At 44.2% G+C, this 60025-nt stretch overlaps 1 protein-coding gene across 1 annotated transcript; it reads left to right on the forward strand.

The window, feature by feature from the left end:
- The first annotated feature begins 15264 nt into the window (after window positions 1-15264).
- Window positions 15265-45209, forward strand: LOC121548563 (potassium channel subfamily K member 10). Its single transcript, XM_041860036.2, has 7 exons — window positions 15265-16016; window positions 25534-25919; window positions 33792-33909; window positions 39950-40110; window positions 41079-41271; window positions 42348-42490; window positions 42847-45209. The coding sequence occupies exons 1-7, from the start codon at window positions 15962-15964 to the stop codon at window positions 43522-43524; spliced, it is 1734 nt and encodes a 577-aa protein (XP_041715970.1). The 5' UTR covers window positions 15265-15961; the 3' UTR covers window positions 43525-45209.
- Window positions 45210-60025: the final 14816 nt, after the last annotated feature.

Here is a 60025-nt window from a genome sequence, read left to right on the forward strand (position 1 = left end):
GTTCGGGTAAGTATAGCCTACCTAGCCTACCAAAAGAATAGGTTCGGGTCAACAAGAACACTACCTCACTTCACTGACATATGATATCAGACCCTCCACTTAAAAAATGTAAGCCTGAGTGCCTATAGCTGTCTGAAGATCTGTAGGTTAGTCCTATGGCTACCAACTCAAGGCCTAGTTTAACAGACGATTTGACTCTTCTGTAGGCTACTCCAATTTCAATGTAACGTTAGAGAATAATGGGAGTGACATCACTGATAAACCTGCCCTAACTTCTGAAGATGACACCTTATGAAACCAATTGGATCTGAAATGGTTACGAAGTTACTGAATTCCATTGCCATTTAGCGGCTCGAGGAAATGAGCCTCCCGACCTTTGTGATTGAACAATATTTTGTTTTAAAATTGTATATTTTTTTGGTTTATATAGACCTATAACAACATATTATGTGTAATTAATATTATCCATAACCTTATTGAAAAACTTAAAAAATATAGTCTACCAAGCAAAATATTTTTGTTTATTTAATTAATATTGCATAATTTTACCTTAACTTTGATTGAAATTGACAAGCTACTTTGAGATAAACTTACAGAAATTGAAATAAAATGAAAAAAACTACTCACTTTTATCTTCATCATTACAAACACAATGAGGAAGAAAAATATAGCCTTAATCATGTGGTCATTTCTTTTTGCCAAAAAATAAACTTAATTTATAATTTTTTATGTGTAAAAAAAATCTTACACACTGACCTTTGATATTCTATGCTGGTGAATTATCAAAGGCATATATTTGAATTATAAATACCCTAACTATACAGAAATAAGCAAAACATGCACCATGCCTGGGGCTAAATTCTCCCATTGCACATTATTTCCTACTACTGTCCTCCATTTCCTCTGCTCCCAATTTCTCCTCCTTTGTGTTTACCTTCCCCCTCCCACCCTCTCGCCCAGCCAGTGATCTGAATGCAGGCTGATATGCCTGTCTTAAATGTAATAAATTACCATCTTCCCAGTGTCTGAGCATCCTCCAACCTTCCACCATGCAGAAAGCAGGACCACGGCCCACGGCCCACCACCATCGCCCCACGCCTCCCCCTATTCACCCCACATTCACCCCCCGCCCTGGTCTGCCTCTGTCACCCACCATCCTGTGCCCCAGTGAGAATCATTAGCAATGTCAGGACTGGACAGGGAAAGGGGGATACCTAGTCAGTTGTACAACTGAATGCGTTCAACTGAAATGTGTCTTCCGCATTTAACCCAACTACTCTGAATCAGAGAGGTGCAGAGTGCTGCCTTAATTGACGTCCACGTCTTCGGCGCCTGGGGAACAGTGGGTTAACTGCCTTGCTCAGGGGCAGAACGGCATATTTTTATGTACCTTGTCAACTCAGGGATTCGATCCAGCAACCTTTCGGTTACTGGCCCAACGCTCCTACCCACCAGGCTACCTGCCGCCGGAAAGGAGACCAGCAGGGGGTGGGGTGTGTGTGTGTGTGTGTTTTTACTGACATGCATGTGTATGTGTGTGTATGCTTGCATGCAAGTCTGTGTGAGGCAGGGTAGTGGAATGGAAAGCAGTGGTGTGTGTAGAGAGAGAGCGAGAGATGGAGAGAGGATGGGTGATGAATGGTAAACAGTATGCATGTGACAGGTCTCAATGTCTGGCTGAGAGGAGCTGTTAGTGGAGCTGTGGAGCTGTGTGTGGAGCTGTGGAGCTGTGTGTGGAGCAGGGTGTGAATCAGTGTGTGGAGCAGTGTGTGGAGCTGTGTGTGGGGCTGTGTGTGGAGCTGTGGAACTGTGTGTGGAGCTTTGTGTGGAGCTGTGGGGCTATGTGTGGAGCTATGTGTGGAGCTGTGTGTGGGGCTGTGGGGCTGTGTGTGGAGCTGTGGGGCTGTGTGTGGAGCTATGTGTGGAGCTGTGTGTGGGGCTGTGGGGCTGTGTGTGGAGCTGTGGGGCTGTGTGTGGGGCTGTGGGGCTGTGTGTGGGGCTGTGGGGCTGTGTGTGGGGCTGTGGGGCTGTGTGTGGGGCAGTGGAGCTGTGTGTGGGGCTGTGGGGCTGTGTGTGGGGCTGTGGGGCTGTGTGTGGGGCTGTGGGGCTGTGTGTGGGGCTGTGGGGCTGTGTGTGGGGCTGTGGGGCTGTGTGTGGGGCTGTGGGGCTGTGTGTGGAGCAGTGGAGGTGTGTGTGGAGCAGTGGAGCTGTGTGTGGGGCTGTTGGGCTGTGTGTGGGGCTGTGGGGCTGTGTGTGGGGCTTTGGGGCTGTGTGTGGAGCAGTGGGAGCTGTGTGTGGAGGTATGGAGGTGTGTGTGGGGGTATGGAGGTGTGTGTGGAGCAGTGGAGCTGTGTGTGGGGCAGTGGGGCTGTGTGTGGGGCTGTGGGGCTGTGTGTGGGGCTTTGGGGCTGTGTGTGGAGCAGTGGAGCTGTGTGTGGAGGTATGGAGGTGTGTGTGGAGGTGTGTGTGGCGAGGAGAGATGCTGATGTGTGGATATTTGGATACGTTAACGACCTCCTTGTTAAAGCATGCTGAACATATAAAGAGGTCAAGCATGAAGACTGGACGAATAAAACCACATTGTTTGTTTAGGGTATCTTTAATATGAATTTATATGCATCGATACACAAATATTAGTAGCCTAACTATACAGTAGATTTTTTTTAAATAATATGCTATCAAAGGCGAAGAGTTGCTTATAAATCACCGAACCGATTGTGAAAAGTCAGCATGGCTTCTCCCATGATACAACCCACCAATAAGGCCAGCCCTCTAAGGGGTTAACACATTCTTTGCATGCCACGACATCTGATTATCAAAGAGCACTCAGTGGGACTGAAAATATGACCTATTGTGTTGCTTCAATCTGTTACAACACACCATTCCACACAGCACATATATTTTGCAGTGTCTGCATGTGAATAGGTCAGGGTGAAGGTAGAGTTCCCACTAACCAGAAATCCAGACCATACCTATTATAAATCCCAGGCCTAATGCAGCCCATTCATTTCATTAATCATTCTTCTAATCAATCCCATGGATGCCATTAGTCATTAAAGCAAAGCCTCGACACACTCTGTCCTCACATCTTACTTCAACTACATCGCTAGAGGAGATGGGAGAACCCTAAGGACTGTGTGTGTGTGTGTGTGTGTGTGTGTGTGAGAGAGAGAGAGAGCTTGAGTGTGTATGTGTATGTTTGTGTGAGTTTCTTTGTGAGTGTGTGTATTCGCGAGAGTGTCTGTGTGTATTCATGAGTGTGTGTGGTGTGTATGCGTATGTGAGTGTGTGCATGCTCACATGTGTATGAGCCAGAAACAGCCTAGGGGAGTCGGACATTACAGGATGAATGAAGGGATGTGGGGTTGTGGTGCCTCAGAGACATTACTTGACGAATGATGGGATGTTGGCTCGTGGTGCCTGAGAGACATTACTGGCTGAATGAAGGAATTTGGGGTTGTGGTGACTGAGAAACAGTTCTGGCAGAATGAAGGGATTTGGGGTTGTGGTGTCAGAGTAATATATCTGGCTGAATGAAGGGATGTGAGGTTGTGGTGCCTCAGATAAATTACTGGCTGAATGAAGGGATGTGGGGATGTTTTGCCTCAGAGACATTACTGACTGAATGAAGGGATGTGGGGTTGTGGTGCCTCAGAGACGTTACTGGCTGAATGAAGGGGTTTGGGGTTGTGGTGCCTCAGAGACATTACTGGCTAAATTAGGGGTGTGGGGTTGTGGTGCCTCACAGACATTACTGGCTGAATGAAGGAATGTGGGGTTGTGGTGCCTCACAGACATTACTGGCTGAATGCAGGGATGTGGGGTTGTGGTGCTTGAGAGACATCACTGGCTGAATGAAGGGATGTGGGGTTGTGGTGCCTCAGAGACATTACTGGTTGAATGCAGGGATGTGGGGTTGTGGTGCCTCAGAGACGTTACTGGCTAAATTAAGGGATGTGGGGTTGTGGTGTCTGATATACATTACTGGCTGAATGAAGGGATGTGGGGTTGTGGTGCCTCAGAGACGTTACTGGCTGAATGAAGGAATATGGGGTTGTGGTGCCTCAGAAACATTACTGGCTGAATGAAGGAATGTAGGGTTGTGGTGCCTCAGAGACATTACTGGCTGAATGAAGGGATGTGGGGTTGTGGTGCCTCAGAGACATTACTGGCTGAATTAAGGGATGTGGGGTTGTGGTGTCTGATATACATTACTGGCTGAATGAAATGATGTGGGGTTGTGGGCCGCAGAGATATTACTGGCTGAATAAAGGGATGTGAGGTTGTGGTGACTGACAGACAGTACTGGCTTCATGAAGGGATTTGGGGATGTGGTGCCTCAGTGACATTACTGGCAGGATGAAGGGATGTTGTGTCGTGGTGCCTGAGATACATTACTGGCTGAAAGCAGGGTTGTGGGGTTGTGGTGCTTCAGAGTAAATACTGGCTGAATGCAGGGATGTGGGGTTGTGGTGCCTCAGAGACATTACTGGCTGAATGAAGGAATATGGGGTTGTGGTGCCTCACAGACATTACTGGCTGAATGAAGGAATGTGGGGTTGTGGTGCCTCACAGACATTACTGGCTGAATGCAGGGATGTGGGGTTGTGGTGCCTCAGAGACATTACTGGCTGAATGCAGGGATGTGGGGTTGTGGTGCCTCACAGACATTACTGGCTGAATGAAGGAATGTGGGGTTGTGGTGCCTCAGAGACATTACTGGCTGAATGAAGGAATGTGGGGTTGTGGTGCCTCACAGACATTACTGGCTGAATGCAGGGATGTGGGGTTGTGGTGCCTCAGAGACATTACTGGCTGAATGCAGGGATGTGGGGTTGTGGTGCCTCACAGACATTACTGGCTGAATGAAGGGATGTGGGGTTGTGGTGCTTGAGAGACATCACTGGCTGAATGAAGGGATGTGGGGTTGTGGTGCCTCAGAGACATTACTGGCTGAATGCAGGGATGTGGGGTTGTGGTGCCTCACAGACATTACTGGCTGAATGAAGGAATGTGGGGTTGTGGTGCCTCAGAGACATTACTGGCTGAATGAAGGGATGTGGGGTTGTGGTGTCTGATATACATTACTGGCTGAATGAAGGGATGTGGGGTTGTGGTGCCTCAGAGACATTACTGGCTAAATTAAGGGATATGGGGTTGTGGTGCCTCACAGACATTACTGGCTGAATGAAGGAATGTGGGGTTGTGGTGCCTCAGAGACATTACTGGCTGAATGAAGGGATGTGGGGTTGTGGTGTCTGATATACATTACTGGCTGAATGAAGGGATGTGGGGTTGTGGTGTCTGATATACATTACTGGCTGAATGAAGGGATGTGGGGTTGTGGTGCCTCAGAGACGTTACTGGCTGAATGAAGGAATATGGGGTTGTGGTGCCTCAGAAACATTACTGGCTGAATGAAGGAATGTAGGGTTGTGGTGCCTCAGAGACATTACTGGCTGAATTAAGGGATGTGGGGTTGTGGTGTCTGATATACATTACTGTCTGAATGAAATGATGTCATTATATTATTACACAGAGGTCATTATATTATTATATAGAGGTCATTATATTATTATATAGAGGTCATTATATTATTATATAGAGGTCATTATATTATTACATAGAGGTCATTATATTATTACATAGAGGTCATTATATTATTACATAGAGGTCATTATATTATTATATAGAGGTGATTATATTATTATATAGAGGTCATTATCTGATTACATTGAGGTCATTATATTATTACAGATAGGTGAGTAACTGCATCATTTAGATATTGGGATTTCTTTGTCTTAACAATGTGGTTCACTGTGTGATGACCACATCGATTTATTAAGCGAGAGGAGAGAGACACACTAAAACCCTCAGTGTTAGCTTGTTATCATTAGCCTGTCATTGTTCTGAGTGGTGGAGTCCCCTCTAAGGTGTGTGTGTGTGTGTGTTTGTATGTGATATAATTGCAATGTGTCTGTGCACACACACACACGCAAGTACGTACGTACGCACACACACACACACACACACGACACACACACGACACACACACGACACGCCAGACGCGTGTTTGTACTCTCCCTTTGACTGGGTGTCAGTATTAATGAGCCCAGATTTCATTTACGATGTGCGATTATTTGACTGTTCATTTGGCATAGATTTATGACGGGCCCTATATCTGTAGTCTGCAGTGCTGGTCTTTAATAATAGGAAATGAACACATGAATCACCCGGTAGCAGTCACACACCACAGAAAGAGCCAAGCAAAGGATCCAATCTGCAGTCCAAGAAAATCACCTTATATTCATTCAGAAACCTCTCGCACACCGAGCCAGGAAATATTAACTTTCTAATCGTATATTATTTAATATCCCAAAAATGTGAACAAGTGCTGTCTACAACAGTGCCTATCAGGACCACATTAAATATATTGTAGTAGCAGTGAGATCGAAGCAAGCTCTTATCCACACTCACAGTTGTGTTGTGCTTGGTCAATTATCACCCCCACAGCCACGACAGTAAAAACAGTGGTAAGTAACCACAACAAATCCACAAGATTTACCCAGGGAGGTAGGGTGAAAGAAACTAAGAAGGTAGAGTCCATTCAAAAGCAAAAAAACACGAGTCACACCTATCTGTAGACCACGCCCTGCAGAGGGCGCGAGGCATGAGATCAGAAGCCCGGCCACCACCTTTAACAGAAGATCACAGTAAGTACACAGGATAGGTGAACGTTCAAAAACAGGTGCTTCCTTTTAGTGCAGGCAAGCTACAAGACGCCTATCACCTAATGCTGAGTTCAGTCAGAGGGAGATTACATTAAGCGAGCACAGGTAAAGTGTGTCTACGAAGGCCAGGTGTAGCAAGGAAACCTCGATCAATAGATTTTCAGAGATGAGGTAAGCCTCTTGCTAGGAGTAAACAGAGTTAGAAATAAAGCTAAAGCCGAATCACTTCTGAAATGTTCCCTGCATGATGCAAATGGCAGTGCTACTTATCCCACCACATTACAATACATTTATAGAAGTCTTTCTTATTTCGTGAAAATACCACTGAAATCCAAAAAGCTGCAAATGGGCAAGTATTAGTTTAACTTTATGGATTATTATGCACTCCTTTACATTGTGCTATGTACAGTACGAGTTATGAATGTACACTTTAAACACCAAAACAGGAGCACCAGATATTCCCATATTGTCCCAATAACAAATCCTACCTCCAAATAGCAATTTCTACATTTACATTTACATCATTTAGCAGACACTCTTATCCAGAGCGACTTACAAATTGGTGCATTCAATTTATGATAGCCAGTGGGATAACCACTTTTAATTTTTTATGGGGGTGTGGGGGGTAGAAGGATTACTTTATACTATTCCAGGTATTCCTTAAAGAGGTAGGGTTTCAAGTTACTCCGGAAGGTGTTCAGTGACTCCGCTCTCCTGGCATCGTGGGGGAGCTTGTTCCACCATGGGTGTAGGGTCTGATCAGAGCCTGAAGGTAAGGAGGTGCCGTTCCCCTCACAGCTCCGTAGGCAAGCACCATGGTCTTGTAATAGATGCGAGCCTCAACTGGAAGCCAGTGGAGTGTGCGGAGGAGCGGGGTGACATGAGAGAACTTGGGAAGGTCGAACACCAGACGGGCTGCAGCGTTCTGGATAAGTTGTAGGGGTTTAATGGCACAGGCAGGGAGCCCAGCCAACAGCGAGTTGCAGTAATCCAGACGGGAGATGACAAGTGCCTGGATTAGGACCTGTGCCGCTCTCTGTGTAAGGTAGGGTCGTACTCTGCGAACGTTGTAGAGCATGAACCTGCAGGATCGGGTCACCGCTTTGATGTTAGCGGAGAACGACAGGGTGTTGTCCAGGCTCTTTGCACTCTGGGAGGAGGACACAATGGAGTTGTCAACCATGATGGCGAGATCATGGAGCGGGCAGTCCTTCCCCAGGAGGAAGAGCAGCTCCATCTTGCCGAGGTTCAGCTTGAGGTGGTGATCCGACATCCACACTGATATGTCTGCCAGACATGCAGAGATGCGATTCGCCACCTGGTTATCAGAAGGGGGAAGGAGAAAAGTTCTAGTTTTTCCTTACACCTTTTTATGATTTGCTAAATATTTACCAACAAAGTTTATCCCAAAAGTTACTAAACATTAGCACAGAAAGTCCATAGCTATGATTATGTGTATGCCTATGCTTTCTACTGTCAGTAAAGATCTGGTTGGTCATTAACAATTCAATGTGCTGGGGTGTGTTTTCTCCTCCCCTGGGGGATTGTGGGCTAGAAGCCAGCCAGCTCATTAAGGGTCCTTTGGAGCATTTTAATTGTTAATCCTAAACAAAGACTGTTGGTTTCTGTGGCTGCTTCTGTTGTGTGCCACGTCTCAACTGTTCATGTGCCTGTGTGTGTGTGAGAGTGTGTCACTCTGCACCACCTCACCCCTCTTCAATAAGGATCTGACGTGGATGTGGAGGGACTGATAGCATTATCCAAAGTCCAGTCGTTTAGAGGAGGTCTGGGTGATGTATAGAGTATAGACCTACTGTTAAAGGACTGTGCAAAACAATGTACCTAGATGTACTCTCATTAATCACTATGTGGATATGTATACAGTGCCTTGCAAAAGTATTCATCCCCCTTGGCGTTATTCCTATTTTGTTGCATTACAACCTGTAATTTAAATGGATTTTTATTTGGATTTCATGTAATGGACATACACAAAATAGTCCAAATTGGTGATGTGAAATGAAAAAAATAACTTGTTTCAAAATATTGTAAAAAATAAATAACAGAAAAATGGTGCGTGCATATGTATTCACCCCCTTTGCTATGAAGCCCCTAAATAAGATCTGGTGCAACCAATTACCTTCAGAAGTCACATAATTAGTTAAATAAAGGCCACCTGTGTGCAATCTAAGTGTCACATGATCTCAGTATATATACACCTGTTCTGAAAGGCCCCAGAGTCTGCAACACCACTAAGCAAGGGGCACCATGAAGACCAAGGAGCTCTCCAAACAGGTCAGGGACAAAGTTGTGGAGAACTACAGATCAGGGTTGGGTTATAAACAAATATCTGAAACTTTGAACATCCCACGGAGCACCATTAAATCCATTATAAAAAAATTGAAAGAATATGGCACCACAACAAACCTTCCAAGAGAGGGCCGCCCACCAAAACTCACAGACCAGGCAAGGAGGGCATTAATCAGAGAGACAACAAAGACACCAAAGATAACCCTGAAGGAGCTGCAAAGCTCCACAGCGGAGATTGGAGTATCTGTCCATAGGACCACTTTAAGCCGGACACTCCACAGAGCTGGGCTTTACGGAAGAGTGGCCAAAAAAAAGCCATTGCTTAAAGAAAACAATAAGCAAACACGTTTGGTGTTTGCCAAAAGGCATGTGGGAGACTCCCCAAACATATGGAAGAAGGTACTCTGGTCAGATGAGACTAAAATTGAGCTTTTTGGCCATCAAGGAAAACGCTATGTCTGGCGCAAACCCAACACCTCTCATCACCCCGAGAACACCATCCCCACAGTGAAGTATGGTGGTGGCAGCATCATGCTGTGGGTATGTTTTTCATCGGCAGGGACTGGGAAACTGGTCAGAATTGAAAGAATGACGGATGGCGCTAAATACAGGGAAATTCTTGAGGGAAACCTGTTTTAGTCTTCCAGAGATTTGAGACTGGGACGGAGGTTCACCTTCCAGCAGGACAATGACCCTAAGCATACTGCTAAAGCAACACTCGAGTGGTTTAAGGGGAAACATTTAAATGTCTTGGAATGGCCTAGTCAAAGCCCAGACCTCAATCCAATTGAGAATCTGTGGTATGACTTAAAGATTGCTGTACACCAGTGGAACCCATCCAACTTGAAGGAGCTGGAGCAGTTTTGCCTTGAAGAATGGGCAAAAATCCCAGTGGCTAGATGTGCCAAGCTTTTAGAGACATACCCCAAGAGACTTGCAGCTGTAATTGCTGCAAAAGGTGGCATAGTTATGCACGCTCAAGTTTTCTGTTTTTTTGTCTTATTTCTTAGTTTGTTTCACCCATTTTTTTTTTTTCATCTTCAAAGTGGTAGGCATGTTGTGTAAATCAAATGATACAAACCCCCCAAAAATCCATTTTAATTCCAGGTTGTAAGGCAAAAAAATTGGAAAAATGCCAAGGGGGTGAATACTTTCGCAAGCCACTGTAGGTTTTAATAATAGCATAAGTAGGGTTTGCAGTGTCCACCTACTTAACTAGGTATAGCTTTAGGGAAGAGCTCATAGGCCTATTTAAAAAAAGTATTGTTATAAAACTGTGTTATAAAACTGTCTTAACCTCAACAGTTCACCTTTCACACAATCAAAATGTTTAGCACTGCGTTTTAAAAGATTTGGCAAAATATTTGACTTGAGAATGTTTTATCGTAATGTTGTAGTTGAGAGCTATAAACACAATGCATTTAACAGATATACTTAAAAGGTCATAATGGTTTCTACCTCTGGCATGTTCATCATAGGCATACATTCTGGTACATGAAAACTATGCTAGTGCTCTGCCACCTCAGTAGCCTGAATGTTGTTGGAGAGCCCCCTGCTGGCTATGTTGAGGCAGCACCATCTGCTGTCACGCAGCTAGACGTCACCACCTATTGGCCATATGACAGTATTACTTCACGATGAGATCTAATGGTGTTGTACTGTAAATCAGCCATGGAGTATAACATAAACTACCTGCAAAAACACCAATAACTTTTTAACAACTAAAGCAGAAAAATAACAAAATAAAAACACCAAGTTGCTTCTGTTAGGAAGGTATCTCAATCCCTCTTCCTACATGCTGCCATTTTCTTACAGTCTAGCGAATCTAGACCCATATTTGTTCACATTTCACAGTGCTTGCTGCCTTTATTCAGGCATCAGAATGAAGTGGCACTCTGATGACGTTTCCCTGCTGACACCAGTGAGAGCCAATCAAATGGTTAAACCCCAGTGCCAGTCTCCCTTCAGGGCTGGAGGGCAAAGATGCTGCTTGGCTCACTGACCATGTCAGTGGCACATGCCCTAATTAGGTAAATGGGGAGCACAGTGTCTGTATCCTGCCATTTCTGGTCTGTTTGAGTGAGCGTGAATGATCTACTAGATAATAACATAGGGTGGGGACTGTGGGGATTTTTGTTTTGTGTCAGAGTCTTGCTCAAAGGTTGTAATATTTGATTAATTGCTGCTTTCCACAACATGTATGGTTGATAAGTGCATTGCTGAGTGTGAATTTTAACTGTGTTCAATGTAGAAATCATTTGACATATTGCCCAGTATGGGACAGTGGGGTAAGTGGATCATTTAAAAAAAAAAATATTCAGCAACACTCTGTCAAGGGAAATATAGTATTCCTTCTAACAAAGATATCTACATATATTTCAGGATGTTGTGTATCCCTGGAGATAATCAGAATTCATGTTTTGAAAACATAGCTTGTTCAAAAAAAGTGGTCTCTTGGCACAACTTACCCCAGGTATGGGGTTAGTTGAGCTGCCGGACAGGGTAAGTTAAGCCGCCTACACATTTCTGTACTGAATGAAATATTACCACTACCTTTTTAAAACCATGTCTCTCTTTATTTCCCAAACACAATTCAACACAATCACAATTGTTGTTTAGTCTTTTAATAAATGTAAACGTACACTACCAGTCAAAAGTTTGGACACACCTACTCATTCAAGGGGTTTTCTTTATTTTTACTATAATTTTACATTGTAGAATAATAGTGAATAAATCAAAACTATGAAATAACACTTATGGAATCATGTAGTAACCATAAAGGTGTTAAACAAATCAAAATATATTTTATATTTGAGATTTTTCAAATAGCCACCCTTTGCCTTGATGACAGCTTTGCACACTCTTGGCATTCTCCCAACCAGCTTCACCTGGAATGCTTTTCCAACAGTCTTGAAGGAGTTCCCACATATGCTGAGCTCTTGTTGGCTGCTTTTCCTTCACTCTGCCGTCCGACTCATCCCAAACCATCTCAATTGGGTTGAGGTCGGGGGATTGTGGAGGCCAGGTCATCTGATGCAGCACTCCATCACTCTCCTTCTTGGTCAAATAGCCCTTACACAGCCTAGAGGTGTGTTGGGTCATTGTCCTTTTGATAGTCCCACTAAGCCCAAACCAGATGGGATGGCGTATCGCTGTGGTAGCCATGATGGTTAAGTGTGCCTTGAATTCTAAATAAATCTCAGACAGTGTCACCAGCAAAGCACCCCCACACCATAACATCTCCTCCTCCATGCTTTACGGTGGGAACTACACATACGGAGATCGTCCGTTCACCCACACCGCGTCTCACAAAGACACAGCGGTTGGAATCAAAAATCTCAAATTTGGACTCCAGACCAAAGGACACATTTCCACCGGTCTAATGTCCATTGCTCGTGTTTCTTGGCCCAAGCAGGTCTCTTCTTCTCATTGGTGTCCTTTAGTAGTGGTTTCTTTGCAGCAATTCAACCATGAAGGCCTGATTCACACAGTCCCCTCTGAACAGTTGATGTTGAGATGTGTATGTTACTTGAACTCTGTGAAGCATTTATTTGGGCTGCAATTTCTGAGGCTGGTAACTCTAATGAACTTATCCTCTGCAGCAGAGGTAACTCTGGGTCTTCCATTCCTGTGGCGGTCCTCATCAGAGCCAGTTTCATCATTGCGCTTGATGGTTTTTGCGACTGCACTTGAAGAAACTTTCAAAGTTCTTGAAATGTTCCGTATTGACTGACCTTCATGTCTTAAAGTGATGATGGACTGTCATTTCTCTTTGCTTATTTGAGCTGTTCTTGCCAGAATTTGGACTTGGTCTTTTACCAAACAGGGCTATCTTCTGTATACCCCCACTACCTTGTCACAACACAACTGATTGTCTCAAACGCATTAAGAAGGAAAGAAATTCCACAAATTAACTTTTAAGAAGGCACACCTGTTCATTGAAATATATTTTGATTTGTTTAACACTTTTTTCATTACTACATGATTCCATATGTGTTATTTCATAGTTTTGATGTCTTCACTATTATTCTACAATGTAATTTTTTTTTTTAAATAAAGAAAACCCTTGAATGAGTAGGTGTGTCCAAACTTTTGACTGGTAGTGCATTTTAACACAGGCTTAACACCTAATAAACACTTTGTACTTTTAACATAGGCCTGGCCTTGTTGTTACCTTAAATCCCAGCGATAATGCATTATGCCTGTAAAGAAAACACTTCAATTTGCTCAACTTGCCATTGGCTCAACCATTGGCTCAACTTACCCCATGGCTATTTGTTCAACTTACACCAAAGCAAACATTTTGACTATACTTTCATGCTAGGTTATGAGAGGACCTCATTTTGAGGTCTAGAACAATCTTAATAGTGGTGTGTGACCTCCATTTTTTCCTATTATTTTTTTTACTCTTTTACTGATTATGTATCAATCTATACTACGGCACGTGTGTCACGTTGGTTTCCTACTTTATCTCAGTCAGTTCTCGTAGGCATAACTCTTGGAGGGGGACAATCATTCACATTCAGACCATTCTATTGTGTATCTCTCAGAATGGCCAGAAGATGGCGTGCTCACCTGCTCTTCTCTCCCACTGGAAGACATTGTTATGGCATGGACTTGGAGATGGTGCCTGCACTCTCTTTCTGAGAGCATTCCCAAAGTTTGTCATCAATCAACAACACCACCTCGCAATGAACATGACTACAACTGCCATGACTACATGACTACAAAAGCCAATGAACATGACTACAACTCTACAGGACAAAACAAAAGGACCTTACTGCAGGTGTACGATCAGTAAAAACAAAAGGACCTTACTGCAGGTGTATGATCAGTAAAAACAAAAGGACCTTACTGCAGGTGTATGATCAGTACAGTCATGTAAGTGAATAAGAACTAGACTTGATGAGAATGTAATTCATGAATCATGACACATTAATCAAAGGTAAGTGTACATCTCTTGGGATCACTTATCATAACAGTATAGCTTTGCCTGAAATTCAGAGGTTATTTTTGATCACCACAGATTCATTCAAACATGCTGAGTTGAATATATCATACATTGATAGAAGCACCTGCTGGGCAGAACTTTCCACTTTGACCACAAGGAATCTATTTTCTTCACATCATCACCATCATCATCACATCCACCTCCAGTCATTATGTGTACTTTCCCCATTGTGATTGGTATTATGCACGCTTACATTTACGTCATTTTAGCAGACGCTCTTATCCAGAGCAATTAACAGTTAGCGAGTGAATACAATTTCATACTGGCCTCCCGTGGGAAACGAACCCACAACCTTGGCGTTGCAAGCGCCATGCTCTACCAACTGAGCTACACGGGGCTACACGCTTAGTTGACTCACAGGACATTTGGATTTGAGGTATTCTGAAGTCTGATCAGATATTTAATGAAAGTCCATGGTTCTGTGTGTGTGTGTGTGTGTGTGTTTATGTAGAGAGAGAGAGAGAGAGAGAGAGAGAGAGAGAGAGAGAGAGAGAGAGAGGAGGGAGGAGAGGAGAGAGAGAGAGAGAGAGAGAGAGAGAGAGAGAGAGAGAGAGAGAGAGAGAGAGAGAGAGAGAGAGAGAGAGAGAGGTGTGAACGATGGTTTCACCTCAGTGCACCATTCTCCCAACGCAGGAGGAGCTGTCCGTGGTGCTGAAATAACGCGGGGGCATGTCCAGTTCAAAGGGTGCTCATATTCGGTGTTCTACTAGGCTCACGTCAGTATATATCCATGTAGTTAGTTACAATATTAAAATATTTTTAAGTCATAAATCCATTGACATTGTGAGTAGGCTATGATCAATGGCAATAATCCAACAATATGTAACTTGTGTGATGCTGTGCTGCCTCCACTACACATCAACTATACAAAACGTTATTTTAGGCACATTGGAAAACAATATAGTAGTCTATTTTTGTATCAAAATATATCTTCAATTGACTTCCTAATCTTTGCACCACGGGAATATAACTCATGTCAATGCTTTGTCTGACCCAAACATACTGTACGTTGAACGCCAAACATATTTCTGTAACAACTCAAAATGAGAAGTGGAAGACGTGGGCAGAGATACCCATAGGTGATTGATTTCTTCTGCGTGTTTGGATAATGTAATGATGTGTCCAGAAGCACAGGGTGTTATGACAAAGCTTTGCCGCAGGGACCACTATTTGCCAGTTACCTGGGGACTGCCGCATTCAACCTCATTCATAAGGGAGCTTTAGTCCGTGAGCTCCATACTCTACACAGCCTATAGCAAACAAGACAAGCTGTATTAATCAATGCCTTGCCCATCGAAAATGCTAGCAACCCCGACTTCTCCATGTTGAACTTGGATGGCATATGGCTCTCCGGTTTGGAGTGCTGCCATAAGAAAACGCCTCCTCTTGGCGCACTAGCATTAAAAAGAGCGGGAGAGAGATGCACGCACCGCGCCATCGCCCAATTAGCCTACTCGCTTGCTGAAGTCTGCCTTTGTTACAGCAGTAGAGACAGCAATTCTTTAACATGTAATCGTGAAGTTCGTCAACGCTGTTGGAGCTCGGTCTCCTCCTGCGTGTTGTCGTTGTTTACAATACAAAAGGACTGGCGTGGACTGTGGTGCAACGAGCAATAGTGGGTAATAGTGGGTGTGCGCTGCGCTGGTGTTCCTAGAGTAGAGGCTGCAGCAGGGAGAGGGGAGCTCATAATTAGCTTTTTACCCGGGTGTACACCTCGATCTCACTGACAAGAGCAAAATATTACACGGATGATGTGTTTTTACTCCCTGCCGTTCTCCATTCTCTCTCGGTTAAAAACAAAGGGTTCCATAGAAAGGGCGTTGAAAGATTTCACATAAAGACAAGGCTTTTTTGTTTCCAGTCAGTTGTTTTCGCCAAGGGTTTGGTCCATTGTGGCAAACCGAAAATCAAGATGAAATTTCCCACAGAGAACCCAAGAAAACCAGGGCACCCCAACCCTCCGCCAGGTTTGTATTGGAACGTTTGTTGGCGTTTGTTGGTAATCAATAAAAGCAGATCAATTGAGTTTAAAGCTCCCAAGATTACCTTAACAGTCTACTATAAGTTATTTTGTTTCATTAAACATACTTGAAATAGCCTAACCTTTATCTAATTGGACTATATGTGAAACTTGAACAGTATTGATAACCATAAAACTGATATTATTGACATAGGTCAATGTATGACAGCAGTGAATGTGTACACCACACACAGGAGCATTTATGACAGCAGTGAATGTGTACACCACATACAGGAGCATGTGTTGCATGACCGCTATCCAACGACGAATGGCGCATAGCCTACCACAATTGTTTTACTTATTATTGATACCTTTCATCTAGGCCTGGCAACAGGATGACATGGTGGCTGGTATTTCTTTAGAGCCCTAATAAAACAAGGTAGATTGGTCCTACTGCTGTTCGAATGTACAAAAATGTATCTGAAATGTAGCCATACACATCAACAACCGTTTGTTTTATATAATAACACAATAAATATATCCGCCCCGCTAAGACATACAAGTGTATCTGAAATGCAGCCGTAGCTGCCATAGGCCTACACATAATTTGCGCCTACCAACACGTACAGAACAGCTCGACACGATGAGCACCACTAGCTTATCAAAGATTCTTAGAGGCGTCATAGCTTAAACTTCAATAACTAGAACTAGATGCTACAGTTCTGTCGAATTTGTGACACTACGCAATGAGCGTAACCTACAGAAAGCCAAGCCGCCACTTCTCCAGGTGCGCATTATTTTCTGTGGGAGAGTTGAAGAAAAGCTAACAAAATCAAACTAAGTGCATATTCTATATTCATACAGTGAGGGAAAAAAGTATTTGATCCCCTGCTGATTTTGTACGTTTGCCTACTGACAAAGAAATGATCAGTCTATAATTTTAATGGTATGTTTATTTGAACAGTGAGAGACAGAATAACAACAACAAAAATCCAGAAAAACACATGTCAAAAATGTTATAAAATGATTTGCATTTTAATGAGGGAAATAAGTATTTGACCCCTCTGCAAAACATGACTTAGTACTTGGTGGCAAAACCCTTGTTGGCAATCACAGAGGTCAGACGTTTCTTGTAGTTGGCCACCAGGTTTGCACACATGTCAGGAGGGATTTTGTCTCACTCCTCTTTGCAGATCTTCTCCCAAGTCATTAAGGTTTCGAGGCTGACGTTTGGTAACTCGAACCTTCAGCTCCCTCCACAGATTTTCTATGGGATTAAGGTCTGGAGACTGGCTGGGCCACTCCAGGACCTTAATGTGCTCTTCTTGAGCCACTCCTTTGTTGCCTTGGCCGTGTGTTTTGGGTCATTGTCATGCTGGAATACCCATCCACGACCCATTTTCAATGCCCTGGCTGAGGGAAGGAGGTTCTCACCCAAGATTTGACGGTACATGGCCCCGTCCATCGTCCCTTTGATGCGGTGAAGTTGTCCTGTCCCCTTACAGAAAAACACCCCAAAGCATAATGTTTCCACCTCCATGTTTGACGGTGGGGATGGTGTTCTTGGGGTCATAGGCAGCATTCCTCCTCCTCCAAACACGGCGAGTTGAGTTGATGCCAAAGAGCGCCATTTTGGTCTCATCTGACCACAACACTTTCACCCAGTTCTCCTCTGAATCATTCATAGCATAGACATAGCATTTTCCTTGATGGCCAAAAAGCTCAATTTTAGTCTCATCTGACCAGAGTACCTTCTTCCATATGTTTGGGGAGTCTCCCACATGTCTTTTGGCGAACACCAAACGTGTTTGCTTATTTTTTTCATTAAGCAATGACTTTTTTCTGGCCACTCTTCCGTAAAGCCCAACTCTGTGGATTGTACGGCTTAAAGTGGTCCTATGGACAGATACTCCAATCTCCGCTGTGGAGCTTTGCAGCTCCTTCAGGGTTACCTTTGGTCTCTTTGTTGCCTCTGATTAATGCCCTCCTTGCCTGGTCTGTGAGTTTTGGTGGGCGGCCCTCTCTTGGCAGGTTTGTTATGGTGCCATATTCTTTAAATTTTTTAATAATGGATTTAATGGTGCTCCGTGGGATGTTCAAAGTTTTGGATATTTTTTTATAACCCAACCCTGATCTGTACTTCTCCACAACTTTGTCCCTGACCTGTTTGGAGCGCTCCTTGGTCTTCATGGTGCCGCTTGCAAAGTGGGTGAATACATATGCACGCACTACTTTTCCGTTATTTATTTTTTATAATTTTTTGAAACAAGTTATTATTTTAATTTCACTTCACCAATTTGTCCATTACATGAAATCCCCCCCCCCCCAAATCCATTTAAATTACAGATTGTAAAGCAACAAAATAGGAAAAACGCCAAGGGGGATGAATACTTTTGCAAGGCACTGTACGTACTGCGGACAGTAGTTTATGACTGCAGTAACTCGTTAGCAGGGTCGAGTCATGTTAGCATTTACATTTACATTTTAGTCATTTATTAGACACTCTTATCCAGAGCGACTTACAGTTAGTGAGCGCATACATTTTCATACTGACCCCCAAGCATGAGTAGATTCAATTTCACCAAGCATTTCTTTGATGTTACACTCGCAATAACATCTGCTAACCATGTGTATGTGACCAATACATTTAATTAGATTTTTTATTAGATTTCTTGTCACTTGATTTCAGAATGACTGACACCGTGGCGAGGTGGCCAGTCTAACTCTTTTCAGTTTTTCACAAGTGTACTGTGCAGCCACTGTGGGTTTCCTAAAGAAAGTGTACAGGGAGCAACACACATTGAGAAAGTCCTCTCTCGCCACCTCAGATGACATAACGTGCACCACAACCAAATGCAGACCTTGAACCAGGCGCTACAAAAGGTCCGCTTTATCCCACAGAAAATGTGGCTCATGTAAGTGTCAAGACAGACATGCGCTGGCTCCTCATCACCGACGTCGACAGGTGCTAGTGGCTGGGGTAAAGGAGGTGCAGGTGCTTGTTGTGATATTAACCTTGTGCTGCTGGTGCTTGGCCCTCTTCTCAATCTTGTTGGTCAGCAGGCGGTGTGGGGGATGTGCAGGTATTGCATTTGCCGCTAGGCTCCTCAACCTCGGCTAGCAGGCTGCTCAGTGAGCTCAGCATTGGTCTCGACATGATGGTCCTCCGTTTTTTTGCTCTTGGCGGTGCCCAGCCATTTTCAGATATCCATGCTGATCAAAGCTTAGACAACTAGCTATAATTATTCACTGCACCACCAGAAGCTAGCTGTAGCTGTCTGCAAAAGTGAACAACCCTTTTCTGTCAATTTGACCCCGCCCTCGAATCCAATTAATCCAATCAGAATGCATTTTTGGATTTTAACTACTAAATATGACATTATTACATCCCTCCTCCCTCCCCCACAAATTCTATGCCTGGCCCCTCAACCCCATAGAGTCGGCCCTGCTTTCATCCCACCCGGCCATGGCTCTGATCCCAACCCAAAAATGATAAGGTCGCCTGCGCTCTTTTAAGGACCTTACTACTGAATAGTGTCTGTTCAAGGTGCATAGAAGTCAAAATAAGAATACTGGAAGAGATGGAGACCCGCACACTGTCTAAATTTTTTATAAATCCAAAACTGAGTCTTGAATGCAAAATAAAGATGTTTATTAAAACATAATTGTGCCCAAAATATCATAGTGCAAGAAAGTGCATGAATGAAAGTTGAAAACAAAACACAAACGTTTCGGCCTCAGGCCATCATCAGTGTAAATGATCTGCACCACATGAGGCTACTGAGTGGAGGACGGCTCATAATAATGGCCGGAATGAAGCGAATGGAATGGCATCAAACACATAGAAACCATGTGTTTGATGTATTTGATACCATTCCACTAAATGTGGGTAATTTTTGGTTGAGACATTGATCAATGAGATTTCAACCTTTACTCAACCGCTCAAAAAGACAGACAGAAGTTTGTTGAATTCCCAATGTGTTATCACTATGCTTTCAACCATCTAAAAGCACAACCAAATTCTAATGGAAAAAACATGTCTGATTTTTGGTTTAGTGTCACGATCGTCTGACGAATGAGTAGACCAAAGCGCAGCGCGTTGAGCGAACATGACTTTATTTAATTAAAGCCTGGAACAAAACAACAAATAAAGAACGATACGTGAAGTCCTCTGTAACACTGACAGAACATGGAACAAAAACCCACAAACACAAGGTGAACACAGACAGTTTAAATATGGCTCCCAATCAGAGATAACGAGCCGACAGCTGACACTCGTTACCTCCGATTGGGAGTCATTTGACCAAACAAGGAAAACACAACCAATGACAACCCAACCAAACAAAACACAACCAAAACGAACACACCCTGGCTCAAAATACAAAGTCCCGGAGCCAGAGCGTGACAGTACCCCCCTAAAGGCGCGGACTGCGACCGCGCTCAAAACCCCAAATAGGGGGAGGGCTGGGTGGGTGTTGCTCCTCGGAGGCGGCTCCGGCTCCGGGCTTGACCACCACCCTTCCACAATCCCCCCGTAGCGCCCCGGTCGGTCTGACCCCGCTGGCTGGATCTGGACCGGACATAGACGGAGCGGATTGCTCAAACTCCGTAGTGGAGTAGCTGACCTGACCAGGCACCGGACTGACGACGCGCACCCCTGGCTTGGCGCGTGAGGCAGGAACGGACCGGACCTGGCTGACGATATGCACCCTTGGCTTGGTGCGTGGGCCGGAACGGACCTCACCAGGCTGACGACTCGCATCCTTGGCTTGGTGCGAGTAGCAGGAATGGGCTGGATCAGGCTGACGACTCGCACCCTTGGCTTGGTGCGAGTAGCAGGAACGAGCTGGACCAGGCCGACGACGCACCCCGTAGGCTTGGTGCGTGGAGCAGGAACAGGCCGGGCTGGGCTGGCGACGCACACCGTAGGCTTAGTGCGTGGAGCAGGAACAGGCCGGGCAGGGCTGGCGACGCACACCGTAGGTTTGGTGCGTGGAGCAGGGACAGGCCGGGCCGGGCTGACGACGCACACCGTGAGACTTGGTGCGTGGAGCAGGAACAGGCCGGGCAGGGGCTGTCGACGCACACCGTAGACTTGGTGCGTGGAGCAGGAACAGGCCGGGCAGGGCTGTCGACGCACACCGTAGGTTTGGTGCGTGGAGCAGGAACAGGCCGGGCAGGGCTGTCGACGCACACCGTAGACTTGGTGCGTGGAGCAGGAACAGGCCGGGCAGGGCTGTCGACGCACACCGTAGACTTGGTGCGTGGAGCAGGAACAGGCCGGGCAGGGCTGTCGACGCACACCGTAGACTTGGTGCGTGGAGCAGGAACAGGCCGGGCAGGGCTGTCGACGCACACCGTAGACTTGGTGCGTGGAGCAGGAACAGGCCGGGCAGGGCTGGCGACGCACACCGTAGGTTTGATGCGTGGAGCAGGGACAGGCCGGGCTGGGCTGGCGACGCACACCGTAGGTTTGGTGCGTGGAGCAGGGACAGGCCGGACCGTACTGGGAACACACACCACTGGCTTTAAACGGGGATCAGGAACGGGCCGGACCGGACTGGCAATCCACCTCAGTCCTCTCGCCGTGCCTCTACGAACTCCTTCCCTCCTCTCGCCAATGGCTCCCGTAACCCGGTGGCCTTCTCTCCTCTTCTCCTACTTCGCCCTGTGGCAGCCTCCTGCTGCCCAGTCGCCCATGCCGTGTGCCCCCCTAAAAAATTATTGGGGGGTGCCTCTCGTCCGTCCGACGATGGCACTGCTGACGCCGCTGCTCCTCTCTCGCCAGGGCCTTGATCCTACCCCAAGGCCCCTTGCCCCCGAAAGCATGTCCTCCCAGGACCACACTTTGCCCACCTGGGCCATCGCCAGCCTCTCTATCTCCCTTTCCTGGCGCTTCCTCCCATGACCAGGCTGCCTGCTCCTGGACACGCTGCTTGGTCCTTGTACGGTGGGTTTTTCTGTCACGATCGTCTGACGAATGAGTAGACCAAAGCGCAGCGCGTTGAGCCGAACATGACTTTATTTAATTAAAGCCTGGAACAAAACAACAAATAAAGAACGATACGTGAAGTCCTCTGTAACACTGACAGAACATGGAACAAAAACCCACAAACACAAGGTGAACACAGACAGTTTAAATATGGCTCCCAATCAGAGATAACGAGCCGACAGCTGACACTCGTTACCTCCGATTGGGAGTCATTTGACCAAACAAGGAAAACACAACCAATGACAACCCAACCAAACAAAACACAACCAAAACGAACACACCCTGGCTCAAAATACAAAGTCCCGGAGCCAGAGCGTGACATTTAGTTGTCATCTAAATGTGTTATCACTGCACTTCAAACCATTTAAAAGCACAACAATGTTCAAATGGGAATACAATGTCAGATATGTTGTATTTATACAACAACTTAATGTTTTATCACTGTGCTTCATCTAATAGCACAACCAAATGACCTGGATTGTAATTGAGATTACATTAAAAGTACGTAGTGCAAGTGATCAGTGCTGTTCGAGATTCTGCACAAATATTTATATTGTGAAGATCTCCACAGACCTGCAACCTTTGCATGCTATCTTGAACATGCACACTTTCAATGATTACATAATACGATTTTTATAGTTACACTAACCTCAAAATGTGGCAATGGATGAGTTACTCATTTTAAGGTTGAATAAAAACGGTTACATTAGTTTGTAAGATAGCCTTATCTTCAGGCTATTTACTGTATTACGAAAGTCATATCGAATTGTGGTAGGTTGACAACGCAACCAAATATCAACATTTAAAAGAGATGACTAATGCTTGGATAGTTTAATCTGAGCCACTGGCTTAATCCTATTCTTTAACTTAATCTTTTGTTTAGTTGGATACATGAATCCAACATATGATTTGTTAACTTGTCCACAAGTTAATAGGCTATGTACTGTATTGCAAAAGTGATATTGAATTGTGTTTGGTAGTCAACGCAACCAAATGTCAACATTTGAAGGATATGTACATTTTGTACTACTGACTTTGACTTTAATTCCTGTTTGTCTACAAATTAATAATTGATATGTCTCCATCTCAACCAAAAATCTAAGTTAATAATAGGACTAAATCAAATCAAACTTTAAATGCACTTTAAATAAAGTTTGATTTGATTTGGAGATGTTGAAATGGAGATGTGAATCCAACATATTCATTATTAACTTCAACCAAAGCTTGAAACCCTAGGCCTATATGTATTGTCTATTGAAGCAATAGCTGTTGATAACTTCGCAATTGCTATATAGGTCTAAATAGTATCATTGATTATATATGACTTATAGAGTATGGTTCATTTAATCTGCTCTGTTAAACCTACCCTTTGGAATGACTTCGATAGCGTCAGTGAATCTATTTAGTTAAGAAGAGCTCTCTCATCAATCATTCTCACGATAGCACATTGGTAGTAGTCAGTGACTAATATCAAAGCTAAAGATTGCTGGGCTTGGTTAAAACCCTAGATGGGAGACCAAATGCTGTAGGTAGATCAACTCTCCAGCAGGAGGTGCTGCCCAGCCTACTGTTTGTTTTCTGATAGTGGATATAACGTTGAAGATCTGACGTTGTTTCAAAGGTACACATTCAACATGTTTTATACAAGGTTTGGCTATGTTGAAAATTGGTTACCATGATGACATAATTCTATGGTTTAAATTTCACCCTCAAAACAACAGTTTGATGACTTTTTACAAATCCAATGTATTTTCCACATAGATTCCACATTACAATATGTTGACAAATTACATTGAAACAACATTGATTCAACCAGTTTGTGCCCAGTTGGAAGAGAGAAGCATGTTTCCTATTGGCCTTTTATGTATAAATATATGTGAACATAATTTAGTCACTCACCGTGTCTATGCCCTCATTTATGTTCTGTTTGAGGGGAATTGACAATGGCCGCACTCTAGTCTAAAACATGTCAGTTGAGGTGAAGGCTAAATGGCTAATGTGAACTGTCAGTCGGTAATATAATGCCAGAAAGGAGCACTTGGTGTGTTACAACTGCTGCAGTATAGTGATGCATTGAGAGATGGAGTAAAAACACTACCTCACGTCCACGTGGCTGCCCTCTTCTCGCGCACGGTCACCACGCGGCTGCCCTCTTCTCGCGCACGGTCACCACGCGGCTGCCCTCTTCTCGCGCACGGTCACCATGCGGCTGCCCTCTTCTCGCGCACGGTCACCACGCGGCTGCCCTCTTCTCGCGCACGGTCACCATGCGGCTGCCCTCTTCTCGCGCACAGTCACGTTTACCCAGTGGAGCACGTGATTTAAGGGTCTGTCTGTTATCATCGGGATGACCTTCTGGGAGAAATGTCAGCCATGTTTTATGGGCTACATGCAGCCAAGTGTTGCACATATAATTATTCTCAGTTTTGAGGCAGGCAGTGTTTAGCGCTGCTTATCAGAATTCATTGCACCTGCAAGACCAGTGTAATGAATGTTTTTCCTTACAGTGAGGTTATTAAATGGTTACATAAATCACCAGCACTAATTCCATTGGCTTTCATCATCAAAACCTAGGCTTCTTTGTATGTTGTGTACACATTAGATGTACCAGAATGGTGATGACTCTCAAGCATAATCTTACATAATGTAATGCTAAAAATGAGCATCTTGAAGGAATGACTGTGAGGTTAATGAAAAAGAAGCAATGCAGATGGAAGAAATCTTTGGATGCTTCGGCTATGAATTGTGAATGTTTATAACTACAAATCCATATCACAAACAGAAAATCTACTCCCGGTTTTTCTTTCTAATATAATTCAGACAGTACAGTATTAGGACATCATCTATCAACCCATCATCTTTTCATATATAAGGCTCACTTTTTAATCCATAATACCATAGCATTCTCAGCCTGCTTGGGGCTACGAGCCATACCATTTCGGATCCTGTGAATCCACTGGCTGATGGAGTGTGCTGATGGAACACTCTATAGCGCTCTGAGATGCCTGCTCTTAACCGGAATGGATTTTCTGAAAGCCCACAGAACACTTTGAGATTCACCCTCTCGCTCTCTATCACTCGCTCTCTATCACTCGCTCTCTCTTTCTTTCTCTCTCTCTCTCTCTCTCTCTCTCTCTCTCTCTCTCTCTCTCTCTCTCTCTCTCTCTCTCTCTCTCTCTCTCTCTCTCTCTCTCTCTCTCTCTCTCTCTCTCTCTCTCTCTCTCTCTCTCTTTCTGCCAGCCTGTGCTGCTCAGAACCTCAAGCATCAAGACATACTCCATTACTGTTTCATTGTCATACTCCTGGGACTGATAGACGGAAATACATCTTTAAGGTCAAACTGCCCAGAAAATGAAGCCCAGTTCCATATGGTATTCTTACAAGGTTATTAACCTATTCCTGACGTACATACAGTAGGGTATTCCACCCCTTCCTTTCATAGATTTTTGGATTGTGCAGTGTGTGACTACAAATTAACTTTACCCATAATGCAGCTCCTAACAATAACGTTTCATTATTTTATTCTCTGCAGTGGCGCCCCAGACCAACCTGTTCCCCCAAAAGAAGGTCCAGTCAGGCATGATGAGTGCCAGCCTGGTGCAGGCCAGTGTGGCCACCATGCAGAACCCCATGGGCTGCACCGTTCCCCGGCTCTCTCCGTCACGGCCCGCCAGCATGGTGGCCAGCATGGAGGCGGTGGGTGAGGACGGCTCGCCGCTTTTCACCGTCATGAAGTGGAAGACAGTAGTGGCGGTGTTCGTGGTCGTGGTGGCCTATCTGGTCGGGGGAGGTTTGGTGTTCCGGGCCCTGGAGCAACCATTCGAGAGCAACCAGAAGGTGACCATCACTGCGGAGAAGGCGGCATTCCTGCAGAAACACCCCTGTGTCTCACCGGCAGAGCTGGAGGCGCTCATCAAGGTAAGGAAAGACAGCAGCAGCCACTAGGCCAATCTGCAGTCGATACTGGAGCTCTCCTGTCTCCAGTTCTGTCTGGGGTCCCTAGTGGGGAATCAGGTCTCCTGAAACTTGAACTCTGTATCGATCCAACGCTAGCCAAGCCCCACACAAACACTATACACTAAACACCGCCAGCCATCCTGGAATAGGATAGGAACCACACTAAACAGGCTAGTGTAATAACATCACTATAGAGTCTACATGTATGTCAGACTGAATTCAAAGCGACCACTGATACTGTGAGCGTGACTCTGTATTGTGATTGATAAATGCCATACGTGTGTGTGCTATTTTGGCCAGTATGCCCAGAAGCCTGCGTGCCAGCATGTGACGTCATTCAGACCTTGGCTGCCACCGCCATACTCTCCTCACTGTGATGCCTAATGACACTTGTTATTGCTAGTGCCTCACGGGGAACGTGGTTGGCATAACAACAGCTCAGAGACATGACTGAGGAGAGGTGGAGAATAGTGATCAGAATGACAAAATGCCAATTCTTACACCTAGGTGGATGTGTAATGGAGGGGGTTCAGTGAACCATGCATGATTGATAAGAATCTTGAGTCTGAATCTTAAAGATTTGTGTTAGCGCCCCAAGCTAATGCCTAGGCTTTAGCTTAGCAGGCTAACACAGTCTTGTGGCGCACCGGAGACTCAGGTTCGAACCCTGGTCCGTCACAGATACATGGCAATATTTAATCTGTATCATAGGATAGCTATGATAGACGTCCATACAATCAGGAATACATTATGTAACTGTCAGCAGCAATACTGATTTCCCTTTTACATCAGGTCTGTCTATAGCTTATAGGAAAGTTAGCAGATACCCCTATCATGCAATTGTATGCTTTTTACATTAAGTAATTCTATAGATTTCCTCATTTAGGTTCACCTTGATCCATTTGACTTGGAACGATATGCCTGCCTATTCTTCATGTCCTACTCCCTTTTAGTCGATAGAATCATATCATTTACATTACATTTACGTCATTTAGCAGACGCTCTTATCCAGAGCGACTTACACATTTGTGCATTCACCTTATAGCCAGTGGGATAACCACTTTACAATATGTTTATTTTTTTATTTTTTTTATTTTTCGTGGTGGTGTAAGGGGGGGAGAAGGATTACTTTATCCTATCCCAGGTATTCCTTAATAATATCAGCCATTTAGCAGACACTTTTATCCAAAGTGACTTACAGTCATGCGTGCATACATTTTACGTATGGGTGGTCCCGGGAATCAAACACGCTATTCTGGCATTACAAGAACCATGCTCTACCAACTGAGCTACAAAGGACCACAGGATATTGAGACAAACGTCTCAGACCCAGTTCAAGACAGCTTCCAGAAAACAATAGCTTCTACAATCTAATGTTTCACCTCCTGGAAAATGAAAACCGGGAAGAAGTGAAACTGGCGAGAAGCCTAATAAACAGAGCTTTACTGCAGCATTGTCACTTCTGCAAGCGCCAGCAGGGTTTTCAGGGCCGAACGCTTCTAGCTCCTCGTAAAACAGATCAGCCAGATAGTGACCCCCCAGCTGTGAATCCCTGGATAATGCAGGACAATGCAGGCCACAGTCCCACTGATGTAGGGAGACAAATGGCAGTGCAGGTAGCCAAACAGAGTTTCTCCTGGCCGCCTCACCAACAATACACAGAGGTGCCAGTGTGAACTGTAATCATGAATGAATTGGAAACACTTAGCTCGGTAATACTCAAGGATCTCGGGTTTGGGCAATGATCGGAAGTGAGCGCGTTCGTAATTGTTTTTGTTCTAACTGTTTTAACTGTGAAACAAGAGGTGGTCGTTTATCTTAGTTACAGCAGAACTCAGAGGCAGTAGGGAAACGGGCTAAAGCAGAGGGCTGTCACGTTTCGTATTAATTCCTCTCTGGAAAACGGTGCTAGGGGATGGAGGGATGCCAATGCAGCTGCCATGCCTCACTGCCTTCATAGGAGAATGCTGGAGGCCTGTAATGCTTGGAATACAGAATGGATATTTTACTGCAGAGAAGTCTAAATAAGCAACTCAGCACTAAATCGTTGACATATTTCAGTGCATATGGAGCATCTGCATTCAGAGCATCTGCAACCCAAAATGCTTTGTCCCCTAATAATATATATATTTTCAATTTCTACACGGACATTAGCTGGCATAGGAGTGCTATATGTACTTTTGTTTCCTGAGTGGATCTTTGTGACTCACAAAGGCAGCATGCAAGGTATTTTGTCATCTAAAAGCTAAAATGAGATTTCTCATTGAACCATCATCTTCGGAGTGCTTAACATTTAAAAAGGGTCTTCAGGCATGTTCGTCGTTGGTAAAAGCAACAGTGTCCCCTCTAATATATGCAGAGATAATCGCCTACATTTTCAGCCCAGGGAGGCTAAATTATGCCGTAAGTCTTAAAAGCATCTGCTGGGGAATTAATTATTCATTAGCGGCTATAGTCCTGGAGGACCAAGGATGGATGGAGGTGGGCTACAGTCCTGGAGGACCAAGGATAGATGGAGGTGGGCTTCAGTCCTGGAGGACCCAGGATAGATGGAGGTGGGCTACAGTCCTGGAGGACCCAGGATAGATGGAGGTGGGCTACAGTCCTGGAGGACCCAGGATGGATGGAGGTGGGCTGGGAGAATGTCAACTGCTCCTCCGGGCCTCTACTCTGGTGTGATTACTGCTGCTTGGGATTAAACTGAACCCATTACAGTATCTTGTCCATCAGTCCCTCTAAGTGCCACATCATGTTATAAGTGTAGCTTGATTTACTACATTACCCACAATACTCTGGTGACTAGGTCTTTCCATTAAACTGAATCTAGAGGATCATTAGACCTTTCTCATCTTTTCTGAAGCCATTGGGTTACTTAGCCTTTTTCAACCCCCTTTTTCAATTACGATCATGTCTCATCGCTGCAACTCCCCAACGGGCTCGGGAGAGGCAAAAGTCGAGTCATGCATCCTCCGAAAACATGACCCTCCAAACCACGCTCTTTAACATTAGCCCACTTAACCCGGAAGCACCAATGTGTCAGAGGAAACACTGTTCAACTGACTACCGATGTCAGCCTGCAGGCACCCGGCCCGCCACAAGGAGTCGCTAGAGCGCAAGGAACCCCAGCCAAACCCTCCCCTAACCCGGACGACGCTGGGCCAATTGTGTTCTGCCCTATGGGACTCCCGGTCACGGCCAATTGTGACACAGCCTGGGATCGAACCCGGGTCTGTAGTGACGCCTCAAGCACTGTGATGCAGTGCCTTAGACCGCTGCGCCACTCGGGAGGCCAGATTACTTGCCTTTTATTCTGACTCATTGTTTGGGTTCTGGATATTGCCAGATCGTATTGTTGTCAACGACTGAGCCAGCATTGTCAAACATGAGGCAGGGTGCAGGCTGTAGACACTGTAGCAGGCTGGGGGCTGTCAGGGGGAGGGATTGGTTTGTATGGTGTGTCATTCCATCCCAATGAGGTCCTACCATGGTGTCACTCCATCCCACTGAGATCCTACCATGGTGCCTTTATTTATTGCCCAACTCTAGGGCTATGATTCAGAGGTGTGGAGTGCGACGGTGTGGAGTGCGACTGTGTGAGTGTGCGTTGACTCACCCATTCAGCCTCCCCCTTCCCCCTCTACTCCCTCTCCCTCTCCAGCCTCTCTCTCTTGAAGAGAAATGTTCTCTAAGGTTGTAATGCGATTGCTGACACATTCCCTCTGCTGACACAATTATGAAAGTTAAGGAAGGCCTTTAACCTGAAGGAGAGCAGGCCGAATATGTCCCATGACGTCTGGTTGTCTGATTGAGAAGATATAACGGAATTACAACTGCTCTCTGTTAAAACAAGTTAAAGGTGTATTTTTCATGACAAGATCAACACTTTATGGGAAAGACGTCAAATGTTGGTTGTTATCTAGTCAGATAAGCAGATAACAACCAGATAAATCATTTGTTTTTCTGGTTGTTAAACAGATGTTTATAGTGTACATCAGTGGAGGCTGCTGAGGGGAGATTGGCTCATGATAATGGCTGGAACGGAGCAAATGGAACGGCATCAAACATGGAAATCATGTGTTTGATGTATTTGATACCATTCCACCAATTCCGCTCCAGCCATTACCACAAGCCCGTCCTCCCCAATTAAGGTGCCACCAGCCTCCTGTGGTGTACATCCAGTATACAACTTGACCATAACCTTTATGGTATAATGTCATAAAAGACGCCATATTGACGTCATTGCAACCAGACTCCCTGTTGACTGTATTATAGCTCATTAACACATATCATATTCATTTGGGACCCAGATTTAATTTGGATACTTGAAAAATGAAACCTCAACTTTCTTATGTCCTTGGCTTCGCTGTTTAAGGTGAGAAAATTTGTTATTTTGATGACATTTGCCATCATAATAATGTGCAGATATACTGCTCAATATCAGGTAAAACATACATGTGGATATTCAGATCATACAGTATATCTAAGAATAACAAAGCTCCACAAGTCTTTGCGTATTGGTTGTATCACCCCACCGCTCTTCGTCTATACACACAGCATCGTAAACGCCCTCCTCCAATCCAACGTGAAAGGTGATGTCTCTGTGGCAGAGAAAAGGGCTAAGCAGTGCTGGGACGTTTGCCAGCCTGCCATGCTACCAGGCTGCTTCTCTAGTGTCTTAGCCCAGAGGTATAGCTTACAGGACAGGCAGGGGATGGCAGGTCCGGAAAGAGCAGGGTTTGAGCCAGACTACTGGGGGGAGATATATATCTCCTCAGTTCTCTGTGTCAGTTCTGTGGCAAAGACAGTGACAACCTCCTCCTGTGGAATCTCTACAGCACTTTTTCTGTCACTGTTTATGGGGGTAGGGAGTGACTTTGAGCTTCCATCCATTACAGAATGTAGTCCCCCTGTGCCAACTCATGTCTAGTACTTGTCTCTCGCTGGATTGCATAAGTGGATGGAAGCTCAGCAGGAAATGCAAACTTTCAAGTTTTAAAAGGGCTTCTAAAGTTAGTAATTTCCACTTTAAAATGTCACACTTTATTTGCCCTAACAAAAAATGTTTAAACCCCTACAATTTTTTTTACATTAATTATAATCCACATAGTAATTCACATTTCATGTTGCTGCAGGATTATATTCCTGTTGTAGCAAACTGGCTCAAATTAAGATCATACATCTTAATGAATAGGAAGTTACAGAAGCAATGCAGACCATGTGGTTGAACAGAGGCTATAGTAGGACCTCACAACCCACTCTGGCTTAACAATCTTATGAGTAAAACATGCCTAAAAGATTTATCAGGATCTTAATTCGACCAGTTTCTCACTGCAGGAAAATGATCCTGTTGTCACGACTCCCTCCGAAGCTGCCACCTCTCCTTGTTCGGGCAGGCTTCGGCGTTCGTCGTCACCGGCCTTCTATCCACTGACGCTCATCATTCCATTGGTTTTGTCTTGTTCATTACACACACTTGGTTCATATCCCCTCATCAGTACCTGTATAAGTGTTCCCTCTGCCCCCTTGTCTTTGTGTGTGATTGTTTATTGTGAGGATAGTGAAGCTCGGTGGAGCTCCTTATATTTTGTATCCCCGGGTTATTTTCCCAGTGTGCCTTGTTGGTTCCAGTGCGCCTGTTTTGACGCATTACTGCGTAACTCTGTTTTCCGGAATAAATCCTGTTATTCTGTGATTTACCCTCCTGCTCCTGACTCCTTCGACTCACCCATCACACCTGCAGCAACAGGAAATGTGAAGTATTGTGTGGATTACAATTAATGGACATTTTTGTAGGGGTTGATACATTTTTAGTTAGGGCAAATCAATTCTGACATTTTAAAGTGGAAATTACAAACTTTAGAAGCCTTTTCAAACCAAACGTTTGCATTTTCTGGTGGGCAGGATTAAGATCCTATACTGTATCTGTACTTCAGAGTGCAGATCCCTGATGGCGTTGGCTGCTTCTAAAGGAGATGACATTGATATTTTTGGGGGAACTCATTCAGGGTGTCCTGAAGCAAAACCCATTCATAGAAAGGCTGAATCACCTTTCATTATCCAGGAATGCTGCTGCTCTGCCCAGTGCCAACTCTTCACCAGTCCTCTGATACAGGCAGGGGTTTCATTTAGATCACGGCTGCTACCTTGCTTTCCAACCAAGGTGCATGAATTGAGGAGCAAACTGAAGTGAACAGGAAATTCAGCAACTCTTGGAGGACAGTAGAAGTTGATAAAAATGCTTATTTATTGTTAAAACCAACCCGAAAAGCATTGGCTTTAACAATAAAGAAGCATTTTTATCCTCCAAGACTTGCTGAATTTCCTCTTCACTTCAAATTGGATGGGGCTTTTTTGTATTCATTATTTTACCAGATAAGTTGACTGTTAACCCATTCTCATTTACAGCAACAACCCGTTACATTGGAGAGGAGAGGCATTGAATGAATAGTAGAGTCTTATCACAGGAAATTGGAAGGTATTTTGTGCTTCAAAGTTTAGCATGTCCAAAGATCTTAGTCAGAGTTGTTTTATTATATAATGATGGTTCAAACAAAGCCTGAGGCAGATAACTGCTCATCAAACATAAGCTATGATTAGACTGTCAGTTTGGAAAGAGGGGCTGATTGCATGTGTAACCAACCAGAGTTCAAACCTCAACCCCACTGTAGCTACAGTAACACAAGTATTCAGGTCTCAGGCAAGGTTAGTCATCACTCAAGCACGGTTTCAAAAACCACCTCCATTAACACAAGCAGCTATCAGCATGGTCAGTGATGATCAGATACAATCAGGTCCCTAAGAGGCTCTACCTCTGTCCCCTCTCTCTGTCCTCTACCTCTGTCCTCTCTCTTTGTCCTCTCTCTCTGTCCTCTACGTCTGTCCTGTCTCTCTGTCCTCTCTCTCTGTCCTCTACCTCTGTCCTCTCTCTCTGTCCTCTCTCTCTGTCCTCTACGTCTGTCCTGTCTCTCTGTCCTCTACCTCTGTCATCTCTCTTTGTCCTCTCTCTTTGTCCTCTCTCTCTGTCCTCAACCTCTTTCCTCTCTCTCTGTCCTCTCTCTCTGTCCTCTACCCCTGTCCTCTCTCTCTCTGTGTCCTCTACCTCTGTCCTCTCTCTCTCTGTCCTCTACTTCTGTCCTCTGCCTCTGTCCTCTCTCTCTGTCCTCTCTCTCTCTGTCCTCTCTCTCTCTGTCCTCTACTTCTGTCCTCTGCCTCTGTCCTCTACCTCTGTCCTCTCTCTCTCTGTCCTTTACCTCTGTCCTCAAGACTGTCATGGCGTCTCCTGCTCTGCTCTTGTTTACTTGGCCTTCAACCATTTCCACACACCTATCCCACCATCACTCACACCCTGAGCTACTTCCTGTTGTGCGACACGCTGAAGCTCCATCTGGCATGCCGGCTTCCTGCCGGGTAGACTGGAAGACTGGCTCAGAGTGTGAGGGCTGCTCAAGACATCGTGGGCATCATGTGCCCCGCCCACCCTACGGTGCCCTCTCTCTCAGTGTGGCACTGTCCTGATGATTCACAGTGCAGAGGCGTCGCCAGCGCTAAGCTACACAGCAGTCATATGTTACGCAACTGGCTCCTTTAGCAAATCACATGGGAAGGTTTGACGGATCCTTATGCGGAAGCCCCCCTGAGAATTCAGCTATTCAACATGCAAATAATGTTATGTTATAGCAATCAACATATACTAAACAACTGTAGGATAACTAAAAGAGAGAAACTCTCAAGAGACTAAACAATGCAATTCTGAACGTAACGCCATCATCTTTATCTATATGATGTCGTCTATTCCTTTTGATCTGATGAATGTCTTTGCGTTTGTGTGTCCAGCACTCAGTAGATGCTGTGAATGCTGGGGTCAGCCCGATAGGAGACACATCCTATAACTCCAGTCACTGGGACCTGGGCAGTGCCTTCTTCTTCGCTGGAACGGTCATCACAACCATAGGTAATAGTATCAAATCAAATCAAATGTTATTGGTCTCATACACATGTTATTGGTCACCGCTATCTATTTATTTCCATTGAGGCCTATGTGATCTATCACATCTGTAGTTGCATTACCTGTTATTCTTGACCATTCAACCAGTTTAATAATGGCCCTCTCAGGAAAAGGCAATAGATTGTTCTGATCATACGGTGGTTATAGTGGTGGCCAATAGTATCACCTTATTCACAGCCATTATTCATTGACTAACGTTGGTCTTTTAACGTTCAAGTTTTCTTACGGTGTAGGAAGTGAAGTGCTCTGTTGAAAACAATGCAGAAACTTCCTAAATTATCATCTGTTGATTAAAACCTTGGTAACACTTTATTTGCATTGTCCATCTGTAGAGTAAAACCTTGGTAACACTTTATTTGGATAGTCCATCTGTAGATTAAAAGCTTGGTAACACTTTATTTGGATAGTCCATCTGTAGATGAAAACCTTGGTAACACTTTATTTGGATATTCCATCTGTAGATGCTCTACAGACTATCTACAGACTATCAGTAACATTTCAACTAACTATCTACTAACCCTAACCGTAGCTCTAACCATAACCTTAACCCTTACCTTAACCCTTATTCTAACCCTAACCGTAATCTTAGCAAGCAGTTTCTTATCAACAGATAGTTTGTTGATAGTATGACCATCTGTAGAGCATCTACAGATACAAATTCCGGACTATCCAAATAAAGTGTGACTAAAACCTCTGCACACCTAAAACAATTGTATTACATTTGGGATACTCACAAGAATGATTGCTAGCGCATTGTCATTGTCATCGTCCCTGATTTGAAAAGACAGGATTGTTTATTAGCTTCCCGCGTAGCTGGTAGAACGTTCAGCTGTGAATCAGGTCAATACTAGCAAACTACCTCTCAGGGGTTTTGATATGAGATAAATCTGGGATTGGTGTGTGAGTATGAGCCTTCTGTCAGATGAAATAAAGTGAGCTGATCCACTCCTGGGAGGAATGCTACTGTCAGAATGAGGAATGGTCTCCATTAACTCCATGACGACGGTGGATAGTTGATGCAGCTAAACCAATGTTTCATTTTCATGTCTCACTACCACTTTGTTTGCGTTTGTTATCTTTTTCAAGAGGATTAGGAATGATTTTGAGGACGTTTAGAGTAGTTACCAGGCAGAGTTGGTGTAGTTCAAGTCAAGTGCAGGGGCTGGTGAAACATTCTGAGATTTTACCTGAGGTAGTGCCATTTACATCAGACACTATGGGCCAGTTTCCCAGAACCAGATTGAGTCTACTCCTGTAATAAAAAACTATGCTCAATGGAGAATATGCATTGAAAGTGAATTTCTGTCCAGGAAATGGAATAAGCGTAATTAGGGTCTCTGTGTTGCTCTGCCGCTGTGTTATTTGTGTGGAATCAGATCATCAATCATAGCATTGTCTTCAACAGAACCTTCCAGACCATTAGTACTGTTGACTATTGAAGGTCTTTAGTTTGATGGAGGAAGGAAGGTCTTTGGTTTGATGGAAGAAGGAAGGTATTTGGTTTGATGGAGGGCAGAAGGTCTTTAGTTTGATGGAAGAAGGAAGGTATTTAGTTTGATGGAGGAAGGAAGGTATTTAGTTTGATGGAGGGCGGAAGGTCTTTAGTTTGATGGAGGAAGGAAGGTCTTTAGTTTGATGGAGGAAGGAAGGTCTTTAGTTTGATGAAGGAAGGAAGGTATTTCGTTTGATGGAGGGCGGAAGGTCTTTAGTTTGATGGAGGAAGGAAGGTATTTAGTTTGATGGAGGAAGGAAGGTCTTTAGTTTGATGGAGGAAGGAAAGTCTTTAGTTTGATGAAGGAAGGAAGGTATTTCGTTTGATGGAGGGCGGAAGGTCTTTAGTTTGATGGAGGAAGGAAGGTATTTAGTTTGATGGAGGAAGGAAGGTCTTTAGTTTGATGGAGGAAGGAAAGTCTTTAGTTTGGAGGGCGGAAGGTCTTCAGTTTGATGGAGGAAGGAAGGTATTTCGTTTGATAGAGGAAGGAAGGTCTTTAGTTTGATGGAGGAAGGAAGATCCTTAGTTTGATGGAGGGTGGAAGGTATTTCGTTTGGAGGGAGGAAGGTCTTTAGTTTGATGGTTGAAGGAAGGTCTTCAGTTTGATGGAGGGTGGAAGGTATTTAGTTTGATGGAGGAAGGAAGGTATTTGGTTTGATGGAGGGTGGAAGGTCTTTAGTTTGATGGAGGAAGGAAGGTATTTAGTTTAATTGAGGGCGGAAGGGTCTTTAGTTTGATGGAGGAAGGAAGGTCTTTAGTTTGATGGAGGGTGGAAGGTATTTAGTTTGATGGAGGAAGGAACGTCTTTAGTTTGATGGAGGGCGGAAGGTCTTCAGTTTGATGGAGGAAGGAAGGTATTTAGTTTGGAGAGGGGAAGGTCTTTAGTTTAATGGAGGAAGGAAAATATTTAGTTTGATGGAGGGCGGAAGGTCTTTAGTTTGATGGAGGGAGGAAGGTCTTTAGTTTGATGGAGGGCGGAAGGTCTTCAGTTTGATGGAGGGCGGAAGGTCTTTAGTTTGATGGAGGAAGGAAGGTATTTAGTTTGATGGAGGAAGGAAGGTCTTTAGTTTGATGAAGGAATGAAGGTATTTAGTTTGATGGAGGGCGGAAGGTCTTTAGTTTGATGGAGGAAGGAAGATATTTAGTTTGATGGAGGAAGGAAGGTCTTTAGTTTGATGAAGGAAGGAAGGTATTTAGTTTGATGGAGGGCGGAAGGTCTGTAGTTTGATGGAGGAAGGAAGGTATTTAGTTTGATGGAGGAAGGAACATCTTTAGTTTGATGGAGGAAGGAAGGTCTTTAGTTTGATGGATGGTGGAAGGTCTTTAGTTTGGAGGGAGGAAGATCTTTAGTTTGATGGAAGGCAGAAGGTATTTAGTTTGGAGGGAGGAAGGTCTTTAGTTTGATGGAGGAAGGAAGGTATTTAGTTTGATGGAGGGTGGAAGGTATTTAGTTTGATGGAGGAAGGACGGTATTTTGTTTGATGGAGGGAGGAAGGTCTTTAGTTTGATGGAGGGCCGAAGGTCTTTAGTTTGATGGAGGAAGGAAGGTCTTTAGTTTGGAGGGCGGAAGGTCTTCAGTTTGATGGAGGAAGGAAGGTATTTAGTTTGATAGAGGAAGGAAGGTCTTTAGTTTGATGGAGGAAGGAAGGTCTTTAGTTTGATGGAGGGCCGAAGGTCTTTAGTTTGATGGAGGAAGGAAGGTCTTTAGTTTGGAGGGCGGAAGGTCTTCAGTTTGATGGAGGAAGGAAGGTATTTAGTTTGATAGAGGAAGGAAGGTATTTAGTTTGATGGAGGAAGGAAGGTCTTTAGTTTGATGGAGGGTGGAAGGTATTTCGTTTGGAGGGAGGAAGGTATTTAGTTTGATGGAGGAAGGAAGGTCTTTAGTTTGATGGAGGAAGGAAGGTATTTGGTTTGATGGAGGTTAGAAGGTCTTTAGTTTGATGGAAGAAGGAAGGTATTTAGTTTGATGGAGGAAGGAAGGTATTTAGTTTGATGGAGGGCGGAAGGTCTTTAGTTTGATGGAGGAAGGAAGGTATTTAGTTTGATGAGAGTGGAAGGTCTTTAGTTTGATGGAGGAAGGAAGGTATTTAGTTTGATGGAGGGCGGAAGGTCTTTAGTTTGATGGAGGAAGGAAGGTCTTTAGTTTGATGGAGGGCAGAATGTATTTAGTTTGATGGAGGGCGGAAGGTCTTCAGTTTGATGGAGGAAGGAAGGTCTTTAGTTTGACGGAGGGTGGAAGGTCTTTAGTTTGATGGAGGAAGGAACATCTTTAGTTTGATGGAGGGCGGAAGATCCTTAGTTTGATGGAGGAAGGAAGGTATTTAGTTTGATGGAGGAAGGAAGGTATTTAGTTTGATGGAGGAAGGAACATCTTTAGTTTGATGGAGGAAGGAAGGTCTTTAGTTTGATGGATGGTGGAAGGTCTTTAGTTTGGAGGGAGGAAGATCTTTAGTTTGATGGAAGGCAGAAGGTATTTAGTTTGGAGGGAGGAAGGTCTTTAGTTTGATGGAGGAAGGAAGGTATTTAGTTTGATGGAGGGTGGAAGGTATTTAGTTTGATGGAGGAAGGACGGTATTTTGTTTGATGGAGGGAGGAAGGTCTTTAGTTTGATGGAGGGTCAAGGTCTTTAGTTTGATGGAGGAAGGAAGGTCTTTAGTTTGGAGGGCGGAAGGTCTTCAGTTTGATGGAGGAAGGAAGGTATTTAGTTTGATGGAGGAAGGAACATCTTTAGTTTGATGGAGGAAGGAAGGTCTTTAGTTTGATGGATGGTGGAAGGTCTTTAGTTTGGAGGGAGGAAGATCTTTAGTTTGATGGAAGGCAGAAGGTATTTAGTTTGGAGGGAGGAAGGTCTTTAGTTTGATGGAGGAAGGAAGGTATTTAGTTTGATGGAGGGTGGAAGGTATTTAGTTTGATGGAGGAAGGACGGTATTTTGTTTGATGGAGGGAGGAAGGTCTTTAGTTTGATGGAGGGCCGAAGGTCTTTAGTTTGATGGAGGAAGGAAGGTCTTTAGTTTGGAGGGCGGAAGGTCTTCAGTTTGATGGAGGAAGGAAGGTATTTAGTTTGATGGAGGAAGGAACATCTTTAGTTTGATGGAGGAAGGAAGGTCTTTAGTTTGATGGATGGTGGAAGGTCTTTAGTTTGGAGGGAGGAAGATCTTTAGTTTGATGGAAGGCAGAAGGTATTTAGTTTGGAGGGAGGAAGGTCTTTAGTTTGATGGAGGAAGGAAGGTATTTAGTTTGATGGAGGGTGGAAGGTATTTAGTTTGATGGAGGAAGGACGGTATTTTGTTTGATGGAGGGAGGAAGGTCTTTAGTTTGATGGAGGGCCGAAGGTCTTTAGTTTGATGGAGGAAGGAAGGTCTTTAGTTTGGAGGGCGGAAGGTCTTCAGTTTGATGGAGGAAGGAAGGTATTTAGTTTGATAGAAGAAGGAAGGTCTTTAGTTTGATGGAGGAAGGAAGGTCTTTAGTTTGATGGAGGGCCGAAGGTCTTTAGTTTGATGGAGGAAGGAAGGTCTTTAGTTTGGAGGGCGGAAGGTCTTCAGTTTGATGGAGGAAGGAAGGTATTTAGTTTGATAGAGGAAGGAAGGTCTTTAGTTTGATGGAGGAAGGAAGGTCTTTAGTTTGATGGAGGGTGGAAGGTATTTCGTTTGGAGGGAGGAAGGTATTTAGTTTGATGGAGGAAGGAAGGTCTTTAGTTTGATGGAGGAAGGAAGGTATTTGGTTTGATGGAGGTTAGAAGGTCTTTAGTTTGATGGAAGAAGGAAGGTATTTAGTTTGATGGAGGAAGGAAGGTATTTAGTTTGATGAGAGTGGAAGGTCTTTAGTTTGATGGAGGAAGGAAGGTATTTAGTTTGATGGAGGGCGGAAGGTCTTTAGTTTGATGGAGGAAGGAAGGTCTTTAGTTTGATGGAGGGCAGAATGTATTTAGTTTGATGGAGGGCGGAAGGTCTTCAGTTTGATGGAGGAAGGAAGGTCTTTAGTTTGACGGAGGGTGGAAGGTCTTTAGTTTGATGGAGGAAGGAACATCTTTAGTTTGATGGAGGGCGGAAGATCCTTAGTTTGATGGAGGAAGGAAGGTATTTAGTTTGATGGAGGGCAGAATGTATTTAGTTTGATGGAGGGCGGAAGGTCTTCAGTTTGATTGAGGGTGGAAGGTCTTTAGTTTGATGGAGGAAGGAAGGAGGCCTTTCACTTTCAATTCAGTGGCATGTCTCTGATTAAACCAGAAGAGTTGGACTGGCCTATACTCCGTTCTGTGATTCCAAATGGAAACTGACACTGTGCAAGCAGTGGACAAAGGGACAGAAGCTTAGCTAGCAGACAGCCCATGTTAACCATTTGTAGCGAGCAGTGTGTGTATAAAGTCTACTGGGAAGAGGAGATGGATTTGGTATTGCACAAACCCACTGTGGTTGTCTGCCATTGATAGGATAGAGGTTTAAGCCTTTTCACATCCAAAAAATATCCTCTTCTCCTTCTCTACTCCTTCCACAGGGTACGGTAACATTGCCCCCAGCACAGAGGGTGGGAAGATTTTCTGTATCCTGTATGCAATATTTGGCATCCCTTTGTTTGGGTTCCTGCTAGCCGGTGTGGGGGACCAGCTAGGGACCATATTCGTGAAAAGCATCGCCAAGGTGGAGAAAATGTTCAGAGTAAGTTCACATCATACAGTAATCCACAACAATATGAAAAATATGAACAATAATGATGCTATTTTGATGTACTATAATAATAATGATTGATTATCATCAAAATAACTTTTAAATGTGAGGTAGTGATAGGCTAGAGCCCTCAAACTCAACTCTGGACCTCAAAGCCACTTCCACTGCATGTTTTAATTGTTCCCCTGTAATCAGCGACTGATTTAGACCTGGGACACCAGGCGGGTGCAATTAATGATCAGGTAGAACAGAACCAGCAGGCTCCGGACCTCGTAGGGTAAGAGTTGAATACCCCTGATCTAGAGAGTAGAGAGATCTGGGGGTTTTCCCAGTTGTAATGGAAAGTTTTCACATACTGAGTGAGGTATGATCCTCTGCTAATGATGTGTGGGGTCTACATTATGGGTTGTTAATGAGCAGGGGGTGATGGCTGTCCTGCTTTACTCTGATTGGCCCAACAGCTCCAATCTGCCCTGTGGGGTTTTATAGTTTAGCAGTCAAACAGGAATACCTGGGGGGTAATTCATTATGTCTTGCAACGGGAACCATTTACCATTTAAGAACCAAACAGCAGAAAACAGAACGAAACGGGGAGGGAACTACATGAATTTGTCCAATAGAAACTCTTGTTTTCATTGCAAAATATTTTCCATTTGGAGTAAACGGTTTAAACGTTTTGCAACATAATCTGCATAATGAACACACCCCTGGGGTGAGAGCTGTACTGAGTGAGCTGTGCCTCTGTGAGAGCCAACAGACACAACCACCAATCAGGCATCTTTAGCTCATCACTAGGCAGTGTCAGAGTGGATAAATAGATGCCACCTTGTCAGAGTCACGAATGTCATCACTCGAACTCAGTAGGGACGCCACCACAGAACAACAACACACTGTGTGCCCTCTGTTAAAATGGCCTCCATCGTGCCTGTTTGTGTGTGTGTCCTCTTCTCCTCCCCCAGCGCAAACACAATCAGATCAGCCAGACAAAGATCCGAGTGGCCTCCACGTTACTCTTCATCCTGGCGGGCTGCATCCTCTTCGTCAGCATTCCTGCGGTCATCTTCAAACACATAGAAGGCTGGACGGGACTGGAGGCCATCTACTTTGTAGTCATCACTCTGACAACTATTGGAATAGGAGACTATGTGGCAGGTGAGAACTAGCATGTTTCTGTACTGAATGTTTCTGTACTGAATGTTTCTGCAGTGAAACACACTGCTCTTGCTCTGACGAAGGTCTTGACGCCGATACATAAAGCTTAATAAAGAGCAGATACTAGCAAGAGCAGTGATACTAGCAAGAGCAGTGATACTAGCAAGAGCAGTGATACTAGGAAGAGCAGTGATACTATGAAGAGCAGTGATACTAGCAAGAGCAGTGATACTAGCAAGAGCAGTGATACTAGCAAGAGCAGTGATACTAGCAAGAGCAGTGATACTAGGAAGAGCAGTGATACTATGAAGAGCAGTGATACTAGCAAGAGCAGTGATACTAGCAAGAGCAGTGATACTAGCAAGAGCAGTGATACTATGAAGAGCAGTGATACTAGCAAGAGCAGTGATACTAGCAAGAGCAGTGATACTAGCAAGAGCAGTGATACTAGCAAGAGCAGTGATACTAGGAAGAGCAGTGATACTATCAAGAGCAGTGATACTATCAAGAGCAGTGATACTATCAAGAGCAGTGATACTAGGAAGAGCAGTGATACTATCAAGAGCAGTGATACTATCAAGAGCAGTGATACTAGGAAGAGCAGTGATACTATGAAGAGCAGTGATACTAGCAAGAGCAGTGATACTAGCAAGAGCAGTGATACTATCAAGAGCAGTGATACTAGCAAGAGCAGTGATACTAGCAAGAGCAGTGATACTAGCAAGAGCAGTGATACTATCAAGAGCAGTGATACTATCAAGAGCAGTGATTTCCCAATCGCTGTTTGACACACAAACACTTGTCTTCAGAAAATTAACTTTGCTCATTTCTAGCCAATCAGCTTAAGATATTTAGGTAGAAAATGTGCCAATAGAATCATTGAATATCAGGGTAGTGTTCATTAGGCACCAAACGGAAGAAAATGAACTGAAACAGGGATGGATCACATGCACTTATCCAATAAGAAACACACATTTGTTTTCAGTTTAAAAATATTTTGCTATGGTTAGCCCTCCTGAACATGACCCAGGTCTATCATCATGCAGAATGTTTCATTGTGTGTTTACATCCTACAGGAGGGGACCGGAGGGTGGAGTATCGTAATTGGTATAGACCACTGGTGTGGTTCTGGATCCTGGTGGGTTTGGCCTATTTCGCCGCTGTACTGAGTATGATCGGTGACTGGCTGAGGGTTCTGTCCAAGAAGACAAAAGAGGAGGTAAGATGATTTACTTCTGGGTGGTATTATATGACTACGCTATACTACTATGGTATAGAACTGGAATGGTGTAGTTGAATACTACATTGGCTTAAGTATTTGTTTTTTTTACCCAACTTTTAACCTAAATCCAATGACATGGTGAAATGTTTTGTTGATTTCACGTTGAATTCACGTTAGTTAACAACTCAACCAAATGTTGAGACGTTGAACTGACATATATGCCCAAGTGGGTAGTTACTTCCACCAATTCTGTAAACTATTCCTTTAAGGTAAAAGTCAGTTCATTTGGATTGTCATGCGTTATAGTATTTTATGGTGTGAAATTACCTTGGTTTTATCTTCCCGCGCACAAGGTTGGAGAGATCAAGGCCCACGCAGCTGAGTGGAAGGCCAACGTACGCGCCGAGTTCCGGGAGACGCGGCGGCGCCTGAGCGTGGAGGTCAGCGACAAGCTCCAGCGGGCCGCCACCATCCGTAGCATGGAGCGCCGTCAGCTGGGCCTGGACCAGCGGGCCGTCTCCATGGACATGCTCTCCCCGGAACGCCGTGCCGCCTTCAACAGCCTGGACACCAACCCCTACAAGACCTCGTCGCAGGAGAGCATCGATACCAAGCTCAACAACCTGCGTCTGAGAGGGGCCGAGTGTGATCCGCACCGGTCCAACAACGTGGCCTCCTCGGAGGACAACATCTTTAATCGCCTGGGCTCCATCACCAAGATGGCCAAGAGGAACAAGAACCGCGAGCTGAAGAAGAATATCCCAGATGAGCTACGATGCAGGCCCTATAGTACTCCGCCCATGGAAATGGGGGAGAGGAAGGAGGAAGAGGAAGAGGAAGAGGAGGAAAATGAGGGGTTAGACAAAGAGTTCAACACCAGCCTGTCCGATCTGCCGCTGTTCGTCGAAGTGTGCAAGCCCCAGAATGGTTTCACAGTACCGTTCATACCACTACAGACCAAAGAAAAAGAAACTGAGGAGGAGACACTTGACCTTGAAGAAAAAGAGCTGCATATCCAGATGGATCCTTAAGACTGTTGGCTGTTCCTCCTGAGAAAAATAGGTTTTAAACCTCACCACCGTATGTGCCTTACATCTCTCTCACTCCTTTGTGTGCTTGATATTGGGGGAACAGTTGTATCCCTGTGTGCTATGTAATGTTATTCAATATTCACTGTGCCATAATAACCTGAAGTAAAGACATGGCCATCATCAGTTTCTACAATCACGTGGTAAAATATTGAGATTCGGGGTTCTTGTGGTACAGAACAACAAAAATGATGGTCATGTTTATTTTGAGGGAAGAGAAGATGGCTGCTAATCAGAAGAGTCAATGATAAAGCAAATAAGATACAGTAGCAGACTGCTATGACGTCTCTTTGGGGGGTCTGTGACCTTTATGCACATAGTGGACTTTGATAGTCCTAAATACTAAATACTATCTGAGGTCATTTTAGGACCAGAGAACTAAGCTGCTGAGAGAAGAACATTCGGTCATTGTGAAATGTACGAATCACAATATTTTTCCGCAATCCATCACAACACATAAACTCTTTGAAAAATTGATAAAAAAAAGGAATAAACAGCCACATTGTGGTGTGTGCATGTTACTTGAGCTAAGCTGTTTAATGTCTAAGTGTATGACTACGCTATCAACTTCATGAACTTTCTTTAAAACTTGAATCTCAGGGCTTGTGGTCCTAATGTTGTCGTTGAAATGTGTCTAAAGGATGCTGCATTCACACTTTGTAAGAGAGGAGCTTTGGCTGCACTTAGAATGGCTTTCTGAAGATGACAGTTTTGACAATGGAACGGAAGATAAGCCATAACGCAAGGAAGGGGAAAATGTCCCCACATGCTTAGACAGGATTCTGTCAAATTTGAGAATTTGGGACACAGAAGTTTTTTGGCGGTAACTTGTATGATACAAAAATACAATGACTTAAGTGTACCATGTAACGTATGTGAAGAACATTTCTCTGTTCTATAAAGAACATTTCTGTGTTCTATAAAGAACATTTATGTGTTCTATAAAGAACATTTATGTGTTCTATAAAGAACATTTATGTGTTCTATAAAGAACATTTTTGTGTTCTATGACAGAGGGATAAGGACACTGAAAACATGCACGAATCCAACGTGCATTTCAATTGTGGTTTACTAATAGTATTATAATGATGTCATTACAAACCCTTTAAGACGCATGGGTTAAATAGCATTACCTCTCTATTTATATCTCCCTCAATTTCTCACCCACACACGGACACACACGAACGAACACACACAGACACACCCGCAGGCACACACACACTTCACACACGCATGTACACACCGAAAATTGTACGTATGTACACAGTTTTTTCATTCCTTGTGTTTGCATTGATATGGGTGCAGAATTAGCATGGTGTGAATGCAGCAAAGGAATCTCAATGTTTGTTATAAAAAAGCTACAAAGAAATACAATATGCATTAAAAAAGACATGGAACTCAAAAGCATGCTATTTTGCAAATATATTAACGCTATATGGTATTGATTGTATACCACCACTTGCTTCAGAAGATGATGCTTAGCATAGCGTTTTTTAACTGCCCATGTTGAGCTAGCATGGGCAACACCTGCTCAGTATTTGACCGTTGTTCACAGTATTACTTGTGCCACCATTACATTAAATGTAGTGAGTGCCTTTTGGAAATAAATATCACAGAATGAAATGCGATTGGGAGTTGCTTGTTTTTCCTCCGAGTGTAGAGTTATTGTGTTGCCAACATCAATATTTCTCAGTCTCTACCTTTATAGATGTTTTCAACAAGCCGGAAAAAGGAAGCCTCCAGCCGTGTATCACTTTCGCTCTCATTGGCAATGACCTTGATGGAACACAAACAAACAATCCCCACTTGAAGCCATCTGTGTCTGCCCCTCAAAAACCCTCTGTTTCATCTTCATGGCTGTTTCCTGCTGTGAAACCATGTACAGAACCTTTTGATATAAAACCCTCTTTTACAGTGCGTTCGGAATGTATTCAGACCCCTTGACTTTTTCCACATTGTGTTACGTTACAGCCTTATTCTAAAATTGATTCAATTGTTTTGTTTTCCCTCATTAATCTACACACAATACCCCATAATGACAAAGCAAAAACAGGTTTGTAGACATTTTTTGCAAATGTATTAAAAATCAAAACTGAAATATCACATTTACAGAAGTATTCAGACCCTTTACTCAGTACTTTGTTGAAGCACCTTTGGCAGCGATTACAGCCTCGAGTCTTCTTGGGTATGACGCTACAAGCTTGGCACACCTGTACTTGGGCAGTTTCTCCCATTCGTCTCTGCAGATCTTCTCAAGCTCTGTCAGGTTGGATGGGGAGCTTCGCTGCGCAGCTATTTTCAGAACTCGCCAGAGATGTTCGATCAGGTTCAAGTCCAGGCTCTGGCTGGGCCACTCAAGGACATTCAGAGACTTGTCCCGAAGCCACTCCTGCGTTGTCTTGGCTATGTGCTTAGGGTCGTTGTCCTGTTGGAAGGTTAACGTTCTCCCCAGTCTGAGGTCCTGAGCGCTCTGGAGCAGGTTTTCATCAAGGATCTCTCTGTACTTTGCTCCGTCCATCTTTCCCTCGATCCTGACTAGTCCCCCAGTCCCTGATGCTGAAAAACATCCCAACAGCATGATGCTGCCACCACCATGCTTCACCGTAGGGATGGTGCCTGGTTTCTTCCAGACGTGACGCTTGGCATTCAGACCAAAGAGTCCATTAGGTGCCTTTTGGCAAACTCCAAGCAGGCTGTCATGTGCGTTTTACTGAGGAGTGGCTTCCGTCTAGCCACTACCAAAAAGGCCTGATTGGTGGAGTGCTGCGGAGATGGTTGTCCTTCTGGAAGATTCTCCCATATCCACAGAGGACATATTGAGCTCTGTCAGAGTGACCATCGGGTTCTTGGTCATCACCCTGACCAAGGCCCTTCTCCCCCGATTGCTCAGTTTGGCCGGGCGGCCAGCTCTAGGAAGAGTCTTGATGGTTCCAAACTTCTTCCATTTAAGAATGATGGAGGCCACTGTGTTCTTGGGGATCTTCAATGCTGCAGAAATATTTAGGTACCCTTCCCCAGATCTGGGCCTCGACACAATCCTGTCTCGGAGATCAACAGACAATTCCTTCGACCTCATGGCTTGGTTTTTGCTCTGACATGCACTGTCAACTGTGGGACCATCCCAAATCATGTCCAATCAACTGATATAGACCCCATAGCAAAGGGTCTGAATGCTTATGTAAATAAGGTATTTTTACATTTGCAAAAATTTATAAAAACCTGTTTTCGCTTGTCATTATGGGGTATTGTGTGTACAGTGCCTTGCAAAAGTATTCATCCCCCTTGGCGTTTTTCCTATTTTGTTGCATTACAGCCTGTAATTTAAATTGATTTTTATTTGGATTCCATGTAATGGACATACACAAAATAGTCCAAATTGGTGAAGTGAAATGAAAAAAATAACTTGTTTAAAAAAAATCTAAGAAATAAATAACGGAAAAGTGGTGCGTGCATATGTATTCACCCCCTTTGCTATGAAGCCCCTAAATAAGATCTGGTGCAACAAATTACCTTCAGAAGTCACATAATTAGTTAAATAAAGTCCACCTGTGTGCAATCTAAGTGTCACATGATCTCAGTATATATACACCTGTTCTGAAAGGCCCCAAAGTCTGCAACACCACTAAGCAAGGGGCACCACCAAGCAAGCGGCACCATGAAGACCAAGGAGCTCTCCAAACAGGTCAGAGACAAAGTTGTGGAGAAGTACAGATCAGGGTTGGGTTATAAAAAAATATCTGAAACTTAAATCCATTATTAAAAAATTGAAAGAATATGGCACCACAACAAACCCGCCAAGAGAGGGCCGCCCACCAAAACTCACGGACCAGGCAAGGATGGCATTAATCAGAGAGGCAACAAAGAGACCAAAGATAACCCTGAAGGAGCTGCAAAGCTCCACAGCGGAGATTGGAGTATCTGTCCATAGGACCACTTTAAGCCGTACACTCCACAGAGCTGGTATTTACGGAAGAATGGCCAGAAAAAAAGCCATCGCTTAAAGAAAAAAATAAGCAAACACGTTTGGTGTTCGCCAAAAGGCATGTGGGAGACTCCCCAAACATGGAAGAAGGTACTCTGGTCAGATGAGACTAAAATTGAGCTTTTTGGCCATCAAGGAAAACGCTATGTCTGGCGCAAACCCAACACCTCTCATCACCGCAAGAACACCATCCCCACAGTGAAGCATGGTGGTGGCAGCGTCATGCTGTGGGGATGTTTTTCATCGGCAGGGACTGGGACTCTGGTCAGAATTGAAGGAATGATGGATGGCGCTAAATACAGGGACATTTTTGAGGGAAACCTGTTTCAGTCTTCCAGAGATTTGAGACTGGTACGGAGGTTCACCTTCCAGCAGGACAATTACCCTAAGCATACTGCTAAAGCAACACTCGAGTGGTTTAAGGGGAAACATTTAAATGTCTTGGAATGGCCTAGTCAAAGCCCAGAGCTCAATCCACTTGAGAATCTGTGGTATGACTTAAAGATTGCTGTACCCCAGCGGAACCCATCCAACTTGAAGGAGCTGGGGGAGTTTTGCCTTGAAGAATGGGCAAAAATCCCAGTGGCTAGATGTGCCAAGCTTATAGAGACACACCCCAAGAGACTTGCAGCTGTAATTGCTGCAAAAGGTGGCTCTACAAAGTTTTGACTTTGGGGGGGTGAATAGTTATGCACGCTCAAGTTTCTTTTTTTTGGTCTTATTTCTTGTTTGTTTCACAATAAAACATATTTTGCATCTTCAAAGTGTAAATCAAATGCTACAAACCCCCCCAAAATCCATTTTAATTCCAGGTTGTAAGGCAACAAAATAGGAAAAATGCCAAAGGGGGTGAATACTTTCGCAAGCCACTGATGATATTTTTTATTTTATTTAATCCATTTTAGAATAAGGCTGTAACGTAACAAAATGTGGAAAAATGGAAGGGGTCTGAATACTTTCCAAATGAACTGTATACTGATCAACATCTCCTGTCCCAGATAGAAGGTGTTACTGTTCATCTTAGATGATATAGAGTCTTGTAGAATAGCGTCTTTGAAGGTAATAATAGCACTAGTAAAAAGTTAAACATCAGATGACGTTATACTTAAAGCAGAGGAAAGCGCAATTATTTAGCAACTACAAACAGTGTACTCTTGGTCTCGCATGAAAGTTGTTGCTAAGCTGTGGAGAAAGATAGGAGATTGAACCAGGAGATTTTATGTTTTTTTAACTATGGAACTTTGAACATGGAGGAAACTACAGAGCGCATGTAGATCAATTGCAGGTTAATTGAAGAGGATGGGTGCCAATGTAGCGCAAGATAGATTGTGCTGCGTGGCTGTCTTTCTCTATCCGGCTGGTCTACATGGACACCTCCACAACAAACAGAGATCTAGTGCCAGTGTTGGCAGCTATGTGCGTTATTGAGCCATGAAAAGCTCACAGAAGCTGCAACCTGTCAGTGTTATTGACATTAATGATCTCAATTGTTGCCTGAGTTTGAACGAACTGAAATGGAGATGGTTATTTTTCTTGCCTGATAGTGGTCACGTAGATCAACTCATACAGCTTGACTGAGCAAAATATGAGGCATTTATAAGTGATATTCTTCAAAACTCAATAGGTATATATCATGAATTTGAATTACTATAAAGGGCTGTAACTATCTCAGCAGGCCATCAGGGCATATAGGGTTGAAATTAGCATATTTCCAAGATGTGATGGGAGTTTTAGTACCCATTTCAGACAGATCTCACACTGGCAGTTCTTACAGACACACATCCTCCTGTGTCTATCCCCGTCAACAGCTACAGAGCAGTGGTAACAACAACACTGATTCAAGAACATCACATCTATTGAGCTTTCTTCCTGTGAGGTAAATGGCTTACAGGTTATAGCCGAGGAGTTGGGTGAGAAATTCAATTATCAGTGATTGCTAATGTGTATTTTCATGTATTTTGATGTAAACCTGGCTAGGGTATAATCAGGGAATGGAAAGAATCAATACAAACAGGTGTGATGATATTTTATCAGCTTGTTTAATGGTTGAGCTGTTAAACATCAAACCTATCAGATTTTCTATTATATTAAAGGGGCAATATGTAACTTTTTGGGCAACCCGACCAAATTCACATAGACATGTGGGTTATAGATCTATCATTCTACTTGAAAGCAATTCTAAGAAGTGGTAAATATGTTCTATGTGCACTATTTCTATACTTCTTAAGTTTTGTTTTTGCGTCTTTACTTTTGGTTTTGTACACCAGCTTCAAACAGCTGAAACAACAATACTTTTGATTATGGAAAATATATTTTACTGCGGTTAAGATGGTACAACTCCTGAGTGGCGCAGTGGTCTAAGGCACTGCATCGCAGTGCTAACTGTGCCACTAGAGATCCTGGTTTGAATCCAGGCTCTGTCGCAGCCGGCCGCGACCGGGAGACTCATGGGCGGCGCACAATTGGCCCAGCGTCGTCCAGGGTAGGGGAGGGAATGGCCGGCAGGGATGTAGCTCAGTTGATAGAGCATGGCGTTTGCAACGCCAGGGTTGTGGGTTCGATTCCCACGGGGGGCCAGTATAAAAAAATATGTATTCACTAACTGTAAGTCGCTCTGGATAAGAGCGTCTGCTAAATGACTAAAATGTAAAATGTACAATGATTCTCTACACTATACTAGCTTATTTTGTCACATAAACTGAAATTAGACGAACTATTTGAGTTTTAGCAACCAGGAAATGGCGGAGCGATTTCTGTATAGTGCAATTTTAAAGGTCACAGATCCCAGCCAATCTCCGACATGGAATATAAATCATTTAGCTGTAGTATTACCCTGTTTCATGACATGTCTGTCATTGTCTTGTCTGCAGTCACAGTGAGGAACACAGCTGGGTAGCCTGCTGCAACAGACATCACAAGAGGAGGGAAAAAAGGTTATAGGTCACAGCACCCATTCAAGTCTAACCCAACCGAGAAACGTGTTGTTGAATAAACCACAGACTATATCCCCAGCCAACCAAGGACAAATCTCTGCAGGCAAACACATCAAGTATCATATTTAGGATCATTGAAAGTGTTGGTGAACTTTACCGCTCCCGCTACCTAAAACAGTCCTTCCGCAGGCTCACTGGATGCACTGTCAGTCTATCTGTGACTAATATTAATGTCCCACAGGTCAGCGACTTCCTGGGTGTTCACCTGAGCTCCACACAAAGGTACTGCCTTGGCAGTGTAGCTATGAGGACAGAGGGAATATCACTGAACAGTGAACACACAGGCAAACACACATACACACACACACACACACACACACACACACACACACACAGGTACTTACAAACTTGTGCATGCGTAAGCAACTGTGCACTCACTCTCACACACACACACACACACGTTTTACTATCCTTGTTGGGACCTCAAATTCCATTCAAAATCCTATTTTCCCTGACCCCTAACCCCTAACCCTAACCCTAAACCTAACCCTAACCCTAACCGTAACCCCTAACCCCTAACCCGTAGGAACTTCGAAGTGAAACATTGTCCATCCTGACTTCCCCTCCCTGACCCTTCACATCCTCTCCCTCAGTCACTCAGTCACTCAGTCACTCAGTCACTCAGTCACTCAGCCAGTGCCAGTCATAAAGACTGAAGACCAGCTGTGTTATGCCTCAGTGCCATATGGTCACCTCAGGCCTCCTCCTTCACCGATGCCCCAAGTCTCAAAGTGATGAATGAATCCTTATGTTTACCAGCTTGGACTGGGGTTCTTTCCTTCTATCAACCCCCAGGATATCTGTCAGTAGGGGAACAGCCGTAGAATAATGATTTCCTTTCGCCAGTCACGACTCACGAGTGTAGCCGACTCTGACAGTGTTATGATAGCACTGCAGCAGTAAAGGATTGGTCATGTGAGGAACTGGGAAGAATGTACAGGAACCAGTCAGCTGAGAGTCACATTGACTTGGCTGGTTTGGCTCTGAGCTTGAACTGTGCTTTATCTCAACACTATATGATCTAATCTACAATGCCACCCTCTAACAGGGACACAATGCATTGATTATACTGTATATAGTAGAGGACACACACACACACACACACACACCTCGCTCACATGCAGACACACAGGCACAGGGTTTAGAGTCCTTGACAAGGTGCGCCAAAGAAATCACACGTGTGATGCGGCACGGTGTGTGGTTGCCATGGAAACCGTCATCTGTGTAATATCTCCCCATGCAAATCTCAGCCAATTGGGCTGAGTGAGTTTCTGCCTTTCCATGATAAGCCGACAAACTCACCATCCGCCCACGCAAACACATACAGATGCACATGCTGATGCTAAACGCAATCCCTAATGAATGCATGTGTAGTACATGGTGATGTGTGAAGTGTTTCCCCCAGAGTAGAGTAGTCTTTATTATCCCCGGGGGGGGGGGTAAATCATTTTGCAGCATGTAGTAAAAACACATTGAACACACACCAAAACAAGAAATACAGCAACATGTACACAACTAGCAGTACTACTACAGATTATTGAGAAAGATGATAGCAGCTGGCATGAAGGACAGTTTAGACCTATTATTTTTAAACGTGGGGGAGCAACATAAATGAATCAAACAAGGGATGCTGGGAATGGATTGCACCTTCTGCACAGTGTGACTAGTGTCTGACACAGGCCAGTTATGTATGTATGATCCTGCTACCTAGTTTCACAATGTTACCCAGCCTGCTCTTACTCTTATCATACATACATTTACGTCATTTAGCAGACGCTCTTATCCAGAGCGATTTACAGGAGCAATTAGGGTTAATTGCCTTGCTCAAGGGCACATCAACAGATTTTTCACCTAGTCGGCTCGGGGATTAGAACCAGCGACCTTTTGGTTACTGGCACTACACTCTTAACCACTAAGCTACCTGCCGCCCATTTACATTGAGATGACCAAAACAGCAGATCATATTGAATGTTAAAATGGATTCAATTAACGATCTGTAAAAGATTATCATCAGTGTCTTATCTACCAGGAGGGATCTTCTCTCAGGAAGAAGAAGCACTGATTTCACTTTGCACAGATAGCATCCACATTGGCCTCAAAACTCAGTAGGCTGTCAAGGAAAGTGCCAACATATTTGAATCGATCAACAGTCTCCACTGGCTCACCATCTATCACAGTCTGTATTGGTGGCAGGGGGCTCCTCCGGAAATCAATAGCCATATCCTTGGTTTTCTTGACATTAAGTTAATAATATAAAGATAATATGCCATTTAGCAGACGCTTTTATCCAAAGCGACTTACAGTCGTGCGTGCATACATTTTTGTGTATGGGTGGTCCCGGGGATCGAACCCACTACCTTTGCGTTACAAGCGCCGTGCTCTACCAGCTGAGCTACAGAGGACCACAAGTTCTAAGTTGTAGCGGTCACACCATCCAACAAACTCCTCCACCACTGGGTCATGACTCGCCTCCTCATCCTGTAAAAGACTCACGATAACCAAGTTGTCTGCAAACTTCATGATATGTCTAGTTGTGATTACTCTGCAGTACAAACAGCAGTGAGGAAAGGACGCACCCTTGTGGTGAACCAGTTGAGGAGGATAGTGTGCTGGATAAGGAACCGTTGACTTTCAGCCTTTAAGTTCTATTGGTTAAAAAGTAAATCAACCAGCTGACTATGTTAAAATCAAGATCAAAATTGGACAAAAGCCTTTCTGCTAAGACATGTGGTTGTATACAATTAAAAGCCAAAGAGAAGTCAACAAATAGTAGTCTGGCATGGGTCTTACTTCCCTCAAGATGTTTAAGGACATAGTTAAGAACAGTTATAGTTGCATCTTCCTAGCAACGGTCATCGAAATTGTTAAAAGGTTTTAAAAACAATTCTAATGAATGCAACAGTTGGACAATGGATGAAAAATACTCTTAGAATTGTTATAAAATCCATCAGATATTGACTGAATTATAGCACATAAAACATTTGACTGGCATGGACAAATAATTAATGGAATTCAGGGATTTTGGTGGGAATTCAGGGATTCAATTTATTGTCAAATGTCACTTTGTTTCTTAGATTATTTTAATTTTTTATTTAGTCACATGCACAGGGTACAGTGAAATGTAGTTGCAGGGTACAGTGAAATTCTTAATCTCCGAGCTCCAACAGTGCAGGTGTGAATGAAACAATAACCCAAAAATACAAATCTAGTAATAATAACAACATATACATGTTTACAAATGATAAATATTTATGTCCACTGGGGTGTGAGCAATGTAATTGTCCGTTGAGGGGGGATACAATGTCCATAGGGGGGGCTGTGGCTCAGGTGGCTGAGGTCCCTGATGATCTTCTTGGCCTTCCTGCGACACCTGGGGTTGTAGGTGTCCTGGAGGGCAGCCAGTTTGCACCCAATGATGGGTTCGGCTGAGTGTACCACCCTCTGTAGTGCCTTGCAGCCAGCGGCGGTGGAGTTACTGTACCGACAGAATGCTCTCGATGGTGCTCCTGTAGAACACTGTGAGGGCCCTCGGGGACAGGCCGAATTTCTTCCTTCACCACGGTGTCCATGTGGTTTGACTATTTCAGCTCCTCTGAGATGTGTACGGCGAGGAACTTGACGTTTTTGACCGTCTCCATGGCGGCCCCATTGATGAGGATGGGGGCGTGCCCAGCCTGGTTCCTCCTGAAGTCCACAATCAGCTCCTTTGTTTTGCTGAAGTTGAGGGAGAGGTTGTTTACCTGGCACCACACCGTCAGAGTGTCTACCTCCTCCCTGTAGGCTGTCTAGTTGTTGTTGGTAATCAGGCCTACAACTGTCGTGTCGTCAGCGAACGTGATGATGGGCTTGGAACTGTGTGAGGCCACGCAGTCGTGGGTATACAGTGAGTACAGGAGGGGACTGAGGACGCACCCTTGTGGGGCCCCCGTGTTGAGGATCATTGTGGAGGAGGTAATGTTGTCTACTGTACCTTCACCACCTGGGGGAGGCCCGTCAGGAAGTCCAGGACCCAGTCGCATAGGGAGGAGTTCAGTCCCAGGGCTGTGAGCTTTTGGTGAGCTTAGAGGGCACTATAGTATTGAAGGCCGAGCTGTAGTCGATGAACAGCATCCTCACATATGCATTCCTCTTGTCCAGGTGGGTGAGGGCAGTGTGCCATGCAATGGCGATTGCGTCGTCCGTGGATCTGTTGAGAGGTAGGAGAGTTGGAGAGGGTCGAGTGTGTCGGGGAGGGAGGAGGTGATGTGGTCTTTGACTAGCCTCTCGAAGCACTTCATTATGATGTAATTGAGTGCTACGGGTCGGAAGTCATTCAGTTCAGTTACTTTCCTTTTCTTGGGCACGGGGATGATAGTGGACATCTTGAAGGGATGACAGCCTGAGCTAGAGAGAGATTGAAAATGTCAGAAAACACAACAGCTAGCTGGTCTGCACATGCTATGAGGGCGCAGCTAGGGAATGCCGTCTGGGCCTGGAGCCCGTAAGCACGTAGCCCTCGTTGTCCTCAGGGGCTCTCCTTGGCAGCACAGAGTCGTTTTGCTCGAAGCGCGAGAAAAAGGTGTTTAGCTTGTCCGGTAGGGCGGTGTTGGGGTCTGCGACGTGACTGGCTTTCTTTTTGTAATCCGTGATTGTTAGAAGTCCCTGCCACGTGCGCCTCATATCCGACCCACTGAATTGCTCCTCCATTTTGTCTCTATACTTGTGTCTAGCCATGTTGATCAATCTGCATAGGTCGTATTTGTACTGTTTAACCATACAATTGTTCCTGGTCTCTCCTTCAGTTTCCCGACAAGGCTGCCATCAATCCACAGTTTTTGATTCGGATATATTTTGAAAGACACCATCGGTATCACATCATCTATGCATTTTTGGATGAATCCGGTGACTGAGTCGGCGTATTGATTGATGTTGTCCCCAGAGTGACCCAGGACATACTCCAGTCTACTTGATCAAAACAGTCTTGGAGCAAGGATTCTGATTGGTCAGACCAGCATTGTACAGACCTGACGATTGGAACTTCCCTCTTGAGTCTTTGTTTGTAGGTGGGGAGGAGCAAAATGGAGTCATGGTCAGAAAGGAAAGAAGGATGGGAGATGGCCTTATACCTGTGTCGAAAAGGCATGTAGCAGTGGTCCAGCATAGAATCTCTGCGAGTCGGACAGTCAATGTGTTGATAGTAATTCGGGAGCACGGTTCTCAAATTACTTTCGTTAAAGTCCCCCGCGACAATGAATACTGCCTCTGGGTAAGCGATCTCCAGTTTGTTCAGGTTCCAATGAAGATCTTTGAGACTATTTTTGGTGTCGGCTTGGGGCAGGACGTACACAGCGGTGGCGATACTCCCTGAGAACTCTCTCGGAAGGTAAAAAGGGTGACATTTGATGACCAAGTATTCAAACTCGGGAGAGCAGAAGCTCCTGTGTGTTCCTGTATGTTTCCCCTGTCGCACCACGTGTTATTGGTCCTAAAGCAGAGCCCTCTGTGCTCGATGAACTGTAAAACTCGCTGGTTGTATATAATCCGTTTGGATGTCGGAGGAAAGCCAGGTCTCAGAAAAACAGTATGTCGCTGAATCTGATGTCCCTCCAGAAGGAGATCCTCGCTCTGAGTTCGTCAAGTTTATTCACCAATGATTGAACATTGGTGAGCAGCATGCTGGGTAATGGAGGACGGGTCGCCTGGCGTCTCAATCTCACTAAGACCCCCCCCCACGTCTGCCTCTCCATCAACGTCTTAGTTTCCTACTCTCCTGTAGGACTCCCAGGCAACCCGGCGCCTCACCAAAGAAGCCAGGCCATCATTCCGCTGTCTCTGGGAATTCGGGAAGGTCGGGTGGACGGTGAGTACCCAGCTATTCATATTCCAATAGCTCTACCCAGGTGTATGAAGTAATGCACGAAACGAACTGAGTAAGAACATTCTAGAAAAACACTAGAAGAAGCTCGAGCCATTCGAAGTTTCACTGTACCGGACTTGTGTACTTAGACTTGCATGACTTAATCTTTGAGACAAGCATATGCTTGGCGCCATCTTAGCCATCTACATTTTCTTATTGTATCTGGTATTAAACAAATATTTTGTGATAAAATAAAGAAAATGAAATGTGCCACATTTGCATAAATACATTGGGTATATTTGCATATATGACCACATTAACATAAAGGGGAGGAACATGGCTGCAACCACCAAACACTTGCTCTGTTTACCCTACCTGCACTCACCTGCGCTGGCTAGACTGCCTCATTAATTATTGTTGTTGTCACGTTCTGTTGCATAATTCAACAAGTGTTTCAATAGCAGGATACCCTCGGATGAAGAATCAACACGCTTGGCTCTAGATAACACCTATCTAAACACACTTTACATTGTTTGCGGGAGTGTTCATTTTCAGAAGTTTCTTTCATTTCAGCCATCTAATTTGTAAACATTTGAACTGCATGAAATTATCACTTTTCTTCAATTCCAAAATAAAAAAGACAAAAAATCTTTCTTCTCTTTCTTGTGATGTAAGTGTTGAGACGGTGTGTTAAATCCTAGACAAAGTTTTCCTTTAGAATCAATGTATTCCATTGAGCACATTTCAGCCATTTCTGCGGTCGTAACGTTAATGGGAAAAAACGACAGGCACAAGCAAGCGTATGAAATAGTCGCAGGATTAAAATGAAAGCAATCAATCCAGCGAGATTTAAGTGACAAGTGGAATTTTCACCCCTCAAACACAGGAAATAGATTACTGAAAAAGACAGATCCTCAAGTGGGCGGGGCATGCGCGTTTCCCCTCTCCCGACCCTATAAGCAAACAGCAATGGGTCTAACCGGTCCTGAACCTTGGCCATAATCTCACCCTAAACAATATGTTCAAAGGCATTCATGGTCAGAAAGGTAAGGGTTACAGGTCTGTTTAAGATTTTGGGGGATTTGACCTTAGTAACTGGTACTACCAATGACTCCTTCCAGATTACTGGGACCCTTTGCTGTTGCAATGACAGCTGCACGTCTTCACGTTTGCGCTGCTCAATACTAAGCTTTTGAGTGGCGCGACCGGTAGAGACGCTTGAGGGAGGATGGTCACGTGTGTTTGTAAAGCAGAGGCCCCTGGTCAAGCCAGGTATGTGCCGAACTGCTGGTGGTTGGAGAATTTTTCATTTTTCAAACACCTGAAACAGCTTTTTCCTGCAATCTAGAGCCATAATCATTATGCTTAAGTCTATGTAAAAAAAATATATATATATGTATATTTTTCTGCATATCTAAGCTCTTGAGCTGTCTGTATCCTCCTAAAGCATACTAAATATGCTTCTCTGCATCTCTGCTAAAATCTGTGATTAAAAAAAAAAGGAATGTGAGTCTTATTCAGTACATTTAGTTATTGCTTGCTTAACGTTTACCAACCTTGCCAGCAGGCATGTCAGCTAGCTACTCTAACTTGATTGATAGCCTGAAATGGCTTCTTGGTAGCTTGTTATGAGGTTGGGAGGTTGGGAACCTATCTGGGCTAGCTAAAACCAACTTCAATTCCTAAGTGGCTAGTAGTATTACATAGAAACACTTAAAAAATATATTTTATTTTTTTAAACAGGACAAATCTGAGGGGACACGTACCCCTGTACCCCCTACGGGCATGAGTATATATCACATCTCCTACCTGTCAGTATATGGAGGTTGGTGTGAATAGGAGGTGATGATGAGGTCTTTCTCTTTGCGCAGTAAATCAATAGAAACTATAAGACGCTCATCCTCGTCTGTAGTTGAACAAAGGGAGCTGTCCTCTGTGAAGCTGTTTAGCCAGAGGAAGAAAACTAGAGAAAGTGGTTTGAAAATACATTCTAGGGGAAAGAAACATCAAAGGCAAAAAGCCACAGTCAGCAGGATGAAAGAGTGAGGGAGAGATAAGTTTAGGGAGAGGGCCACAGAACATCATAGGAACAATGATGGAGAGAATGAGATGGAGGGAAAGATGGAGAGAGATCCACAGCGGAAACATAAAAGGACATACAGTGGAGAATAAAAACATACATCCATCCAACTCACTTGGCGGATACTGCTGGGCTGTGACCAAAATAGTTGCTGTGGAAAGTGATAACATTCAACGTTAACTGAAATCCATTTTATGAACGAGGAATGAAAAGAAAGAAGAAAAAACATGCATTATTCTCTTAGCCTTGTCCCATATCCAAAAAAGCATTCCTTACCCTGTATATTCATAGGACAAACAAACAGGCATACGTTTTGGCCTATAGACAGGTTGGTTGTTTAGCGACAAAACTGACTCTTGCAAAACTGTGGGGTAAAAAAGACAGGGTTGGCTTAGATTGTTGACGACATGTAAACTATATTTTGTTTCCATATGTTTATTGAAAACAGAAATACATTTGCACAATGAGCACTTGTTGTCTCTCAAATACATTGTTACAGTTGTTGGTTAGCTACCTAGCGAATCTTTGCCATATTAGCATTGACATGAAATCAGTTAAAACATCTCAAAACAAGACATGGTATCAAGAACAAAATAAAACTTGCTGAAACGAGCCACCTACGATTCCCCACATGGCAGCTTCTTGTCCTAGTTGTTAGCTCACTGACCATTCAGAATCATAACAAAGCACTGATTCCACTCCCATCGATGGGCGCACATAATTTTTGTGACTTTGTCAGCCAACCCATCTATTCCCCCAGTATGGATCTCACCTGGACCATACCATTGTCATCTAATCAATATTCAAGACATTCAATAGAGGCATGCAACCACATACAAACATATTCAGGTTAATATCAATATTCCTAAATACATACACACTTCAATCAAGGATCTGATTAGCTTTTTTCTCCAAACTGGGCTGAAACATGTTTGGGTATGCTTTCACTCCCCTGGTCCCAGACCTGTTTGTGCTTTCACTCCCCTGGTCCCAGACCTGTTTGTGCTTTCACTCCCCTGGTCCCAGACCTGTTTGTGTTTTCACTCCCCTCCCTGTTCCCCTCCCTGTTTGTGCTTTCACTCCCCTGGTCCCAGACCTGTTTGTGCTTTTTTACCAACTCCTAGGTCATTGTCAGATCTGGGACCATAATTGTGTGACTTAATTTGTTTTTCAGTTATAAGTGCAACCAGAGAGTAGGCCTACCCACTGGGCACACACTGGCTGAATCAACATCGTTTCCACATCATTTCAATAACATTATGTTGAACCAACATAGAATAGACATCTGTGCCCAGTGGGTAGTGACAAACCTGGAATGGAACAACAACTCAAATGTTCTCTATTAAATGGACAGTCTCCAGATCTGCTCATAATCTTAGCCGAACAGACAAAACTCCATGTCAATATAAATTATATTTATTGGAGGACTGTAGTGGATTATTCCCACATCAGACCTTCCTGCTCTTTGGTTTTTGGAGACTTTCCCATTCTGGCCCAGGCTAGATCTTTGATATAGACAATCTAATTAGTGAGGAGGACAAATCACTTGGATC

The sequence above is a fragment of the Coregonus clupeaformis genome, chromosome 33 (assembly GCF_020615455.1).
Source record: "Coregonus clupeaformis isolate EN_2021a chromosome 33, ASM2061545v1, whole genome shotgun sequence".
Lineage (NCBI taxonomy): Eukaryota > Metazoa > Chordata > Actinopteri > Salmoniformes > Salmonidae > Coregonus > Coregonus clupeaformis.

Excerpts from the sequence above, each read along its gene's own strand:
- LOC121548563 (XM_041860036.2), top strand. The coding sequence starts at position 15,962 with ATGAAATTTCCCACAGAGAACCCAAGAAAACCAGGGCACCCCAACCCT. Across the intron at positions 25,920-33,791 it reads AGCTGGAGGCGCTCATCAAG|CACTCAGTAGATGCTGTGAA; the intron begins GTAAGGAAAGAC and ends TTGTGTGTCCAG. Across the intron at positions 42,491-42,846 it reads CCAAGAAGACAAAAGAGGAG|GTTGGAGAGATCAAGGCCCA; the intron begins GTAAGATGATTT and ends CCCGCGCACAAG.